This window comes from Dreissena polymorpha, chromosome 5 (genome assembly GCF_020536995.1).
Source record: "Dreissena polymorpha isolate Duluth1 chromosome 5, UMN_Dpol_1.0, whole genome shotgun sequence".
In the NCBI taxonomy this organism is placed as follows: Eukaryota; Metazoa; Mollusca; class Bivalvia; order Myida; family Dreissenidae; genus Dreissena; species Dreissena polymorpha.
The window spans coordinates 86,537,491-86,609,579 of NC_068359.1; the positions used below are offsets into that span (position 1 = coordinate 86,537,491).

Sequence of the window (72,089 nt, forward strand, 5' to 3'; positions counted from 1 at the left end):
ATAAAAGTAATGCCGTATCAAGCCGGTACTATACTAGCGAGTTATATAACGGGTATATCCTACTACCCCATGCTCGTATATAAGTAATGCCGTATCAAGCCAGTACTATACTAGCGAGTCATATACCGGATAATATCCTACTACACATGCTCGTATACCCGGTATAAGTAATGCCGTATCAAGCCCGTACTTATTAGCGAGTCATATACCGGGTATATCCTACTACCCCATGCTCGTATATAAGTAATGCCGTATCAAACCGGTACTATACTAGAGAGTCATAGCGGGTATATACTACTACCCCATGCTCGTATATAAGTAATGCCGTATCCAGCCGGTACTGTACTAGCAAGCTATATACCGGATATATCCTACTACCCAATGCTGGTATATAAGTAATGCCGTATCAAGCCGGTACTATACTAACGAGTCATATACCGGGTATATCCTACTACCCCATGCTCGTATATACGTAATGCCGTATCAAGCCAGTACTATACTAGCGAGTTATATACCGGGTATATCCTACTACCCCATGCTCGTATATAAGTAATGCCGTTTCAAGCCAGTACTATACTAGCGAGTTATATACCGGGTATATCCTACTACCCATGCTCGTATATAAGTAATGCCGTATCAAGCCAGTACTATACTAGCGAGTCATGTACCGGATATATCCTACTACCCCCATGCTCGTATATAAGTATGCCGTACCAGCCAGTACTATACTAGCGAGTTATATAGCGGGTATATCCTACTACCCCCATGCTCGTATATAGTAATGCCGTATCAAGCAGTACTATACTAGGAGCTATATACCGGATATATCCTACTACCCAATGCTCGTATATAAGTAATGCCGTATCAAGCCTGTACTATACTAGCGAGTTATATAGCGGTATATTCTACTACCCCATCCTGTTATAAGTAATACCGTATTAGTTACACTGTTTGTAACTGATGGTGTATGAGAGCGAAGCTCGAGAGGGAACTGAGGGTGTATATCCTATACACAATCAGTTACTAACTGTGTATCCATTATATCTCAACCGATTACTCGGGGTGGTATGGAAATTTCTCAGGGTGTATGGAAAATACACAATGGGGCACATGGCCTCTCAAGCAATCGAATCAGGTCATTTTTGTAGGAGGCGAGTTATACCTTACTACCCTATGCTCGTATAAGTAATGCCGTATCACATCAGTGTATTTGTTGACGTCATTTAGTTATATACAGGATAGTCATATAGCGGGTATTTCCTATAACCCCCAAGTACGTACTGTTAATGCTATATCAAACCTGTTATATTCCTAATTTCACAAAGCGGGTATAACCGACTAACCCAGGCTCAAGTTTGCCAAGCGGTATCTACCCAGTAATATTCTATATGTCATTATGCGGGGATACCTGACTATCGTATGTTCGTATTTAAGTGATGCTGTAGCACATTAGTTCAAACACTCACAAGTCATACCAAGGGTATATAGGGTTAGGGCAACTAAACCTAATCATATTGTTCACTGCTCGCCTGCATGGTCTGTCTTCTAAAAGCCATGTAAGAACACAATCATTCTGCTGTGTGCATATTTTGATCAAATTAATGAATGCTAGTTCGGTTGTTCGGCGTAGCTGTCTTACCAAGCTTTTCACATTAAATACCCTTTATCAACAAACAATTAAATGATGGGAAATTTCACGCCTGTAGACCCGAATGAATGAATCAGAATATTTTAATTATTGATTTCAGAGAAATCACCCACAGCATTGGCCAAATCACTGCGGAAATCCGGACTTCTTCATGCACGTTTTTGACCTACAACAATCACTGCGAAATATCGCAGACCGTGTTTGACTTACGCTGGCCGCATACGCATTAAGACCTATTTTCGCAAGACGCGACTATAAGTGTGATTTGGTTGTGTTGAAAGTACACTGTGCATGTATGAACTATTTACATCTCATTGCGATGGCGATATAATAAATTCATAATAAGCCTTGTGAGGCCACATATGATCACATGTAGTATATTTTTATCTAAGGACAAAATTGTTTCGGTTTGAATATACGTGCACTTTATAAGAAACACATCATGCGGTGGATATGCGACAATTAAACCTTTATTTTCTATTTAAATATTTATAAACGTGAATATACGACTTGCTTTAACGATACAAGCGTTAATTCGTTACTGATAGGATCATGCGGCAGCAATGAATAGGACACTCCTCGTGTAAGTAATCATCATAGTCTAGGGACCCTTCAGGTTTCGCATCGTAAAAGTGTGACCCAGTAATATTGCTTAAAATGGTTGAGCTAACTTAATTTTCATCTTTTCTCGTGCTCTTTAATTACCCACATATTTAGGTCTGGTTGGAAGTACTTTTACTTCCCACAGAGCAATTCGGTTCAAATTACTAATAACAACAATACACATTTTTAGCTTTATTTCAAATGTGAACCTATTTATTTAACGCAGACGTGTACATAATTTTAACACAGAACAGGGCTGTTTGTAAAACATGCATGCCCCCCCTATGGGCTGTCAGTTGTAGTGGCAGCCATTGTGAATACGTTTTTGTCACTGTGAACTTGACTTTTGACCTAGTGACCTGAAAATCAATAGGGGTCATCTGCCAGTCATGATCAATGTACTTGAGAAGTTTCATGATCATAGACCTAAGTATTCTTGAGCTATCAACAGGAAACCATTAAACTGTTTTGAGTCACTATGACCTTAATCCTTGACCTAGTGACCTGAAAATCAATAGGGGTCTTCTGCCAGTCATTATCAATGTACCTATGAAGGGGGTCATCTGCCAGTCATTATCAATGTACCTATGATTTTTTTATTTTATGATCCTAGGCGTAAGCATTAATGAGTTATCATCCGGAAACCATTTTTCTATTCGAGTCACTGTGACCTTGACTTTTGACTTAGTGACCTGAAAATCAATAGAGGTCATCTGCGAGTCATCATCAATGTACCTATGAAGTTTCATGATCCTAGGCGTAAGCGTTCTTGAGTTATCATCCGGAAACCATTTTACTATTTCGAGATCAATAAACCTATGAAGTTTCATGATCCTAGGCCAAAGCGTTCTTGAGTTATCATCAGGAAACCATCGGTGGACCAACCAACTGACATGTGCAAAAACAATATACCCCTCTTCTTCCAAGGGGGGCATAAATATAATATTAATTTTTAGTAATCTAAATTAAATCAAAATTGCTAGATTGTATTTTCCGAGAAATTATCGGAAAACATCGTTAAAGTTAAAGGGTATCTGCCAGCTTATGCCATTAAAACACAAATGTTAAATGACAAAAGCTGTTGCCCGGTTCACTGCACGCGGAGCCTACCCTATTGTGAACCAAAATCTTTTTGTGTATTTCATCCTAGTAGTTACCTTGACATAGAACAGAGACATTGGTCACTTTTATGAAACAATTCTTATAAAACTTGGTATACAAATTGCGACATTGTTGCCCATTTGTCCGTCAGTCCATGTCCGAATAGTAGCTAAAATTGAGAAAACTCAGTAAGATTTCATGAAACTTAATATTCACATAATTTTTAAATACACAAAATAATACATTGACCATTTTAATTTTGTGATAAAACTTGGTTTACAAATGAACTCAGAAGAGCAATGTGATATTTATTTTGTCCCTACCGTTTTCACATGAGGGATTTACGGTTGACCCACTGTCCATCGGTCTGTCAGTCAAATAAACCTGGATCTGGTTACAATGTTTTTCCTAAGATTTCACCAGGTTACCTACTTTTTGGACACACTCAACCCAGGCTTACTCAACCAAGATGAGCATGTCGATCAGGTTTCATCAACATTGAGTCGAAATAAGCCTGGTTTCTTCCATCACCTGATGATACTCTAACACAGCAAGTCAATCCTCGAATGTCCGAAATATGTTCTGGTTCTTATAGTGGCAGACAAAAATAAGACCTATGATTTTAAGTAAATTTGTTATGTTCATATATACATTAATTATTCCAACTATTTTTTTAGCTCGTATATGTTGTTATACAATTGTATTAAACATGGCCATTTAAGTCTTTCATAAGATTCTAACTAAACAAATGAGTTTTAATTTCTTTTAAAACTCTTGATGCAAGCAAACGATGAACGGCAGTATTGGGGGAAAAAAACTGGCAGACAATATGTATTTGACCATCAAAACTAGAGAAGACTGAGATAAAGATATGCAGAAAATGAAGCAACACCAGTTCATACACAGTGCTAAACTCACATCATAGAGATGTTTAAGTTCATGGATTTCAAGACTATTAAGCTCAGGACTTTGGTACAGTCTCCCCATCTACAGCATTTCTCTTGAACCACATGAGAGATGATATGTGCATCTTGCTGTCCTATGGAGTGGAAGTCTTCCTTGCAGGATATCCATTTGCACGAATACTCCTATAACAAGCAACTTTGTAAACTGCAGATTGGAAGCCAAAGTCAATTAACTTACAGTGTCCACATTTTTAACTTTAGTTATAATCATTGACTAAGTTTTTCACAAATGTTATTTTGATTGAAATGTTAATGAAAAGGCAAAAAAAAGAGATTTACTGTGAAATAAGTCAATGGAGATAAGCCTACTAATAGCTCTTGGTGTGTATTGTGGATTTCACCATGATTTGTTTAACTCTATTTTTGTTTTATTTATCTATATATTGATATTTTCTATGAGTTCTTTACGCAGATACACATCTAATCAGAGCCTCTGTTAATGTAATAAAAGTATGTTACTGTTCTGTTCTTCTGTTAATAACTTATCTAAAAAGAAAGAAAACAAGTAAATTTGCACTATTGTATGAATATGGCATACACTTATTTTTCCATGTTGAAATCTTATTAAATTCATGATATGAAGCCCTAAAATGTTTGTAACAAACAGATGGATGGACTGACAGACTGCCGATGGAAAACGCCAACACTAAATCTCTCTGGCTTTGGAAAGGATAATGATTCAACAGAAAGTAGAAATCATCAATAAAAACTTGATGCATCTAAGTTAACTTAGCAATTAGTGAGTTCAATATGTCCTTTAACTGAACAAAAACAGATGTTTCAAAAACTTAACATGATTTGTCATTTGTTGCAAATATTAAGAAGCACTTACAGGTCCTGGGTTTCAATCACCAACATATGATAAAATAGTTCTCAGTAACAAAAGGCACAAAAATGCAAGAAAAAATCACTTTAATGTTAAAATAAATATATATAGTTATTCAATAAACGATGTATATTTTGTCATAAAGTACCGGTCCTGGATTTTTCTCAACATCATTTAAGAGCATCAACATCCGCTGGGACAGGTTAACATGTTGTTGAATACACAGCTGTATCATGATGTAATGAAGACCCACCTTGTCCACACATACGACCCAGAATCATCAGCCCAAACATCTTGATCCACATGGTGGGTGGGAAATGTTTGTATGTTCCTAAAGAACAAAACATGTTAATGATTTATCATTTCAAGTATAAAAGGCAAGCCTTAAAATTCTTAGAAAGCTTTAACATCTGAAGGTTAATATCACCCTGGCTGTGCAGATCTTGGTAATATACCCATTTAAAAAACATTCCTTAAAGCCACACACCTTGAAATGAAATATCTGGCATAGTAAATTTGGATATAAATAAGAAACATATTTTATCTTTGCCAATTAGAATATATCTGGTGGTTGCAAGGTAGAAATCTGTCTTTCTTGTGCTTTAAAACTTAAAAATAATTGTGTTTCTCGAATTGAACATGTACGTATACAAATCATACATTCAGTTTTAAAATATAAAAAAATAAATTACTTGCTAACTAGGCTATAGATTTAATGACAATTTTGCACACTTTCAAATTGCATCTATATGTACTGAGTAACATGTATTTCATTTCAAGGTGTGTGGCTTTAATGTAATAAACAAGAGTGCTAAACTGTCACAAGATACACCCGTTTGAAGGTTTTGGACACCATGCTAAACGCTGGAAATGCACTAAGTGACCTAGTTTTCGACCCGGCATGACCTATATCTGAACTTGACTTAGATATCATTAAGACACAACTTCTGCCCAAATTTGGTGAAGATCGGATGAAAACTCTTTCAATTAAAGAGCTTACACCATGCTAAATCCTTGAAATGCACCCTGTGAACTAGTTTTTGACCCAGCATGACCCATATTTGAACTTGAACTAGATATTGTCTAGATACAACTTCTGACCACATTTGTTGAAGACCAGATGAAAACTACTTCAATAAGAGAGTGGACACCGTGCTAAATGCTTGAAATGCACTAAGTAACCTCGTGACCAAGTTTTTGACCTGGCGTGACCCATATTTGAACTTGACCTAGATAACATTTTGACACAATTTCTGACCAAATTTGGTGAAGATCGGATGATAACTACTTCAATTTGAGAGCGGACACCATGCTTAATCCTTGAAATGTACTAAGTGAACCCCTGACCTTGTTTTTGACCCGGCATGACCCATAATTGAACTTGACTTAGATATTGTCTAGATAAAACTTCTGACCAAAGTTTGTGAAGATTGGATGAAAACTACTTCAATTAGAGAGCAGACACCATGCGAAATGCATGAAATGCTCTAAGTGACCTCGCGACCTAGTTTTTGACCCGGCATAACCCATATTTGAACTTGACCTATATATCATTTACACACAACTTATGACCAAATTTGGTAAAGATCAGATGAAAACTACTCCAATTAGAGAGCCACCAATGCTAAATCCTTCAAATGCACTAAGTGACCCCGTGACCTAGTTTTTTGACCTGGCATGACCCATATTCAAACTTGACCTAGATATTGTCTAGATACAACTTCTGACCAAGTTTGGTGAAGATCAGATGAAAACTATTTGAATTAGAGAGTGGACACTGTTATGGACGCCGCCGCCCGCCAAGGGTGAAACTATAATACGTCCCGTTTTTTCAAAACCGGCGTATAAAAATAAGTACTATCCCTCACAGGGTTCAGGTCACACAATTAACTTATAGACAATAGGCAATACTTAATTCATTCACTTCAAACTGTTTCTTTTGACAGATAACAAATGTTCAATCAAATTTTCATTCAAGATCATTTGGTTACAAATTTGAAATATACTAAAATTTGCCTTCATAATGGAAACTTCTATTTTCCAAGCATGCCTTCCACTTCCTTGAGCTGACTTCGTTGAGTTCATTATTAGCAGATGCAATCTGTAAGATTTACTTATAAATAACTCTAAAATAAGTGATTGTTACCCAAAAAATAAAAAAATATAAATTCTTTTGTCTAATTACACACTTTCACATACATAAATGTGACACACGCATAAAGGCCCATAACCATCCAATCAAAATATTCAGAAATAGAGGTGCTCATTATACTAACAGTAATGACTAAGTTTGTATACATGTATGTTTTTCAACTATGTTTTGCAAAATATTCTCATGCAAACCAGGGTTTCCAATTTAATAAGCCACATGTACATTGCATGTAACAGGGGTAAGACAATGCTAACAAGAAATGTGGTTGTCAGAAACACAATGCCCCCTAATGCGCCACTTTGATTTTTTTTTTACCTTTGACCTTTAAGGATGACCTTGATCTTTCACCACTCAAAATGTGCAGCTCCATGAGATACACATGCATGCCAAATATCAAGTTGCTACGTTCAATATTGCAAAAGTTATGAAGAAGGTTAAAGTTTTGGTTAAAGTTTTTGAAATATTTTTTTTGACCTTTGACCTTGAAGGATGACCTTGACTTTGACCTTTCACCACTCAAAATGTGCAGCTCCATGAGATACACATGCATGCCAAAAATCAAGTTGCTATGTTCAATATTGCAAAAGTTAATATGAAGGTTAAAGTTTTGGTTAAAGTTTTGGGACACACACACACACACACACACACATGGACACATACAATGACAGACAGGCCAAAAACAATATACCCCCGATCTTTCGATCCGGGGGCATAAAAATAATCCTGGTTGTGTTTTTCAAGCAATCTAGCTAAAACAAAAAGGTTTAACAAAATAGAAAGATTAACTAAAATGAACATACCAGTTATATAGGGCTATAACTATCATATTGAGTATGTCAACACAAAATCGTGTAATTAGTTGCTAAAAGATACAGAAAGCTTTATATGGGAAAGTGCATGTGTTGACCTCCTTTTTTTGTTACTTTATTTGTACATAAAATGCTTGTCAAGCATACACAAGTTAGTGATTTAAAGTCATACCATTGGTGAGCCTATCAGCTTAATTTTACTCTCTTTTCCAGTCTCTGGTTGCTTGATGTGGCGACTGCAGAAGTGGCTCAGCAAAGCGTCTTCGTTGGAGCAAATAACCCTGCATTCTGGACACCGATTGTGCGCCTCCTTTAAATATAAAACTTTGTGAAACATAAAAATATATTAAACATTTATTTTTCATCATTTTAACCAATAAATACCTACTAAACAAGAACTTTGACATTAACTTAGATAAGATAACATATATATTATTTTCAATTAAATTGTTAAACAAGAGCTGTCTCCATAGGATGACGTATGCCCCCAATAAATGCTTTGATAGAAATTATGAGCATTTTTCGAACCCTAAACGCGGACCCTAAGGTCAAGGTCATGGGGTGAAAATTTGTGTGGGTATGGAAAGGCGTTGTCCATATACACATGCATATCAAATATGAATGTTACATCTGAAGCGACAAAAGAAGTTATGAGCATTTTTCGAAACCTAAACACAAAGTGTGACGAACAGACAGACATCAGACAAACAGACAGAAGGACAGTTCGATCACTATATGCCCTCCTTCGGCGGCATAAAAAAAGTTAATCCAGAAATGCAAAATAAGTCCCAAACTAGAGAGCGGACACCAAACTTAATCCTTAAAATGCACGTAATGTAAGCAAGTAAGTTCAAATAACAATGTACACAATTTCAATACTTTCTTAAAGTCAGTTCAAATAACAATGAACACAATTTCAATATTTTCTTATCACTTAATCAATAATTATTATTTAAAAAAAACCATCCTGACAGTCCCCTCACATTTATGTGACTGAACTATCAGTCAAAAAAACGTTTGTTAGCTAACAGGGAGATATCTGTTATGGGAGAAGGTTCAAAATATTTTTGCCATTTCTTATATCACACTGCAAGTGTCAGTGCTACTGGCTCTGGGCATTTTCTATTTTTATCAAACCACTAAATTCAATGTATTTTATTCAGAAAACTTAACAAAAGACAACCTCAGTGTCTGGACTGACCTGATGCACCAAATCGCACAAGTCAGCTACATCTCTGAAATTATTTCAATACAATCATTTTCATTAATAAAAATAGATAACAAGAGCTGTCAGAGGACAGCGCCCTCGACTATTCGAGTGCTTGACAGTATAACGTAAGCCATCATGGGGAAATTGTTCATATTCAATAATTTATTAGATGATCTTTCAAAAATAAAAAAAGGAAAAAAAATAAAAATTTGGGGAGGGGGTAGGGGGGTTGAGAGGGGGGTATAACATGGGGTGTGGTCATTTATTAGACGATCTGACGATCTTTCAAAAATAAAAAAAGGAAAACAAAAAATTTGGGGGGTGGGGGGGGGGCAGGGATTCTGGGTTGGGGCGTGGGGTATTGCAGTGCTGCAGCTAGGATTTAAAAAGGGCAGGGGGATTTTTTGTCAAAAGGGCACTTTGGACGCGCAGTTTTTTGTCAAAAGGGCACTTTCGAGCGCGCGGGCGTTTCTAGAATGCTTCCTCATGCATGTTAATTTATGTGTTATCAATAATTGTAAGAATGAGTTATTCCCATTGTCATTAAACAATTCAAATTTAATTACAAACAATGAGGAATAAATTAATTACAATGTATTTTAATAAGAGATTTATTAATCATCATATGTAAAAAAAAAATTAAAAAAAAAAAAAAAAAATTTTAAGGGCAGGGGGGGCCCTAGGAAGGTCAGGGCGGAGGTTCGGGAGTGCAGGGCGGGGCGCCCTTCGATTGAGGCCTAGCTGGAGCACTGGTATTGCACGGGTGGAATCCATTGTGGTATTCAGGTAAGTGCTGTTTTGTCAAAGTATTAATAAAATCTTATCATAAATAAAGAAGTTATGTGAATTTAAGCAAAATGTCCAATTCTCAAAGTAAAAAAGGGGCCATAATTCTATCAAAATGCTTGATTCAGTGGTCTAATCTTGTTTATAGGTTGGGGTCATGTTGGTAAACAAGTATGCAAAATATAATAGCAATATGTCAAAGGACATAGGAAATATTTGGGGTAGTACGCAAACTTTAACATAGATTTATCAATGATATGCATATTCTGAGTATAAAAGGGGCCGTAATTCTATCAAAATGCTTGATTAAGTGGTCTCCTCTTGTTTGTAGGTTAAAGGTCATGTTGGTAAACAAGTATGCAATATAACAAAGCAATATGTTAAAGGACATAGGAAATATTTGGGGTAGTACGCACAATTTAACATAGATTTATCAATAATATGCATATTCTAAGTATAAAAGGGGCAATAATTCTGTCAAAATGCTTGATACAGTGGTCTGCTCTTGTTTATAGGTTGGGATCATGTTGGTAAACAAGTATGCAAAATATGAAAGCAATATGTCAATGGACATTGAAAATATTTGAAGTAGTACGCAAACTTTAACATTTGCACGCTCACGGAAACGCCAACGCCGGGGTGAGTAGGATAGCTCCACTATATATATTTCATATATAATAGTCCAGCTAAAATACAGTCAACAATTAAAGAGTTGTTGTCACTGGGAATGTGATCTTGCATATATACACTTCATGTTGACAACATATTATTTTCAATTAAATTGTTAAACAAGATCTGTCTCCATAGGATGACGTATGCCCCCAATAAATGCTTTGATAGAAATTATGAGCATTTTTCGAAATCTGAATGCATTTTTTGAACCCTAAACACGGACCCTAAGGTCAAGGTCATGGGGTAAAAATTTGTGTGCGTATGGAAAGGCCTTGTCCATGTACACATGCATATCAAATATGAATGTTACATCTGAAGCGACAAAAGAAGTTATGAGCATTTTTCGAAACCTAAACACAAAGTAAGACGGACGGACAGACAGACATCAGATAAACAGACGGAAGGACAGTGCGATCACTATATGCCCTCCTTCGGCGGCATAAAAAACGTTAATTTAGAAATGCAAAATAAGTCCCAAACTAGAGAGCGAAAACCATACTTAATCCTTGAAATGCACTAAGTGACCCTGTGACCTAGTTTTTGACCAGGCATGACCCATATTCGAACATGACCTAGATGTTGTCTTGATACAACTTCTGACCAAGTTTGGTAAAGATCAGATGAAAACTACTTCAATTAGAGAGCAGACACCATGCTTAAACCTTAAAATGCACTAAGTGACCCCATGGTCTAGTTTTTGACCCGGCATGGCCCATATTCGAGCTTGACCTAGATATTGCCTAGATACAACTTCTGACCAAGTTTGGTAAAGATCAGATGAAAACTATTTGAATTAGAGAGCGGACAAGAAAAGTGTGACAGACAGACAGACAGTGCGAAAACTATATACCCTCTTTTCTTCGAAAGGGGGCATAAAAAATGTGGAGTAAAATATATACAAATGTGTTCTTTTTCTTTGCAGACTGACTTACCTATCAAAATAGTTACATAAACAAATATGTATAATTATATTGTTAATATTATGCGCATAAATAAAACATTTGCTATTTCATGTAAAACAATTGTAGACAGCAAATAATGAAACAAGAAACAGTTTGAGACGGGTGATGCTCCACAAAGGTTTTTTTGTCACAATATTGCACTATATATTCAGATAAAAGGAAACGTCTTGAGGGGCATAACTTTGGACAAAATAATACAATGGATGGTTTAGAAACTTACAAATTTCAAACGGCCATAACTCTGTAAATAAATCATCTAACCAGAACCCACTAATAACATGCGCATCTCCTCAAGGTAGTTAAGCTTCCCATAAAGCTTTATTGTATTCCAGTCAGTAGTTGGGGAGAAATAGCCCGGACAAGAATTGCACTATATGTACAGTTATTAGAAAATTTCAAAGGGCCATAACTCTGTGAAAAATCATCCGACCATAACCGGCTTATAATATGCACATCTCCTGTTGGTAGTGAAGCTTCCCATAAAATTTCATTGAATTCCCGTCATTAGTTGCTGAGAAATAGCTCGGACAAGAATTGCACTATATGTACAATGGAAAATTTCAAATGGCCATAACTCTGTGGAAAATCATCCGACGAGAACCGGCTGATAATATGCACATCTCCTGTTGGTAGTGAAGCTTCCCATAAAGTTTCATTGAATTCCCGTCATTAGTTGCTGAGAAATTGCTCGGACAAGAATTGCTCTATATGTACAATGGAAAATTTCAAAGGGCCATAACTCTGTGAAAAAATCATCCGACCAGAACCCGCTGATAATATGCACATCTCCTCTTGGTAGTGATGCTTCCCATAAAGTTTCATTGAATTCCAGTCATTAGTTGCTGAGAAATAGCCCGGACAAGAATTGCACTATATGTACAGTAAATGGAAAATTTCAAAGGGCCATAACTCTGTGAAAAATCATCCGACCAAAACCCGCTGATAATATGCACATTTCCTCTTAATAGTGAAGCTTCCCATTAAGTTTCATTGAATTCCGGCCTTTAGTTGCTGAGAAATAGCCCGGACAAAAATTGTTCACGGACGGACAGACGGACTGACGAAGCGGCGACTATATGCTCCCCCCCAAATTTTTTGGGGGAGCATAAAATGTCAAATTAACATGGATAATAGAAAATATTGTAAAATGCTTTATTTATAAATTAGAAACTAGATAACACTTCTAAAATGATTGCAAGTTTCCATGACTCATTGAGGAATAAACCATGTAAAATGTTAGTTTTGCAAATTTATATAGTTATGGGAAACAACTACATTAAATTTAAATATCAAAGCTTTTTTTATAATTGTATATGTACCGGTAAAACACCGCTTCATTCGTAAGAATGTCATTTGAACCTAGATGAAGATACAGCTGTTGAACATCCATCTTCCGCAAGTCTCTCAACAATGCATGGCGAAAACGATCACAAGAAAATTTGGCACCTTTGAAAACAGAGTTGGCGAATGTCTGTGTAAATAAATCACAAATATACATGAATGAATACACAAGGAAAATTCATGCTTTGCCTCAAGATTAAAATGAAAAGTTTGCAATTACAATTCCCTACAATCTGTAAAATATTCCACACGCTTAAATAAAATATATAACCATGCAAATTAGTTAGAAAACGCAATGATGCCAATAATTGCACATCAGCATAATAAGTTTAACTTTATATTGATGACAAATACTGTAATCATACGAAGCTTAGGACTTGACATTTGAACTGTTTAAGTATAAAGAAATGAAATAATTACATCATTTATAGAAACTATGAGTATCACGTTTAAATGGTGGCATTTCGTGTTTTCTCAAAAATGTTTACAAAAACAGTAAACATTTAAACGACTGTTGATATCAACATAATCCATTTTAGTTCATTACGTTACAATGTTGCAAAACTTATTAAAAGCTGTTAAAAAAAGACTGGTATACATTTGTATCATGTGTGTCAGATGGCCCTTATTCACAACAGCGTAAACATAACAAAACACCATGTACGACCTAGACGGCTTGAATATTTGACACACGTCGGCACAAAGTGCTCGGGAAAATTTTCCAGCTGTTTGTTGCATGATCATTCCCCGAATTGTCTTGAACATTTGACGCGCGTCAGCACAACGTGCATGAGGAAATTTTTTCTGACATTTATTCATCCGCATTCATTTTTAATTTAATAAACAGATACTCGTTTTTATGTACATCTTGTTAGGTAGAAAACAATAAAAATTTTACACAGGTGTAGTCTTATTGAAGAAATGTGGGATCAATATTTATTTGTCTTTGTTATAAAATACTACGGCATGTAAGTAGAAAATGTGTACCCAATGACTCAACAACGGCAAGAACAGTTGGTTTTAATATGACGTCATTGCCCAAATGGGTTATGATCTGAATATAACTTCTGGAAATAATCATTACTTTCAGTTTGGAAATGCGATGTCAATGACGCTTTTATAACTGACATATGGATATCGTTTAAACGGTAACCTTTTGTTTATTTCATTAATCATTTCGTTTTAACGTTTAGAAAAATGTGTACATGTGATACCATTAATAGTAACAAACCTGAAACTGTAATTACTGTTCTATACCATTGTCATTACATATTCTCATCAGAGATTGGCAGGCATTTGACAGCTATATCATCAGGAAGAATATCCTTAATCCGATGAGCATTTGAGTCCCCAGCAATACAGTTCACTTTTCTCCTGTCTTGGGCACCTGAAAAAATAAAAGGAAAATGCTTCCTGACACAACACTGCATCCTGTTCAAAAGAGCCTGCGTAATAAATCTACTAATTATAAAAAGACAAGTCTTAACAACCCAAATACTACCTTAACAATACTATTGCAACAAGACTAATAAGGACGACTAAACTTGTCTTATGTGTATCTAACTACACAAAAAGAATATAAACAAAACAGATCAATCACGCTTTAATAAAAATAAAGGTCACACAAGTTAAAAAGCACTAGTTTTCAATAATCAATAAGTGTCAAAATTGCAATACACTGGTCAGTGTTCAGTGCAAATATCACTATGAACATGTCAAAAGTGTCAATTATTGCACTAGTGTGTAACACACTGAATGTGTCCAAATGCGCGAAGCACCTGTTTTTTTAATAATTAGTATTAAAGTGTCACTCAAAATTGCAATCCACTGGTAAGTGTTCATTCAATGCAAATATCACACAGTCACTATAAACACATCAAAAGCGTCAATTATTGCACTAGTGTAAAACACACTGTAAGTGTCCAAATGCGCGAAGCACGTGTTTTTAATAGATCACAAAATGGGTAATAAAACGCACAGTTGAACTTAAGATGAAAAGTAAACACAAATGCTTCGTTCACTCACACCGAGTTACTAGGACTTGGTCGCGAAAATGAATGCCACTTTGAATCATACACTTAACAACGTCGAAATACACCAAATCACAATTAAAAGATAGCTATTGCAAGTTCAAAAACAAAACTGAAATATATAAGCGCCGAAATGACTTCTTGATCTCAAAACAAGGTCACAAAGTGAAACGTATACAATACCGGATCTCAACCGTTTGAAAGCTCGTGTGCAATCAAAAGGGGAGATTATTCCAACGATGTTTTTTTCTTGTTTCTCCATTCGGTACCCCTCGCACGTTATTTGATTACGCTTTCTTCATATATGGTCATATTACACTCATTCATAACGTTTATTTATAGATGTTTGTGTTGTGACATATATGGTTATGATTACCATATAAGGTAAAGACGGCCAGGGACCAGAGTCGCTCTGCAATGATACAGCGAATGCCTTTTTTTGCGCAGTTCTTAGCAGCATTTCATGCAAATCAATTATGTTGCGCCAGATTTCCTGGCTTATTTCGCATTATTAGATATAAATGACCATACATCTATAGATATAATATGATTATAGGTGCTACCTAATTTACGGGCAAAAGCTTTTTAAGTTTTTTTGATAACTATGTATTTTTAATAAATATATTGACATGATTGTGTTCAAAATATTATAATTGTTGCAATAATTAAGTAATGCATCCAAAAAAATCAATCTTAAAACAAGTTACATGTTCCAAGCTTAAAGATCTAGCATCTTATATCTTTTTGTTTTCTAGCCACAGGAATTTATAGCTGGTTCGGTGTCTGTGGTATAGTGGATGGGGTGTCTGCTAACTGGCTTAGTCACTGGGAGGTCTCTGTATTGATCTCTTAAGTGGGAGCATTCTTTAGATAACCCTAAAGACATACTATGGCGTACCATTTGGGTTGAAAGTCAAGAAGACCTACAAGTTAAAAAGAGAAATGTACGTCAAAGTACAATAATTGTACGTCGACATAAATATAAAATACAATTCGAAGTATATATTTGTACGTCAAAGTACAATTTGTACTTCGACATACATGTTTGTACTTCGACATACACATTTTTGAACAGCCAATCAAAACACTAGTCTCTTGAGCCGCTTTTCCTTCAGATTTATTCATAATAAATGTTTAAAATCTCTTTTTTAATTGAGGACAAAATGAATAAAAATATCAGAATGGCAAAATAACAACACATAGAAGTTTCAAGTATTTAATGAATTGAAATAGATTATATACAAATTTGAAGAAGATTCAATCGTTACCTTTTTAAAATTAAAATTATTCAGCATATTGTGAGTATTTATTGATCATGCGGGGGTGGAGTATCACGACCGTCCAGTGCATTACTGTGTAGGAAATTCCCAACGGTAACCAAACAGTTACCAAGCATTAACGGGATAAATAATGTATTATAACCTCTCCTTTGGTCGTATTTTGTGATAACCATAACTTGCACAAGTCAGAGGTTAATTCCGCCACGCCAGGTCAATAAATATTCAAAATATCTATGAGTTAGCGGTCGATAGTCGCATAATTTGGTATAAATTATAATAATAATAATGTTTAATAAATACGCACAATATCTATGAGTAAGCGGTCGATAGTCGCATAATTTGGTATAAATAATAATAATACTTATGTTCAATGTCAAATATCTCTAAAAGCAACAGATGTAAGGTGTCTTCTGATTGGCTAACACTCAAGGGTCGGTGAAAACTGTACGTCGAAGTACATTTCTCGTTCTACCTAGTAGGTCTTGTAGACTTTTGACGTCATGGTACGTCATATAGACACTAAGTACTGGTCCTACCCAGGAACCAGTTTGTTTCATCAAATGTCTCAATTCAACTTGACAGCTTGCTAAAGCAGTTGCATTTAGCATACAGTACATGTGATGTGTCAAATCAATTTTGATTGACAAATTTGACAGGATTTTTTTTAATCCAAAAATAAGTTTTAGACTGCCAAATAACACACACTACGTATTGAAAGCCATACCTGGAGCTTTCGTCTGTATACCGCTGACTTCATCAGAAGAATGATTTCTACTGTTGGGAAACGTTAACACCACTAATTGTCTTCTTATTTATTATCAATGTATAATTATGTGTAACAGCATAACAACATACTTGTTTCGCAATTAAAATATTTAATAAATACAGGTATCTTGCAGGTTTCTAATTTTCTTTCGCAAACTATTGTTGAATAGTTTAAATTGTGTCGCCACTAAAAAACTAGCCATTTTGTAGCAATTCTAAAATCACAGTCTAAACTGCATACACTTAGCTCTACAGTTGCAATTTGAATGCAAATATTAGAATGCATCATGTTATATCATCCATATTTTTTTATTTAAACATTCAAATAACACATAATACAGTACATACATGTATATAAAAAGATATGTGGTATTGTGTGGATATACAAAACACTTCACATCAGTTATTTGCACATAAAATAATAGTTACAAAATAAGTAAAACTCAGCAACCTACATTGCAAGAATATTTACGTATATGAAATTACAAAGTGGTGTTATTGTATTAACTTTTACAAAATTAACATTGCTGGTTTTGCACTAGCCATAAAACTTTTATCATGGATTAGCAAGTAACAACCAATTTATTAATTACACAATAGAACGGAAATCATATTAATTGCATTATGCATTTACTAAACAAGCTATTTGCTACTGTTTAGAATTACACTATCTTACTAAAAATGATCACTGGTACTTAGTGCTTTTACATACTTTTGGTAAGTTTTGTATTACTAGTTTGACAATAATTGGCAGACACTTGTCGATATAGAATCTACAGACAAAATTTGCATGGAAACTTTTCATATTTTTTCAGCATAATTGCCTTCAAATTGTTAATTTAACAACCCTTTGACATTGTTTGCACATCTGATCTTATTATACCATAGCTGATTTTTGTTTATAGATAGACTTTTCAAAGTTCTATAAAAGTTCACACATGTTCCATCCAAGTAAACAAACAGAACCAATAAAGATCACCACAGATAATAACTGTGTGTATAGCTTGGAAATTTTGATAGTTCGGGAATCCCTCCTTTGTTGATTTCCGTAAACCAAAACTGTCAGTTTTGCTGGATATAATGGCTTGTATAATGCCCAGCTCTTGCCTTGGCAGAACAGCTTCTAAAAACGGAAAACCAACAAATATCTTAAAATTTGATCAATAATGCAGACAATTTATAAATGTCTTGTTTTTTGTTGATTCCGAATCTGGAAGATTTTTTACGTAAGATTGTGGTACGAAAATTCCAACGGTATCGGATTTTGTGGTTTTAGGCCTAAACTATTTATAGTGATATGTAACCTTTTGGGATATCGGTAAAGTGCGAGCAGACGGGGTGAAAATACTTTAAAAATTAAAGCTAAAAGACTCAAAAGTTAGATCTGAATATCTTAAAAAAATGTGAATAAATGTGTTTCTGGTGGGTAACAACGACAACTTACCAGAATATTGCTCATGATCAAACGTTAAACTTCTTTCTGAGAGCGAATGGAAAATGCGTCACAAATTCTGATACATAAACAGTAGGGTGTCGTTATTGAAATACCGCGAGAATACTTGAAGAATAGAGATGCCAGCTATAGTGTTTAAAACAAATAATTTTTTAACAAGCGTTTGTGATTTGTCAGGATAATAATAACAATAAGATATCGAAAAGATCAAAGCAAATAAATTCGACAGAAATCGGAGATTCGGCAATATATTAAAGACGGGTTATGTTTCCATAAATTGTGTTCGGTGAAGACTGTTACTATATGTAGTGAACCAGTCTTCGGCTTATACCCACTGAAGAAGAGCATTCAGGGGAAATTATTGAGTAATGACCTAATTTTGGAACGGTTGCGAAGAAAAACAAATAATGCGAGAATATTTAGTGCGATTCGCTACACAATTATGATGTCATTGATATAACTTTTTCTGAGGTATGTATTTACATGTTATTTAGCATATGTCAAAGTGTTTTTGATTTGTTCAAGTTCATTAATAGCATCGCGAAAATATATGTCGCGTGGCAAATTTTTTTGAGACGTATCCATATGTGGTGTTATTATGTAATTTTATGTCTAAATTCCCATATGTATGAACGGTCAACGCCCGCTTCGCGGGCTTTTGCCCGTATAACAGAATTACACATGAAAAAGAATGGAAATTAAATGAAAATATACGAGTCAATGGCCACACACGAAACAATCGTACACATTTGAAATATTAATACGCGCGTTCTCCGAACAGACAAGTGGTTTTTCGGACATAGTTATTTGATTCAATTGTTAATTGTATCGTGAATCATCGCGCTAATGCTTAATGAATTGGTCTCTATGGCGGAATAATTCTTATTAAATTAATCAAAACTAGTACTTATCATGGAATAATTGATTTTTTTTATTGACATACCATAATTATATCGCCGAATATCTGCAATAAAGATACATTGTATTTCTGGTTAAGTTCACCGGGTTAATGCGATAGTTTATAAAATGAGTCTTGTACTGACCGCGAACTGAACTTTATACCTTGCGAGATGGAATGCAGTGCATTAAAGTGAGGTCACGATTTCACTGCTGGAACGACGGTTTGTTTAAAGCTTTATACTTTTACATGTTTGTTTCGGTGTTTCGAAAACAATTTAACATATTTTGGTCAAAACGAATATCAGGATAGGGGACAACAATATTCATATGATGCAAAATATACGTGGAATATTCATGGAATAATTGATTTTTTTTATTGACATACCATAATTATATCGCCGAATATCTGCAATAAAGATACATTGTATTTCTGGTTAAGTTCACCGGGTTAATGCGATAGAGTTTATAAAATGAGTCTTGTACTGACCGCGAACTGAACTTTATACCTTGCGAGATGGAATGCAGTGCATTAAATGAGGTCACGATTCCACTGCTGGAACGACGGTTTGTTTAAAGCTTTATACTTTTACATGTTTGTTTCGGTGTTTCGAAAACAATTTAACATATTTTGGTCAAAACGAATATCAGGATAGGGGACAACAATATTCATATGATGCAAAATATACGTGATCACAGAATGCAATGCGGTAGTAATAACTAAATATGAGAACACAGCCTTTAAGTATAAACGCTTTGTCGCTGACAATCTTCTAAATGTAAAGGGGCACAAACAAACTGTATTGATGTCGTGAGTTGAGTGTGAAATTGATCTATCCCTCAAGCCTTTCTATAAGGGATAAAGTTGATTCATGCTGAACACGCATTTAACATCATTACAAAGACGCGTTCGTGTTGCCGATGTTCTGGGGGAATTATGTTCAAATCAGCCAATGGAATAAATGAAGCGTATTCATTCAGATCTAGTCGCGGGAAATTTTATTTGAATTTTATTGGACACTTACAAAGGTCATGTAAGGTGAATAGCTGACCGAAAAAAGGTCGCGTAGAGAGCCGATACACAACGGATCATTAAAACACTTACACATTTTGATCGATGATGTAAAAGTATCCTGACGGGTTTTATATGGCTATGTTTACTTCTTCTTTTTGGTACACGTTGATCATAGTCTGCGATTAACAGCTTGTGAATAGTGCACAGTTTACTAGCAAGCATAACAATTACCTTTGTGCGCGATCTCAATAAAAAATACGTTTTGTTTACTCAACTTTTTTTTCAGAAATAGGAATAAGGCAATGAAAATGTTTTGTATCAAATGCAATGTAATTTCAGACAACCACTTTTTCTTAAGTGTTTGATCACACTTATAAACCCAAAACAGACAGGCGGACGGACGGAAGGACGTACGGACGGGCAGGCTCGGGTGGGCGGGTGTGCGGCGTGAGGGCGCGGGCGGGTGCGGGCGGGCGCGGGTGGGCGCGGGCGGGCCGGCCGGCATGCAGGCGGGCGGACGGACGGACGGACGGACTGGCAGGCAGGCAGACAGACAGGCAGGCAGGCAGGGAGGGAGGGAGGGAGGCAGACAGACAGACGGACAGACGGACGGACGGACAGACGGACAGACAGGCAGGCAGACAGACAGACAGAGAAGGGGAAGGGGGTGATGGAGGCAGGGAGGGATTATATATGTGTGGAGTCGGGCTTTCCTGACTTATTTAATCCTTGTTTTTCTGATTGCTCTTAAATTTCCTTTGTAATTGCACTATCTACAAACTACAGGTTACTGTCCTGCGTGTTTTACAGGCTACAGATGCATCAATCTGATTAAGGGAGCTATACTCATTTGGATTATATGTAAATGATTGGAATGCATATATCATACTGTAATAATACATACTTTTTTTCCCTATGATTTCGAAAAGTATATTATTTCGCGTTTATTGACTGTATGCAAATTATGTATACACAAGAAAGTATATATTATTATTTATTTCTAAGTCGTTATATAAAATGGCACGTTTGTCATAAGTTTTGCGTTGAAAGATACTGGCCATATTTCAGTAGGCTAGCGTATATTCATAAATGAATCATTGGTCTGTTAATTTCAGATAAATTATTGCATATGTGTTAAGTTACAAATAATACACGTTAAACAAACAAGAGTGATCCTTTTGAGTATGGGTTTTCTTCTATTTACATATCATATGAGAGAAAAGGAAGACCATATAGATAACGTTAGAAAATGCAATATGGACAATGAAGGAAAATGACGTTTTTTATGTGTAACAAACCCCTGTCGTTTGATTTACCTAATAAATTTATTTAACAAATGCATTTATGTTGTTTTGTTTTGTTTATATATATATTTATTAACACTACTGCAACAATTAAGAATAAAAATGGATCTTTCGAATTAGAATTCATATGTATAGAAACTTCTATATGATTTTGGGTATATAATTATATTTCATATTCTGACAAATCTGTAGTTCTGTATCTATTTAAAGCTTGTAATAAGCATTTATTTGCAAAACTACAAACATGATTTATACACTTACACAAAAAAGCTATTGTCCATGAATGCTAGTTTGATATTTTGCCTGACGACTTAAGGAACATTGTTACACGCTTTCGGATTTGTGCACCCTCCTAACAGAGTGAATGATTGAGTTAATATTCAAGGGTACTTGAGAGCGAATGACTGCCTGTTCGAATGTGTGATTGACAGACTAACTGCGCGAGTGTATATGTAAGTAATTTAACGAATGTAAGACTGTGACAGGGATTGATTGAATCCGTGATTGTGCAAGTGAGTAATTGACTGACTGTTAGGCTGACTGCTAGAATGTGTGAATGAAAATGTCAGTGATTATAGCCCAAGTCTCATTATTGCCGGTAGAGCCCCGGTCCATCCCGATTTGCTAACGCCGGTCGACTGGCGAGAACCGGGATTATTCGTATATTTTTTAAGCGGTCACAATATTTCCCGGTGCCGCCCCGGTTGAAGCCGGTCAACAGCCCGGCAGAGTCCCGGTCAGCCCCGGACTGGCTACGGTTTATCCCGGTGAAAACCCCGGCAAATCCCCGGTTGTCGCCGGTAATGCCCTGATTGACCCCGGTGAAAGCCGGTAGCGTCCCGACAGCGTCCCGGCAGCGTCCCGGCAGCGTTCCGGCAGCGCCCCGGTATACCGTAACTCCGCCGGCACTCACCGGGGCTGAACCGGCATCAGACCCCGGCAGAGCTAATGCAACGCCCCGATTTAACCCCGGCCGTCGCCCGTAATGCCCCGGCAAAGCCCCGGTGAATGCCGGTGGCGTCCCGGCAGAGCGCCGGTTAATTTATGTACCGTAGCTATACCGAGACTCTACCGGCATTCATCGGGGCTCCACTGGTGTTTGCCGTAGCTCTGCCGGGGTCTGTATGGGCCCCGGTGGAGGTACGGTGCCGTCCCGGTTGTTTCCGGTGCTATCGGTTGTTCTCGGTGCCGCGTCTGTCGTTGCAGGTCCTTCCCTGTGTCTCCCGGAGGTATTAAACATGATATTACTTTCCCGGTGGAGCCCCGGTTGTCCCCGTTTTATCCCGGTCGAGCCCCGGTTCATCCTGGTAGAGCCCCGGTTCATCCCGGAGCATGCACCGGGGCTCCGCCGGCATCACAGTGAGACTGGGCCGTAACTGACTGTGCGAATTAACTTGTCAGTGATTGATTGACTTTTAAATTGTACGCTTGAATGAGTGTTCGGTTCGAGTATAAGTGTGAATACGTGCGGGTTTGTGATAAAGACAGCCACGACGCCAGCCAGTGCAAAATATTCGCCCAAAATAGGAAACCAAATTTGTAAAAACGTTTGCTTATTGTTCCGTTGAATCTATTATTTAATTGTCAAACTTAATGATAAAGAGATTTTATACATGTACGAATTTAAGTGTGGTGCAATTATGTTTTTATTGCATTGAAATATAATCTTATTGAGTAAATGATTGCACTTTCTTTACTGTCAGAAAAGTAATAGTTTGTTTGTGAGAGCCACTTTAGCTTATTTACAGGCATCGGTAAGATATCATTAAATGTTCAGATATACCCTCGCAAATCGATTTTGTGTTCAGAATCAAGTTCCGAACACCTTCACTTATGCTTTAATTTAGAAGATATTTGTTACGTACTGGTGCAGTACCATTAATCCACCGCAATCTAAATGGTTTTGCAAGTCTGGATCAATACAGTAGAGTAAATTCACAACACTGACATTGCTTCGCATTGTTCCGACGAGTATTTAAATACGTAAGCATTTTTGTGTAGGTGACCACTTAAAAGAATATATATTTTTTGTGCCCCCCCCCCCCCCCCCCGATTTGTGTCCGTGATCAAATCGAGTCATCTTGTTTTTACATACACTTATTTTGTAAGTAGTCGGGTTTGTTTCTAAATTTTCATACACACAAAAAATGCAAATCAACCGCTCAAGGGCAATACATTATCAAAAAGCACTTCGTTACATAAATAATGTCATCAATTTTAGAAAACTCTAAACTCATGAAATATAAATATTAGAGATATTTGTATTTAAAACACTACATTAACAAAGACTTACGCGTGTTATTGAGTTGATTAAGATTACCAACACTCTAGGGGTTCACAACCATTCATGTCTTTAAAATAAATTGCGTAGGCAATTTTAAAACGGAGAACGGATTGTATAAAAGATTGTATAAAATAATAATATTTTTATTTCTTTATGTTATTACATAATAATATTATAAAAAAGAATACATCAAATAATATCAAGTTGAACTTTTAATGTTGGTGTTAAAGGCACTGTCACAGTATTTTTAACACACTTTAAATCTTGAATATTATTGCTTAATCATTTTCCAGTACCAAATACACGCCGGGTATGCGGATACTTTGATAACAGATAGCACTACGATACCAGATAATTACAAAAGCCACGCGCGAGAGTTGAGTTTTTCAGATTTTTTTTGCATTTATGTTCTGTTCATTTGGTTTTCAGACACGTAACATTGTTTGGTCGATTAATGGTATAGTACTTCGTATTGCGGAGCAAGAAAGTCGTGAAAAGAAACAGTGGATTATAAAAAAAGAGATACAATTTCATTGATCATTGTCATGAATTCGATGAAAAGTACGTTTTTGAACAAAATAAAAATACTTGGAAATAAATCAACGTGCCAACTAATCGAAATAAAAGATAAATATGTTATTTAATTTTACAACATGTTAAATTTTAGTTGAATAACGTATTTGAGGAAATTCAAATGTTTTAAGAGTCGGATGCCAAATTTTCACGGACACTTCTTTTATCGATCATATCAAAGACAATAGCACTTTGATTCCAGATACCTCGACACCTTTTACCAAATATAACACACTCTATTAAGTGAATCAGAAATGCAGAATTCGCTGTGGTATACTGCTATAGTAAGCAGGCAATAAATACAAATGTATCTACTGACGTAAATTAAAAATGAATTACCGAAACATGTTCTTATCCCTTTGGAATATGATAATAAAAGGGAAAGGGAAGTGTAAAGCTCAATATAAAGGGAGTTAAATTTTGTGGCTACGCATTAGTATCGTTTTAATGATGCGATTCTAATGAGCACCAATGACAAAGGATTTTATGAGGTGTATTGGCCGCTTTAAGACCCCTTGCTCCCCTTATCTAGAGTCCTTCTATACGTTCAATTGAACGTGTTGATCCACATGATCCGTTGTATTTTCAATTCTCTTATACCCCCAATACACCGACTCCGTTCGAAGTACGTTCTGAAAAATGTAACTAAACGGGCTCGAACTGTGTAAGAACGGAGTGATCGTAGTAGCAACGTGTTACGAACTGTCTTCGAACTTTGTTGACGGCCTGGAACGGGGTTGAACGGGAGAGGTGTTTCAGAACTTTGAGCCTACTCAAAATTTCTGTAGAAATATATTTCAAGTGACGACCAAAAATAATTGTCTAAATAATAAACTTGTTTGTAAGTGGTAAATTGAGATTAAGAGAATTGAAAATACAACGGATCATGTGGATCAAATACCATCAAAATTTCAGTATTTGAAGCACAGTGATAACTCTACATGCTGGATTATCAAACAATTTCTTGCAATATTTCTAAGTAGTTTTATTTTGTTGAAATGTTTACTGTTTATCCAGTTTATGCTGTTTTCCGACCGAATTTTCTATTTATTGGGGAAAAATCTACCATTTTTCCGTGATGTTTTTATTTGCAATAGAAAATGATACACAATTTATAAACTCGACCATGTGCCTTGTCTAAAAAAACTAATCTTTATAATATAACTTCAAAAAACCTGATGAACTTACCTCTCGCGCGTGGCTTTTGTTGTTATCTGGTATCGAAGTGCCATCTGTTATCAAAGTATCCGCATACCCATCGTGAAATAGTCGAAATGAAGATGAACTTGCAAGCAAATGAACTAAACAAGCCGATAGATACGCAGAAAATTAATATAAAAATAACACGATAACGTGTTGGTATGAACACGGTCTTTTTTAAAGACAAATCGATGACTTTTTAAAGCTTTTGTTCTAAGTCTGAACCTCTTCGTGGTGATGAATTTACCGCGAAAATAGTATTTGTAAATACCGCGCATTTAAGCGAGAAGTGTTTTGATTGGTCGGTTATGCATGTTAAATACGCTAGCCATTGGTATTTAATACCTTTTAAAGCCAGGCTATCGAAATACCAAATGGTATAATAAAAAACCACGGTACAGTCGACACATCGTTAGTCGGTTTACATAAAGCCTATTGAACGACGTAACCTACGGAATCCGGATAGTGCTATCTATAATCTCGCGCTTCTTTCATCAAGGGCGACACTAGACACACGAAGCGATACACGATATTTGTCGCGACAGTCGCGGCGACGCACGATATTTTACTTTAATAAGAGATATATTCGAATCTTATATAAAATGATAATGCTCCTAAATAATAACAGCAATTTAAAGGGATATTTTCACGCTTTGGTAAATTGACAAAATTGAAAAAAGTTGTTTCAGATTCGTAAGTTTTCGTTTTAGTTATGATATTTGTGAGGAAACAGTAATACTGAACATTAACCATGCTCTAATATAGCCATTATATGCATCTTTTGACGATTTTAAAACCTAAAAATTATAAAGCGTTGCAACGCGAAACGATTGAATAATTTGGAGAGTTCTGTTTTTGTCGTTAAATTTTGTGAAACTACGAAGATTGCTTATATAAGGTATAAAATACGTCAAAATGTGTACTCGGCGGAATAGCTCAGTAGGCTAAAGCGTTTTTACTTCAGGACTCTGGCAGGACTCCAGGGGTCACTGGTTCGAAACCTGCTCCGGGCAATGTTCTTTTCCTTTTTTTATTTTTTTCTTGATTTTTTACTGGAGCTTTTATGATCCAATGTTTACATGTATCAATATAAAGCATTTAATGAATAAGTTAAAAAAATGCAAAAATCTGTGAAAAGGCCCCTTTAACATGCATATTAAATTACATATTTTTAAGAAATCGATACAATTATTATTTCAAATATATTGTGTTTGAAGTCATAAGTCAACATGATGTGGAGTCCCGACATTATTTGTCCTCATTGGTCTGTAAATTGGCTATTTTACCATATACGTTAGCAGTTAATAGTTAATTAATAGCTGTATAAGATGGGAATGTACTATATACAATGCATGTGCGATTAGAAAGTCATACGATGTTCTATTATTATGTCCCCCGTCGCCACAAACTTTAAGGTGACCGCATTCTTCACCATAGGCAAGTATGAGTTGTCTCATAACACGGACACAAATATTGATAACAAACCTGTTTTTACTTTTAAGACCGCAAAATGACCATATATAACTTGTCAAGCTTTTATAAATGCTAAAAGTCGTGTTTACAGTTTAAGACATAATACAAATACAATACGCAAAAACAAACAACACACATGACTGCTACATATATTACAGAGTCATTGCACAATATCGTCTTAACAATCTGTATTTTAAGAACTCTGGTTCAATAAATTAGTGAATAAGATGCTGCTGATGTGGAATAAATTGGTTCATTTACTGAAGCCACTCGGGCAGTAGTGTCACATGTGTAAATTGATATTTCCGATTGTTTAGATAAACTAGTGAATTTTCATAAATGTTCATGTCCGAATGTTTAGATTAAATGGTGAATAAGACACTATTAGCAAGCATAAACAATGTTTGCATGGATTGTTTTAAGAAAGGTATTTTAAATGTTGTGTACTTTTATCCTGCAAGTATTTGTGTATGTAAACATTGCAAAATCTTTGCTTTCGAAATAATTTGGTTTTGATCGTCTTGTGTGCAACATATATCCATGTACATTCATCAATTTGCTGACTATCCGTAATGAAAATGAAGGTTGGGGATGAGCCGCTTACGTAGTGACCCGCAACGATGAGACGCGGTATTTACTATAGTCTGCGGTGCCGTCTGAGTGCTTTTCGATAAAGACTAATGTTTGCGCTGCTGACTTGACGATCGGTGATTAGATATCTGATGTGACCTGGCGACGTTTTTGTCCACTATAATGCCTTTGGTTTACCCGCGATGGCGACCATGGCGTGCTATGCTTATTAGTCGACATGCGATAGTTATCAGGGTTTGCGCTGCTGACTCGGCGACACTAGGTGATGACTATGGTTTGCGCTGGTTACAAAGTGACTCGCGGTGATGACTATTATTATTACTGCTAACTTGGTGACCCACAATATGTACTATTATTCGTGCTGCTTGGATTGTGTCCCGCAATAATGACCAGTATCTGCTGACATTTCGATACATTTGGAGACTTTTCTGAATGAAGTTAGCATTTTAAGGAATAACCTTCAACACTAGCGTCAATAATCTAGGCAAAAATAACTGGATACACGAGATTTCACGAATGCAAGAGCAGTTCATTATATATCTATAGTTTCATAGTTATATGAAAGCAAATTTACGAAATTTGAAGTCGTATTTTACAATAATTTAACCATGCAGTTGAATCTACCAATCCCTCTTGTCGTATTAAATGCTTGTCATACTCGTCATCATCTTCATCAGATGTAGCAGATAGTGTAGCAGCAGTAACTCCAACAAAATGTTGTTTATCCCCAACTTCAAACTGTTGCACTACGACTGAGTCAAGTTAACAATAGTCTCGTTTGATTTGCATATATTCGTCTCCGTTCCCGTCAACACGGAACAGCAGTTTACAAAACACATTATGTTTTGCATTACACACACTCTGCATAAAATGTCGTAGCGATAATGGAGGCAGTGTTTTATAAATTATAAACGCATTTATAAACATCCGCATTTATATTATGTTGACAGGTTTCATTACTCGATATAAAGACGCATCTATCTATGTTGAAACACACATGATGTTTAAGTGAAGACAGTTTTATCAACGTACTGTACAACCACTCTATTGAACACGTTCCCTCTAGTAAATCCATCAATTGAAGAGATGGTGGTAATTCATGATCAAATTGCGTCAAATATGTTCCCCGTAAATACATCCGTTTCAACATGTTTAGCTTTGTTTGCACAACGGATTTCAGTGAACTATCATCAGCAGCTTCAACACTCAGACTCCCTATACTTGAATCACGAAATATTTCATTCCGGACTGCCATATTTCACTAAAATCTCGATATTGGACATGTCAAATGACACAATTTCCGATCGCAAGTCCGATACATGTCTTTTAGATTCTTCTCCAAGGGCGTTTGCATTTGACAACAATACAACATCCCACAGCTCACACTTGACATGATGATTCAGTGAAGAGAGCGTGATCAACAAACTACAGAGCCACTCATACAAACATTCGCCTTTCTGTAGACTTATATACTGCAAAGAAGCAGGTAGCTTGAAATAACATCGACCGGTAAATGTACCCCAAAGATACAGTTTTGTTAACTTCTTGAGCATGTCAAGAATATCGGATCGTAATAAGGCACCGTTGGCCGTTCTCAGTTCCAAAGTCGCAATACTTATTTCACGAAATATTTCAAACATTTCCATACATCTATCTGTCACTAATATCGCAATTTTGGACATATCACGTGATAACATCTGTTCTCGCATATCAGATTTATTTTTTTGTAAATCGTATCCATGGGCTTCTTCTCTTGACTGAAATACAACATTCCAAAGTTCACACTTTACTAGATGATCTAATGAAGCGATCGTCATCAACAAGCTGCACAGCCACTCAGATGAACAGTCAACATCATTTAGACTTATGGATTGTAATGAATCGGACAGCTTAAGGTCACATCGACCAGTATAAGTCCCCCACAAATGAAGCTTTGTTAGATTTTTGAGCGTGTGAAGGATCTTCGATGCTAATGTGGCACAATCAGCCGTTTTAAGATCTATGACGTCTATGCTTGTATCTCGAAATATTTCAAACAATTTGCTACTGCCATTTTTTACTAATATCTCTATAATTGATATGTCACGTGACAATATATCAGATCGCAAAGCAGATATGTTTTTATCTGAATCGTCTCCACAAGCATCTTCACTTGATTGCAATACAAATTCCAACATCTCACACTTCACAGCATGATCTAATGAAGAGAGCTCGATCAACATGCTATACAACCACTCAGATGGACACGCGCCTTTGTGTAGACTGAAACACTGAAATGAAGTAGGCAGCTTAAGATCACATCGTCCCGTATAGGTCCCCGACAAAAAAAGCCATGTTAACTTGTCGAGCGTGTGAAGAATCTTTGAAGCTAATGATGAACAAAACTCCGTTCTCAGATCCAGGATCCCTATACTTGTATCACGAAATATTTTAAACAGTTCAATACTTCCATTTCCCATTAATATTTCAACATTGGACATGCTGCATGACAATACTTTAGATCGCAAGTCCAAAACCTGAATATGTGAATCGTTCCCATGCGCTTCATCACTTGACAATTTAACATTCCAAAGCTCACACTTTACAGGATGATCTAGTAACGAGAGCGTGATCAACAAGCTGCATAGACACTCAAATGAACATTTGACTTCCGGCAAACTTATACACTGCAATGAAGCTGGCAGATTAAGATCACATCGACCCGTATATGTTCCCGTAAACACAGCTTTTTTAACTTAAGGTGTGAAGAATCTCTGATGCTGTTGAAGCACAATCAGCCGTTCCCAGGTCCAAGGTCCCTAAACTTGTTTCACGTAATATTTCAAACAGATCCTCATTGATATATTTGCCATATATATCGATCTTGGACATGTCACGTGACATTATTTCAGATCGCAAGTCAGATTCTTTTGTATAGGAATCTCTCCACAGGCTTCGTCATATGAACTTAATTCAACATCCCAAAGCTCACACTGTACATGGTGATCCAATGAAGAGAGAGTGATCAATAAGCTACACAGCCACTCATATGGCGCACCAAAGGGGTCGAAACTTTAACTTCTGCTCGAGCAGGAAAAATGCTGCTCGAGCAGCAATATGCTGCTCGAGCAGCAAATTTACTGCTCGAGCAGCATTTTTTTCTGCTCGAGCACAAAAATCCTGCTCGACCAGCATTTATTTTTAGAATAAGCCCTCGAACCCGTTAGCCAATCAAATTTCAGCTTACAAACCGACGACATAAGATACCTCTATGGAAACGAAATAGACCTAACAATAAATAACTTTAGAAAAACTAAAACGAACTCATAATTTGTGTTTTAATGAATAATTATTAAATTCTCATCATTTTTTCGTAGTTGTTATTTATTTATTAATCTTCAAATCGTTTCGCGTTATTCACCTCGGCACCATATTCTCACTAAGATGGCGGCGGCAGGTGAATTTATCGACGAGTGTCATCGCCGTATTTTGAATTTAGCAAGGGTATTACGAGAGAACGATTCGTCAATCGAAATTCTTGAGTCTTCATACACAGAGCTAACAGCCCTCATCAGAAATATTCGTCGGGTTTCTCAAGAATCGCCGGATGCCGTCGAGTTGGGGCATATCGCCGAAAGCATTATTCATGCAATAGATGGTTAAAAACGGTAAGATAATTTTATTACCAGCCTTCTATCAATACCAATATTGAAAGTCAGATAAAGGGATCAAAGGGAATGTCAACCACGACAACGAAGAAAAGAAAAGTTGTAAAATACCGTATTTTTTTTACAATTACTAGTTTATATTGATTAAAATATCACGACTGGTATATTACATTACTTGAAAAAAGTTCATCTTTTCATATTAGGTAATACAATTTTGTGATGTAAAATCGAAAGTACATTGCGAAAATAGGTGACATAACGATATACACACTATAAATAACGCAAGTAGATTGATCATTTTATGTATAGAATATATACATTTCGCTACGCATGTACAATTTGCAATCCTGGGTTTACCACGTGATGATGATGATCAATCTACTTGTATTATTTATAGTTACCTGGTAGTTACCTGGTAGACATACCCAGTAAAATTTATTACCGAATATATAGTGATATGAAAACTTAACAACTTTTTTCAAGTAATGTGCTCTACCAGTCTTGATATTTTAATCAATATAAACTAATAATTGTAAAGAAATACTGTCTTTTACAACTTTTCTTTTCTTTGTCGTCATGGTTGACAGTCCCTTTAAGAAGCGAAAGCTTTTCTACGGAAACGGCCTCTACTACATTGTGAACATTTCGAAGGAACACATCCAAATATGCTGCTTTTTAGTGGATCCGTGGGTCTTTCTTACTGTAATCTGCACGAATATTTCTTTATTGGTATGATAAATCATTACCATTTACAAACAAGGTGTCGATAACAAATGATTTTTGTAATAACATGAAGCTCATTTTCATGCTAAGCAGAATAAACCAATTAAAAATCTGAACTATTAGACTACACTCACCACAGTGATCAAAGTAGGTCAGGTGCTTTTTCATCGGTTCAGTGGCTCGCATTACTCGTCATTAAACAAACGTCTGCAAACATTGAATAAACCAAAATGGAAGGCGGAGCAGATTTTTTTTTCAATGTGAAAAGATGATGCAAGAATGTGGTTTATTTGAATTTTATATGGTATTTACATGAGGGGGGGGGGGGGGCATTTATGATGACTTAAGAATAGTTGTTATCTTTTTTTCCTTATCGTTCTGTCAATTTTACTGCCAGACTGAAAATTTTCCTCTGTAAGTTTGTTGTCAGGATAAATTCTTGCTGCACGAGCTTTAGTTCTAAACGATTTCACTTTCCACGCAAGCGAGAAACCACGGCTCGATGAGAAAAAGGCTAAGTTGAAATAAAGAGTCTGTTAGTGTACAGCAGAGTGTACTAGCCTGTCTGACCATATGTTTGACTGGTAACACCAAAACAGTGTCAACAAACCTATAATTTACCATTCCAAAAGTTAATTCAAGCCAATTTTTTGCAAAATTACATACTGTGAAACCATTATTAATCGTCAGGCATTAATTTTCATAAATTTCGTCAGTCGACCGATCGGCGAATTTAAGATCCTAACGAACAATCATGCTCTATGTTTGAACAAAAACAAACACTAAGTTGAGCAATATTTTAAAACTTTACCGTAGACATGAGGCATTAAATTCCTACATAATCCATGCACACATTCACTGCTGTTTCGTAATCAAGATTAATCCGGTTTTGACACAAAGGAATGTAGATTACACAAGGTACTTAACTGACACATTACACTTCTTTAAAACGCGTGTGCAGTACAGCTGTATCGAATGCTTTGACTTCGTTTATGTAGAATGGTAATGAATTAGCGCTAATTGTTTATAGCTTAATTACCCATTAGGTGCATTGTGTTTTTCAGGGGTGTTGCATATTAGCCATCACGCAGCGAATGTCGATGAAAGACAATAAACCAAACGAAAAGATGACGATGTGTGATCAACATGCGTATTTATCACAAATTAATAAAGAATATTTTAATTGCTGTTTGTTGTTTGATTGTTTGCATTTAACCACACTTATTACTATTTTATATGTATCAATTTATTTGTTTTTAAATTAGTGATATTTTTTATTTATATACCGGTAGTTTACTTTTTAAGAACAAACACACACATAGAGTTTATAATTTTAATGTTGATATCAGAATAAAAAAGCATTTTATTTGAAAAAAAACACTTAACAAACTGGAACCTCTTTCGTATAACACAAACAGTTTTAAAACGGTATTGACAGCATTTTAATAAAAATCATATCAACTAGAACACATACCCAAGAAAATAAACAAAAGTGACTAGTTTGATTTGCTTGCAAAAAATACTTCATTTCATTAGGGTACGATTGTTATCAGTATGGCAATAATAATAATAGAATAAGACTAATTGGCAATTGGCTTCGTTGTTACAAACACTCGTTAACGGTTATTCGTTCACACTTGTCCGCTAATCATAACAATGAACGTGTGAATGGCATACATTAAGAGGGTCCATTACTGTCCCTTGATAACAAAAGACTAGTTAATTGGCATGTGACAAACAGGCCCCACCTCCTGCAGTGATTCTCAAGTGTGTTCCCGCAATCGTACCACGATTTTTCGCAACTGCGATTGATCGCGAATATGTATTACACACAAATCGGATATTGACTGACGCATTTTTTTTTTAATTCAAAATCAGAAATCGGCGAATTTAAGTGCTGACGAAATCGTCATTTTTATAAAAATGACGAAATTTTGTGCTGTCGAAAATAAATGGTTTCACAGTATAAATTTTGCTGAAACTGACTTATTTACCCTCAAAAAGTGCAATTATTAGAATGAGGGCTATCTTTATATAGTCTATTATTGTAACGGTTGGTAAGGAGTTTATCTGTGGTGGGTTCGTGTCAATAAGGCAGTTCACTATTAAGACGTTTTGACCAAATTCCCTTTTTTAGTAATTATAAAACAACAAATAGTTTTATAATCATACTAGTTTAAACCACATTTATACTGATAATTTTGCCTATGCACTGCAGTATGCATCCCACGTTATATAGGCATATAAACCCTCAGGGACCCATTATACCAGAAAATATGTGTCCAGTTGTCAAAAGTGTATATAGAATAAATTATACTCATTTTGTAACATAACAATTTTTTGTCACTTGTAAGAAAAGCCTTGACAATCCAGTCTAAGGCATCATTATATTATTTGATACAAAAGTGTGTGAAATTCTTATTTTTAAGCACAAGCCTGAATTCTCCTACTCCCGGATCAGATTTTAGTAGACAAAATGCGTTCGTGCTTATTTTAATTTTTACACTGATACAATCCCGTTGACTGGATCATTGGTACTTGGAAACAGATTTTTTCCTGTGACATACAGTTTTGGAAGATGTGTGTCCAAGGGACGCATAAGTTTAATATTCTAAAATTGATTGATTTTTAACCTGTCTCAGTCTGAATTAAATTTTGTTTACATCCATCACTTTCTGCTTGCCAGCTTCCATAAACAAGAAAACACAATATTTAATTGTATAGAATTGTAACATTACAGGCATAAATACGTCAATGATACCATGTTCAACTGATTACTGCTTTAAATTTGTGTTATTGATTGTTAAGTAAAGAACATTAAGAACAAAAACTGAATTTTATTTTTTAAAGATGTAAATCTCACTGAGCACTTAGACTTAAGAGAGTTTAGAATTTGTCATTTTCCGATATGTGAATTCACTGTTCTTCCAGCAGTTAATTACACAAACATTTCAAGAAATAAATCCTTCGCTTTAAAACCTCCTTGAAAATGTGGTTTACATCAAATTGAATTGATAATTTTGATAAAACTTTCTTTGATACAATCAGGTTTGGGCCAAAATTAAGTCCCACATTTATCTGCATTCAGCACTGTGTAAATGTTTGTTGGTTTAATGTGATTTCTTTATATATCCCAGGGTTCTAGAGCCAGCATTTGAATTCAGAAGACCTCGCCAGTTAAGGACAAAAGGGCGGCCACTCTACTACATTTCACGAGAACATCTCACACATCTTGTGGAATTAGGGTATACCAAGAAGCAGATGGCACAGATGCTCCATGTTTCCACTTCAGTCGTGAAGCGCCGGTTAAGGTAATAGTGCTCTTAACCTTTGCAATTTCTTTGGTAGCATTCTGTCAATCAGTGGCCCGATCTCAACCAAACTTATTCTGAAGCACAGAGGAAACTAATTATTGTTAAAAGTAATTGGGTGGAGTTATTCCTCTAATTGACATGGCAACTGGGCACCAAATCTTAAACATTCTGCTTCTCCAAACCTTGTGACTGGATTTCATAAACTTTTTATAATAATTGTTCCTTTATTGACTGTCTATCAAGTTTGTCAAAATCATTATGGTATCTAAAAAAACATTGCCGCCCAGGGGGCTGAGTCTATTTTCATTATATGCCATAATAGAAATACTTTAAAATCTTCTCTGAAACTGTTGGTCATATTTTAGTAATAATTGGCATAAAGTGTTGCGTAACACTGCTAATGTGGTAATATCTAAAAATTCATGAACCTCAAGGGGTGGGGCCTTTTAACCTACATGATTTATGTAGGAAAATTTAAAAAAACATTTGGGATCTAATCTGAAACAAAGGAAAACTTTAAAAAAACTTCATATCAGGTGAGCGACCAAGGGCCCTCTGAGCCCTCTTGCTTGAAACAATTGTCCATATGTTATATTTGGAGCCTACCCATCTACCCATTTAGCAAATATAGGGGATTTTATACAAAGGACTATAATAATGGTGTATTTTGAGGTGTATTTAATTGCAAATAGTGGGGACCTTAACCAGAGGGCATCTAGGGAAGCCTCTGTTTAGAGGCCCTCTGATAAGGGTATACACTGTTTGCTTGTTTTCATATATATGGTATCATGGTACTGTGGGTAAAGGTTTTCTCGTGAGTCATTTGCTCAAAGACATTACAGGTAGCTACATGAAACTTGGAACTTGCAAGTATATTTATACATGTATGTATATTCACTATTTCATGGGTAGTCCACACTGGCGTTGCTCATAACCCTGCGACCTTTATTTATCAAATCCCCTTGTTTTGATTTTAAAAATTATCAAGTGATCACAAAATCTCTATGTTTTTTCTTTGAATAATGAGCTTTGGAGTTGTACAAATTCACAATAAATAACATTATGGTCTATCAGTTTGCTCTTAGAAAAGAAAAAATCAATGCCTTTTTCTTAGATGCAATGGCTAATGCCCCTTAGTATGTTTCCTCCTTATGTAGCCTGTATAACTAGAACTTCATGATTGATCACACATGTGTTTCATACTTTATCATTTTTTAATGTTTGTTTTGTTATAATTTCAGACTCTGTGGTATCAATTTAAGAGCAAGGTTCTCCACCCTTTCTGATGAGGAGCTAGACAGAAGAGTGCAAGATTTTGTCACTGGGAACAAGAACTTAGGCCAGAGGATGGTTCAGGCCATGTTACTGACAGATTGGCACCGAGTTCAACGGCAGAGAGTCGCAGACAGCCTTATCCGGGTTGATGAAGCAGGAGTTGCCATGAGGTGGGCCCATGCTATACAGAGAAGGACATACAAGGTTTTTGGACCAAATGCCCTCTGGCACATTGATGGCAACCATAAGCTGATCAGGTAACTACACATGTCTTCATTTACACACAGTTAGTAATTGTTTATGCCTAAACTAAAGGTTGTCAATTTTGTGTGCTTTTTGATGGAAGTTAGTTTGACCAAACAAGCACTGTGCAACTGCATATACATGACTTGGTGCAAAACTAAGTCTTCCGCCAGTAAGAAATAGACAATACATGGTATTGTGCTGAGCTATCAATGTTAAAAGTGTTTTGCAATCTGACAAGACAGTCCAGATATTATATTTGCTGTTATATTGCAAGGGCAGTTAAGGGGCATCTTCCCCTTCGAATATTTTTTAAAATAATGCAGATATTACCTTAATTTAACTTGCATTTTACCTTGATTTAAGATTATCTAAGATAAGACAAATATTATTGAAAATAATCACATATTTCTTGAAAAATCTGTTCTGAATAGTTGTGTATTTTTTTTAAGAAAATGGTTGCATATCCAAAGTGCCATTTAATTTATATTACACTTCTATTTTGGAAGTTCCATCATCTACGTTTACCGGGTCTGTCTTAGCAATAAGTATTGTTGGACAATAGAGTTACTGTTTTAAATAGTTATTATTATAGTACTGTATTTTTCTAAGGCTTATTTATATGCCAGCATTTCTATCTTTGCTTTTTTTCAGGTGGGGGTTAGTAATCCATGGTGGCATTGATGGCTACTCCAGGCTGATAACCTTTCTCACAGTAGCTTCCAACAACAAGTCAGCAACCATGATGGAGAGTTTCCTGGGAGGCACAACCAAGTATGGTGTTCCATCACGCGTGCGTTCAGATCACGGGTTGGAAAACACTGGTGTTGGAGCTTTCATGCTTGGGTACAGAGGAGCTGGCAGAGGGTCATTCATAACTGGCAGGAGCGTTCACAACCAACGCATTGAAAGGATGTGGAGAGACATGTACAGGTCATGTACACACGTGTTTGCGGAGCTTTTCCGCCACCTGGAGGAGACTGGGAACCTCCATCCATCCAATGCTATACATCGATGGTGCTTGCACTTTGTGTATCTGCCTCGAATTCAGAGAGCCCTTGACACATTCAGAGAAGCATGGAACAGACATCGCCTTAGAACAGGAGGAATGACACCAACCCAGTTATTCTTTCAAGGTGTTCACAGGTTTGCTGGTCAGGGACACACTGGTATTGATGACCTGGTCATGCCTCCAGATGATGCAGATCAGATGATAGATGAGGCAGAGTATGGTGTGGAAGAAGAGGGCCTCATCACAGAAGAGCCTCATGAAGAGCAGGTCAACGAGGAAGCCAGTCCTCTCGCACCAGAGCAGTTAGTCAGACTGAGAGACCTCGTCAACCCTCTGGAGGGATCAGACCTTGGAGTGTCCCTGTTCACTGAAACTGTAGCCTTTGTTGAAAATGTGAATGTTTAGTTTGTTGTTTTACTGCAAGAAAGTGTTGTGACAAAGATGATGTTTGAAATACAGTTGAAGCTTGACATCATAACGATCACCCCAATTGTAATATCGAAACATTTCTTGCCATTCCTAGCAGTATTATTCTGATCATTTATGTCTGCATAATGATTACATTTTAGTAGCTATGCGTCGAATAATAAAAATATGGACTCATTTCTACATATTTTTGGATCACTCCTGGCATATTAATTGACAATAAAAGTAAGAAGATATAAAGCAGTGAACATTGAATGAACATATTGACACATCATTTGGTGGCATAAGTCACTGTTATGGTCTTTCCTTGTTTTTCATTTTTTTCTCAAGTTGTAACCCCTGAAAACTGTTTCATGTTTCTTTTTCCAGTTTTCTGTAATAAAGTTTTTCTTTTATTGAAATCTTCAACCAATTTACATTATGTACATTTCTACCCAATGTTTTTCTCAAAATGCAAACGGATTTTAATAGTGATTTATTTTTTTTTAAACTTTAACTTCAAAGTTAATTTTCACAAATTCTCGGTAAAACTTTTCATTTCACATGGATTATCTCCCCTTATTGAGGTCATAATGGAAAAAATTGTCGGTAAAGCTTTTCAATCAAAAAAGGAATAATTATGTGCATCTAACGTTGTTTCGAATTGACTATATAATTATGTATATCAACAACCTGCGTTTTTTATAGATAACTAAACTCACAGAAATAGATGTAGACTTTAATAGCAATGTAAAATTGCAGCAAAGTGCTTTACAAAGACTCAACTTGGTGGCCCTAGCATCATGTTGTAACACAGTATTTTGTGAAGTTGGAAACAGACATCCATTTGGGAATAAATTGTGTTTTTTCAAAAGCATAATATGCAGTTTTATATGTTGTATTTATTTATTTTGACAAATTATAATTAAACAAGAAACCGTCGGAGACGGGTTATATTCCCAAAATGTTTTTTTTTGGTCACAATATTGCACTCTATATTCAGATAAAAGGAAACGTCTTGAGGCGCATAACTTTGGACAAAATAATACGATGGATGGATAAGCAACTTAAAAATTTCAAAGGGCCATAACTCTCTAAATAAATCTTCTAACAAGAACCCACTAATAATTTGCACAACTCCTCAAGATAGTTAAGCTTCCCATAAAGCTTCATTGTATTCCAGTCAGTAGTTGGGGAGAAGTAGCCCGGACAAGAATTGCACTATATGTACAGTTTATAGAAAATTTTAAAGGGCCATAACTCTGTGAAAAATAATCCGACGAGAACATGCTGATAATATGCACATCTCCTCTTGGTAGTGAAGCTTCCCATAAAGTTTAATTGAATTCCCGTAATAAGTTGCTGAGAAATAGCTCGGACAAGAATTGCACTATATGTACAATGGGAAATTTCAAAGGGCCATAACTCTGTGAAAAATCATCCGACGAGAACCGGCTGATAATTTGCACATCTCTTGGTAGTGAAGCTTCCCATAAAGTTTCATTGAATTCAGGTCATTAGTGGCTGAGAAATAGCCCGGACAAGAATTGCACTATATGTATAGTTAATGGAAATTTTCAAAGGGCCATAACTCTGTGAAAAATCATACGACCAGAACCCTCTGATAATATGCACATCTCCTCTTGGTAGTAAAGCTGCACATAAAGTTTCATTGAATTCTGGTCATTAGTTGCTGAGAAATAGCCCAGACAAAAATTGTGCACAGACAGACACACGGACGGACAGACGAAGCGGCGACTAAATGCATAAAATGCATAAAAAACAAATTGCATACATAAAAGCATCATTTAAATTAAATTAACTGCAAATTTTGATTGTTTATCGATTTTTTAAAATGAATTCCGATGAGCTAATAACAAGAGCTGTTTGTAAAACATGCATGCCCCCCATATGGGCTGTCCGTTGTAGTGGCAGCCATTGTGTGAATACGATTTTTGTCACTGTGACCTTGACCTAAAGACCTCAAAATCAATAAGGGTCATCTGCGAGTCACGATCAATGTACCTATGAAGCGTCATGATCCTAGGCAAAAGCATTCTTGAGTTATCATCCTAAAATCATTTTACTATTTCGGGTCACCGTGACCTTGTGACCTCAAAATCAATAGGGGTGATCTGCAAGTCATGATCAATCTACCTATGAAGTTTCATGATCCTAGGGGTATGCGTTCTTGAGTTATCATTCGAAAACCATTTTACTATTTCGGGTCACCGTGACCTTGACCTTGTGACCTCAAAATCAATAGGGATCATCTGCAAGTTATGATCAATCTACCCATGAAGTTTCATGATCCTAGGCGTATGCGTTCTTGAGTTATCATTCAAAAACCATTTTACTATTTCTGGTCACCGTGACCTTGACCTTTGACCTAGTGACCTCAAAATCAATAGGGGTCATCTGCGAGTCATGATCAATGTACCTATGAAGTTTCATGATCCTAGGCCCAAGCGTTCTTGAGTTATCGTCTGACAACCACCTGCTGGACAGACCGACCGACATGAGCAAAGCAATATACCCCCTCTTCTTCGAAGGGGGGCATAAAAATCTGAAACCTCATGAATATTAATTAGCTAAAAATTATAATTTTCCTGCAATTAACATAAGTTTTGCCTGTCTAGAAGGAAATTCTGAAAATGTTTATGAGTCAAGTTTAAACAAATCGTTCATTGCTGGATTAGACAGCAGCAGCTGGAGCTGTCTTATCCAGGTGTTATACTTGATTTGAATAAGATGACACAATTGCGTAACAAGGGCTGACTTAGTTAAGGAGCCTAGGGGTTTACCAAAAAAACAATCATTTTAATCTAGGAAAAGATTTATTCAATTGCTTAACATATAAATTCAAGACGTGTTTGTGAAACACTTTGTTCTCCAGTACTAATATTTATCAATTGGGGAAAAGCTATGGTTCATCTAAAATAATACATTTCTACCTGAATATTTGACCTTTCACCTTGAGCGATGGTCTTGAGCAATTGTTAAAAAAGTTAGTGATTGCAAATTCTATAGTAATTTGACCTTTGACATTGTTGGATAACCTTGAATATCACCACTAAAAAAGTGCAGCTTAACAAGATACATATTTAAGCTACATATCAAGTTGCTACATGCAATAGTTCCAAAGATATGGCAAGTGTAAAGTATTTGACCTCAATGGATAATATTGACCATCATAAGTGGTTCTACTCAAATTGTGCAGCTAAAGGAGATACTCATGCATGCAAAATATTAAGTTAATACCTGCAAAAGCTCCAAAGTTATGGCCAAGGATAGTCTTTGATCTTGTTTAAGTGTTTGACCTTAGACCTCAATGGATGACCTTGACATTGTCATCCAACCTCTCACATTAAACCCATTTAATTGGAAATAACTTTTTATCTCAAATTATTCAACTGTATAAGCTTCATTTCCATGTCAAATATGAAATATGTAAATGAACTTGTAAAAAAATTACTCTGTATCTAAAATGATATTTAGAAGACTTTTGAAGATGACCTTGGCATGTAAAATTAAATTGTGACTTCGTGAGATACACATGCATGCCATATATCAAAGCTAGCTGCAATAGGTCATAAGCAATGGCCAATGACAAAGTTTGAAGAATACCAGCAAAACAACCAACCAACAGACAGGGCAAAAACAATATGCCCTATATTATACTGGGGGCATAAAAAACAACAAATTTTGCAGTGTGATTTCATTTCAAACAAATTGTGCATTAAAAATAGCAACAAATATTTAATTTCAACTCTTCACTTATCTAGATACTATTGTCACATATTTTGTTTGCCGTATATTTAACAACTAAGTTCAAACAAGCAAGTTTGTTGAATTGTATTAACAGTTCTCCCAAATCCACCAAAAGATGTTATTAACGATATAAAATCAGCAATATTCAATTTCATATGGGACGGTAAGCCTGATAAAATAAAAAGAACTCAGTTAATTCAATCTGTAGAAAATGGAGGTATCCAATTAACGAACATTGACTCATTCTTGAATGCAATCAAATGCAGCTGGGTTAAAAGATACCTAGATAATACCAATACTAGTAAATGGAAATTATTCTACCAGAAAATCCTAAAAAAATATGGTGACTCCTTACTCTTTGAATGTAACATCAGCAATACTATCTTACATGAAATTGCAAACGAAAACATATTTCTGTCTGATGTTCTATCAGCGTGGAGTGATGTCACTCATAAATTAGAAACCCAAACTAGCAGTAAAACAATTTTATGGAACAATAAAGACATAACTTCAAACAATAAGACGTTTTTCTATAAAGATTGGTTTGAACGAAGCATTAAATATGTCGACCAATTATATGACTATAGAATTAAGGATTTCTACTCTTTTGATAATATATGCTACATACATGGAATACCTTCAAATAATTTTCTGAAGTACTACACACTAATCAAAAGCATACCGATACATATTAAATCTGAAATCAATACAAATAATACACCATGTACTCAAACAACATTTGTAGAAAACATACTTGGAAGAAAAAACAAAACAAATAAAATATTTTACAAACTACAAATTAAAAACCCTACGGAAAACTCCAAAATCCAAAATAAATGGCAAGTCCTTTTTGGAGAAAATGAACTTAATTGGAAACACATATTTACCATGCCATATAAAGCAACTATTGAATGCACACTGAGAAATTTTCAATATAAATACATCCATAGAATTATAGCTACAAATAAATATCTCTTTAAATGCAAATTATCTAACTCCAATCTGTGTGACTTCTGCAGTGAAAACATTGAAACTATAGAACATCTTTTTTGGGAGTGCAAACACATCCAGCCTATCTGGAATCAATTAACATCTTTTCTTGAACAACAGCAACTAAACGTTAAACTATCTTTCTTAAATGTAAGTTTCGGAATTAACTCATTGAAATCAATAGACAGTAATAATATTGTGAATTTTATGGTTATATTGATGAAATATTTCATCTTAAACATGAAGTACAAAAAACAAGTACCAAATTTTAATTGTTTTGTCCATAGTCTTAAACTAAAAATCCAGATTGAGAAAGAAATAGCCCTCAGTAATGACACATTACAAATCTTTGAACAAAAATGGAATCGGATTAAATTCTCATAATGTTTTGTCCACTTATATACATTTCACTCTAAAGCTAGTTTATCTTTCTAAAATAGTTTTTTTTTTATCTTTCTAAAAAAGTTTTGTTTATATTTTTTTCAATCAGACAAGATCATTGTGAATTTACAACAAAACACACAAATCCAGTATGCTTTCTTCCGACTTAATACAACTCATCATTTTTCAAAACTATTCCTCTGTTGTTCTTTTCTTTTCTCTCTAAAAAAAATAATATATATATAATAGCATATCTTGTATAACATGTCTGAACTTTATTGCTTTATACAATCACTGTGTTGTATTATCATATACATGTTTACATTATATGTATGATATTGAATAAAAAAAAAAAAAAAAAAAAAAAAAAAAAAAAAAAAAGTTTGTTGAATTGATATCCCCCGCCAATATGCTTCTGGACACAAAAGTGTTATATTTGACACTCAAAAAAGCATTTTTTCACGATACAAAGGGCCATTACTCTTTTATTAGCTAATGGTGTACAATGCCATTTGGCGTGCATCATCCTCTTATCTATATATATACTCATACCAAGTTTCAATGAAATCCGCCAAAGCACTTCCAAGATATGGCTCCAGACACAAAAAAGCATTTTTCCAAGATAAAAAGGGCCATAACTCTGTTATCAACAGATGGTGTACAATGCCATTTGGCGTGCATCATCCTATTATCCATATATATACTTATACCAAGTTTCATTGAAATCCGCCAAAGCACTTGCAAGATATGGCTCCGGACATAAAAGTGCCGGACGGACGGAAAGACGGACGGATAACGCCAAAACAATATCCCTCTGCCTATGGCGGGGGATAACAATGGTTGATTTTTTATTCAAAAAGTCTCTTGTTTATTATACTTGCTTTTTTACAATTCAGACAAGTCTGCACAATCAGCTTAACTAATACAGATTTACGTCAACAAGAGTTGACAATAGTGCGACTAAGTTATATCAGAAATATTGTATTTGCACTAAATGATGTGGTCTAGCACTTAATCTATTTAAAGCCAGACCGACGGATCACAATAGCTCATCTTGAGCTTTGCTCAAGTGAGCTAAAAATTAAGATCTCTTTTCTTGGTAGCGTGTATATCTGAAGGCTCTCTCTGATGAAAAGAAAAACAAATAGCTGTTCTACCAGTCAGAAGCCATGTTAGAAATACAGCTTAGGAATGCATTATGTACATGTATTTACAAAACTGATTATAGTCATCAACATATTTACATATATAACAGACGCCATGTTAGAAATACAGCTTAGGAATGCATTATGTACATGTATTCACAAAACTGATTATAGTCATCAGCATATTTACATATATACAGCAAGGTAGTGAATATGTCATCTGTTAAACATTTGGAATACAGGTTATTAAAAAAGACAACTATTAATCCATCAATCAATCATGCAAGCCAACAACCAACTATCAGTCAATCAAATAAGGCCTCTGTTTGTTGATTAAAGTTCCTGAGACTTTTTCCAAAGTTTGCAAGGTAGGAGAAAAAAAAAAGAAAAAAGATAGTTAGTGACAAGTTTGAAGAAGATTTAACAAAACTTTGACTTCGAGTGTTTCAAAATTGAAGCACTGATGTGCAGGAGAGAAAAGAAAGTTTCACTGTAACTGGAATGTGTTACTGTTCATAACCAGTTCAGTGTAATATTGAACAATGTTTTCAATTGCTGGTGGGCGAGGTCCAAGAGTGACAACCAGGGCACATGTGTTTACCCTGGTTGCTTCACCGAAGAAGACTTCAATCTTCTTGTGGAAGCCGATGGCAGGGATGGCTCTAGCACCCGTCATCCACATTAGAACATCATGCGGCTTCAAAGTGAAGCCATTCACCGTAGCAGCAGATCCTGAAATAATAAACAACACTGACCTTAATATGCATGTCTCCTGTCAGCAGTAGAATAAATATTGTCAGCCAGAAAAAGTATGATGCCTGTGAACATAGCAAACAAAATAATTAGACTAAATGACAGAAAGATAAATAGATGATTTTATTTTTAATTACCCTTTGTCGCTTAAAGAAAGGTGCGGAAACCCTGGGCTGTTTCCTCATCTAGCTGCCTGTGTTTTCCTTCTCTGTAGTTGAACTGCAGCAGATCTCGGACTGCTGCTGCAGTGACCTCCTTCTTCCTGCCACTCAGAAAGAGGAAGACCCCATCTTTGTTACCCTGCAGAACATCTAGGATCTGGTGTGTCTGCAGACCTATTCATTTTGAAACAAAAGCAATGTATAATCTAGTATAAAAAAGGTCATGTACAAGTTCATTGACAAGACTGTGATGTCCTATCTAAGGATAAAACAAGATGCGTTTGTGAAACACAATGTCCCCCTATATGACGTTTGACCTTAAAGGATGACCTTGACCCTTCACCACTCAAAATGTGCCGCTCCATGAGATACACATGCATTTCAAATATAAAATTGCTAGCTTCAATATTGCAGAAGTGACATTACATGAGCAATTTTGACCCATATATTTGACCTTGAAGGATGACCTTGACCTTAACCATTCACCACTCAAAATGTGTAGCTCCATGAGATACACATGCATGCCAAATATCAAGTTGCTATCTTCAATATTGCATAAGTATTCATAAAATAAGCGATTTGGGCTACATATATTTGACCTCTGACCTTGAAGAATGACCTTGACCTTTCACCACTCAAATTGTGAAGCTCCATGAGATACATATGCATGCCAAATATCAAGTTGCTATCTTCAATATTGCAAAAGTTATTGCAAATGTTAAAGTTGCCGCAAACAGACCAACGTACAGACCAACCAACCAACCAACCGACAGACAGGGCAAAAACAATATGTCCCCCACTACTATATATAGGGGACATAAAAATCCTGTATATTAACCCCATTTAGAATATTATAGCTAAGACTAACAACTGCATTGGAGAAGTCATTAAAAATTGTAATAACAAGGAGTGATATAGAATGATGTAAACTTTTGTTTCTTTGATTAAATCAAGTAGTTTGGGTGGAATTGCAGCTTGATACTCGAAATCCTATCTTTACAGTAATGGATGTCTGATAAAAGCTGTTGATAATATGACGTCAAACGGCTTCATCATAAGTCCCACAAAAATATTTTTTTTGGCAAATTAGGCAAAAAGGTAGGGAGAACTATTTAACCATGTGTCATAGAAAGTGTTTTTTGTAATGATAGTTACATTTATTTTTTTAGTGACAGTTAAATTCAATAGTGAAACTAGAATGTCAAACATGACACTAGTCACAATAAAAAGTTAACACAAGACATGATGTTGTCGCGCTGAGCGGTTATTATCATAACACCACTTTAATGTGTTGCAAGTATACAGTAACATAGTTGGAAAAAAATGCATTCAATGAAGTAATTTGAATTTCTTAATTAAGTGGCATCTTCTTGCAGACAAAATGAACCATTAATAAAGATTTCAATACCTTAAGACGTATCTATGAAATGACATCGTAACAACATTATTACATGCCCTGAAACACTACCCTTTATACAAATAACTGCGAAGTTGCATACAAAGCGTTTACGCTGTTGAACTTTTTCATGCATGACAAGAAAGGATAGTTTTACTTGCTCGCAAAGTTTCATCTTTCCTGAAAGAACCATATTAAAATGATTGCAAAAGTCTATGTAAATCTTGATCCTCCCTTGTACATGAGAGCCTTAACAAATAGACCTACCTTCCTTGAATTGCTCCATTTCTGCCAGGCAACCTCCCAGCAGGTTTTCAACAAAGGCGCCTTTCAGCAGCGGGATATGAGCCCTGCTGAACCGGTTTGTTGGCAGGCTAAATCCTGCTGCACAAGCCTCATCAAAGAGGTTGCTGTAGAGGCCTGCCAGCTCCCGGTCTGGTGAATCGTCCATCTGCAAATAGATTCATCATTCTGTATTAATCACATACAGAATTTCATGAATTCATCAGACTTACTCAACCAAACAACAGCCAAATTTTCTAAGAATTCTGTCCAGGAAGTAAAAACCAAAATTGTACCGTAAGCATAACTATGCAATAAATCAAACCATTGAAAACTCAATTACCTCCTTCAGTGAATTCACAAGACTGTCTGGCAGGTCCTCTATATCCAGACCGACTCTCCTGTCTAGCAGGTGGTTGACAACAACATCAGCAAAAATCGGCAGTCCAGGCCCGTCTTGGAGGATGGAGAGGGCCACAAGCTGCCCAAGGTGGCGAAAGGTGCCCCGCTTCAGCTCAATGTAGTTTTTGGCTAAAGTCAAGCGGCCAGCCTTGCCTGAAATAAATACCAAATATAAAATCTTCGGGCTAACATCTTTTTTTTAAGCTATTGCTTTTGGCTTGAATCACACAATTCACACAACTGCCCAATTATCAAATATTGATAATGGAAACCTATCTAACCTACTTTTTTTTAAGGAATTTATTTGTGTAACACAAGGGTGAAGGTCTTTTAAAATGTGACTCTTTTCATAACTTGGCCTGTATTTGTAGTGTTGAAAGGACAAACCACTGTAGAAAAATTACAATTGAATATTCAAGCGTTGAAAATATATAACATACCTGTGAAGAGTGAGGACATTGTGGCCTGGTTCAGGAACAGCGACCAAAATTCACGCCGTAGACCCCCAAGGTCAACACCCTCCTCTCCAGTTAAGGTCAGCCGTAAAGGGCTGTGGAGGTCCCCTTGAGCAAAACGAATTGACTGAAGAGCGTCCCTAAAAACATGGCTCCTTCGCACCTCTATGTGAAAAGGATCCTCCATATCCTGACTGATAAAGAGGCTCGCATGCTCCCTGATGGTCTCACCTAGGGATGGTACGCCTGAAGTTGGGCTGAAACATTCAAGCATGTCAAACTGACAACACCTGTATTAATAAAAAACCATTTCAATGCCATTTCAATAAAAATGATCTATAAATCATAGTGCAAACCAATCACAAAGTCTGGACTGCAAGATTCTCATTTTTTTCATAGTAACATGAAGTAGATAGTTCAAATGATGCACATCTGTGAGATGCATACACTTTTGTCAATATTATAAATAAAGGATATAACATGAGTGGTCATTGAATATGAGAAGTAAATCACTTGTTGTCTGAATGATATAATCAGAAGCTCCTTTTTCCCATTATATATCAAATTCCAAGAAGATAAGTCAATTCATCAGAAAGATCTCGGTTACATAAATAGCATGATGTGTTTGTGAAACACCATAATGTCCTCCTTACTGCTTGGCCCTTATTTTGATCTTTGACCTTGAAAATGACATTGACCTTGAAAGGTCATTACTCAAAATATAAGGCTGTCTGAACTTCACAGGCATTTAAAATATAAAGTTGTATCTATAAATGTTCAAAAGTTATACCCAATTTTAAGTATTAAACCTTGAGGAATGACCTTGACCTTGACATATTACCAATTACAATGTTCGACTGCATGACATAGTCATGCATCTCAAAATGATGTATCATCATCAACTGGTACAAAAGTTTTGGCATATCTAAAATGACAAGAGTTTTACCTCTCTATTTGGCCTTTGACCTTTTAAGATGACATTCACCTTCCAAAGTTTTGGCCAATGTTAAGTATTTTATCTTTAAGATGTACATATCCTTTGACCTGGATTAGTGAACTTGTCCTTACCAATTCACTACTCCAAATGTTCAGCTATATGAGATACATATGCATATCAAATACGAAGTATCTGAATGAACTTGTTCAAAAAGTTATAGTTTATCTTCAATGAGCAATTTTGACCTTGAAGGATGACCTTGACCTGTCTCACTTAGAATATGCAACCCCATGGATGCCAAATATCAAGTTCTTATCTGCAATAGTTCTAAAGTTACAGTCAATTTTAAAGTTTTACGCAAACCAACAAATCATCAGACAGGGCAAAAACAATATGTCTCCCAGTATAGACATACAAATTAGTTTATCTGTATCGTTCTTTAGAGTTTTCTTTAAGAGTTTTAGACTTGTAAGGATGTATTTTGTAAAGATATTGCTAATATATGTTCATTGTGTTTCCGTTTGGTATACATTTGCATACCATATGAACTATTTATATGAACACTTATTTACTGCATATTTATCTTACTCTATGTTGTTACTGAGGTTCACCTCAGGGATTTCCTCTGGTACTTCAGCATCTGTCTCCTCATTGGAAGCAAGTAGTAGGCTCCTAGAAAAAAAATCAGTTTGTTATATAAATCTTAAAACATGAAAAATTGACCCTTACCTCAAACAGTTTAGCCCTCAATATCAGAACTTGGTTTGAAATATAAATAGTACATAATGTAGTTAACAATTGTACGTAATTAATAATAGCCTTTTTGCAACTTTTCAAATAACCATTAATACATAAAGTTAAGCCAATTACCAAAAAAATATATTTGCATGTCCTTAGTATTCATTACATACAAATTAACTCCAAGGACCAAAACTTGACCTGATGAAACCCACACTAGTAAAACACACAATCTGACTTGCAATATAATTTTGATGCCAGGGTTTAATTGTGTGCAGGGCCCTTATTTGGCCGTTTTTGGGGCCGAAATTCTGCCCCATTCCCCCCTTAAAATAGTATCCCCCTTAAAATAGTATACTTTTTCCCCTATTTCAGCTAAAATTTCCCGCTAAAAAGAAAAGTTTTTTTTATTTACTTTTATACCTTAGTTGCCAGCTGGTATTGTGCTATTAACCTTTGATTTAATGTGTATTTATGAAAATTACATTAAAATATAGAAATTTTAAGTGCTGAATGGCTGGTGAAAAGATCTTCTAAAATTCCCCTTTTCGCACAGGGATGACGCAAAATTCGCCCCTTTAAGGGCCCCGGCCCCAATCCCCCAAAGTGTAGCAAGGGCCATGGTGTATGTTGGTTACCTATTAAGGCGCACCAAAAAAGAATAACTCACCGTGTAGCGTCCAGCATGCTCATTGGCAAAGTACGGAAAAGAATTGTTGGTGTACCAGCCTCGTAGAATCCATTCTGGAAATAAAGTGCTTGTTCAATTGGTATTTTCATAGGTCATGTGTTTTTGATATTGGCATAAGGCTTACAAGTACCCAAATCAACACTATTTTAACCCCATGAAGTGTCATTGCGATACCGCAAGTAATTTTGGAGTTATCAGCATAGACACAAAATGACATTTAAAGGGTAAAAAGGGCAATAACTCTACAATGGCTTATTTTACTTTTGTCAACCACAGAACCACCAGGTATGGTGTATGAAAGGCTTTGGGTATGGCAAGCAAAGTGCACATTATAGTCTTAAACCACGGTTTAATAGTTAACTAACTAGTTAAAATACCTCTAAATATGACCCTGAATTTTTAGTGTCTTGCCCCACTTATTCACCTGTATGGTGGGCTCTTCTTCCTCGTCAGCCTCAGTTACCATGACCTCACTTCGTGTGTCTGTCACAGTCTCAGCTGCTGCCTGAAATATATAACAACACAGTAAAATATTACAATAATATATAACAACACAGTAAAATATAACAATACCTGACACTGAAACAAACCCAAACTAAATACTAGTATGACTTGCGTAGTCACTTAAAATGAATTTGCTGTGCTGTACATATGCTTGATTTCATGTCTCTTCTTTTTGGCAAAGGGATTTATCATGCACTGCATACCTATATATTTTGCTTTAAAACCAAAGGTCAAGAAGATAAGTCTAATAAAAGTATCAGTCGCATCATTGCAAGGCTTGTCAATATGAAAATCTACTGATGATGGTGAAGAGCTACAAGTACATTTATACTGAGCCTTATATTAAAAAAAATTCACCTGTATGGTGGGCTCGTCAGCCTCAGTTGCCATGACCTCACTTGGTGTAACTGTCACAGTCTCAGCGGCTGCCTTAAATGTATAACAATACAGTAAAATATAACAATACCTGACACTGAAACAAGCCTAAAACATACAGGAATTGAAAAATGAGTGCTGATAGAAAATAAAGATGTGTGACTTGGTAAGAAATTATATAGGCTTGACAGACAGACAGACAGACAGACAGACAGACAGACAGACAGACAGACAGACAGACAGACAGACAGACAGACAGACAGACAGACAGACAGACAGACAGACAGACAGACAGACAGACAGACAGACAGACAGACAGACAGACAGACAGACAGACAGACAGACAGACAGACAGACAGACAGACAGGACAGACAGACAGACAGACAGACAGACAGACAGACAGACAGACAGACAGACAGACAGACAGACAGACAGACAGACAGACAGACAGACAGACAGACAGCAGACAGACAGACAGACAGACAGACAGACAGACAGACAGACAGACAGACAGACAGACAGACAGACAGACAGACAGACAGACAGACAGACAGACAGACAGGACAGACAGACAGACAGACAGACAGACAGACAGACAGACAGACAGACAGACAGACAGACAGACAGACAGACAGACAGACAGACAGACAGACAGACAGACAGACAGACAGACAGACAGACAGACAGACAGACAGACAGACAGACAGACAGACAGACAGACAGACAGACAGACAGACAGACAGAACAGACAGACAGACAGACAGACAGACAGACAGACAGACAACAGACAGACAGACAGACAGGACAGACAGACAGCAGACAGACAGACAGACAGACAGACAATAGATCCCTTTTTATTTTTTGTATCAGGGTTTTATACAATATATCTTGAAACAAGACAACTCACAGTGACCTCCTCTGATGGGAGGACCCAGAGGCATGCCAGTCTACTTGGTCTTGCGTCTTTTATGTGACGGGTAGTAAGTTGGGCGAGGGGGAGGAGCCGATTCCGCGCAGCACCAATCATTACCATAAACTGCTTGCCTGCAAGCACCGGATACCTCTCCTTGATGAGGTGGACGAGCTCCTCCTCTTCCCATTCGATGCAGAGGGACACTGGCCGGTTATCAGGTCGACCTACACGAAACCAAAGACAATTCATTAAAAAACATTTATGGCTCCAAGCAAAGTAAATAACAAGCAGCAAGCAATATATGAGATAGATTCACAACTTTATAAATATCAACCAAAAGACCCTAACTCAACTAGTAGTCAGTAGCTACTTGTATCTATAACCCATCTCTTTTGTTTCACTTCTTTCTACAATTCAGAGATTTTTATGGAAATGGGGAACCAATTTTATCTAACAACCAAGACTTTCTCATACATTTCAATCAAAGTCAAAAGCTCAATTAATCTTTGCACAAGTGCCTCTTTTCATGGACCTGTAAAATCTAAGGAAACAAACAATTTATAACTTATGTGTTATTATTTATCTTCAGGTTCTTCGAGATCATGACTTTCAGCACCTGTATTTGATCAAACCTAAATCCTGCTTATGCCGCTGCTAGGGGGCGTGAGTAGTATTGCAGTTTCCACTACTTCTCATGAACAGACTCAAAGCGAGTCTGCAGTTTTCTTTATTTGGGCTGTTATTTTCGGAGGATCAAACCTATTCAGAACACATTTATGTCCTTAGATTTATCTGTGATGCGATTAAGCGATTATCATACCTAGACCTTTTGCTGTCAGTTCCCGTAACACCACCCGATTCGTTGAGGTGTAGGTCGGCTTGTCTAATGCTGTGATCAGCGCACTCACGTCGTCAGTTCTGCGTCGATCACGTGCGCTCCGACGGATTGGGCCGCGCCTTTCAGCAGCCGGAGCAGGTTCAGGCTGCCTAACCTGCGCTGCAGCTGTCCTGGCCAGGAGGGTAGGCAGGGCATGCAGAAGCTCCTCTTCTTGATTCTGGGTAACAGCGTGGTTCCTCAACGCCTGCAGGCGGATAATTGCAGTGTCTATCGTCCGACGGAAGACACCTTTGGTAAAGAATACATATGTTGACATTAACACATTGCTGGCAATATTGGATAACTAGAGCTGTAGGTGCAATGTATCTGAAAATGTAAAATATTTATGAAATTTGATCATTCACTAAAAAAATCTTCCATTATCAAAGAAACAACTGTATATTCACCTCACTGCTCAAACCTTTTATTTTTACATATGACCTACAAGGTGGAATATTTAGCCACTCAAAGTGTAAGTATACACATGCATTTAAAATATCAAGTTGCTATCTGCAATAGTTACATTGATATAGCTAAGTGTTTTTTTATCTTTGACCTTGTTGGATGACCTTCATCTTGACGAGTCATCCTGAACATAATTAGCTGACTGAGATACACATGCATATATAGTATTAAGTAACTGTATCAGCTGGTTCAAAAGTTGTGGTATAAATCTTGAATGATAGAATTTGTTCATTAGACCTAAGACCTTGAAGGATGACTTTGACACAGATATCAGGTGACACAATAAAATCTGCTATACTTTGCAATGCTTTAACTGAGATACATAAAAAACTTACCATGCCTGACTCGTGGAACAATTTTCTCTCCTCTTCCATCGGCAGTTGCTCCATTGGGTTGAAGATCTCCTGAAAACAAGAAAATACCAGTATTTTATTATCTTATAATCAATCACTGGCATTGTGCAAGACCATAGCTTGTATGTTAAATCCAACATTTGGAATCACATATTCCAGGTTAATTAGCATATAATGTATATGGTATCTAGACTACAGAATGAATGCCCAAACTCATATACAATGTATAAACTTGTGAAACAAGAATATCAGTGAAACTGATGGATGCTCCCCGATGATGTGCATTATCAATCTTTTTGTTAATAACCACCAAAATATTGAAACCACTGTGAGAAACTGTAACAAAATTGTGACAGAAAAATCTATGTTTAGCCTTGGTGACCTTGACCCCAGTGACCTCAAACCTCATTAAAAGGAAGAGGTTCATGCAAGGTACCAACATGCCAAATATGTAAGAGAAAGGTAAAATATTGAATGCGCTATAAAAAACTGTAACCAAATTGTGACTGAAAAATCTAAAATTTGCCTCGGAGAAATCGCTCAGAATTGTAAAGGATGTTTCAGATTCTGAGGAAATCTACCGTATAAGGGTAAAGTTTTTTGATTGTGTAGATATTTAGGTACTTGAAACAGCTGGGGCTAGGGGATTTGGTCAACAAACGAAAAAATAGGACATGTTTTACCAAGGCATGAAGAAATTTTAGTTGTACCCCTTCTCTATATGCAGTATTATGTATTTTTAGCAAAAAGGATTATTATCTTTCTTCTACACTCTAGCTTCCATTTGATTCTTGTAAAACATTCTTGTGAAAGTTTCTTTTATTTGGTATTAAAAACTAAGCAACAGAATCTTAAGAATTATCAAATACACTTAAATTTTCCAGCGCTTTTTTTCTGGCGAGCTGCGGCCAGACTGATCTGTACAAAGCTATTGTTAATTGTTGATGTGTAGTTTTGAAATGAAATCCTTAAGTGTTGACTTATCACAGATAACATTCTCTTAAACTCTGCATGTTAGATTTTTCATGTCTTTTACTAAATTTATAGGTAATTGTATACACATTTCTGCATTGTTCGCCGTGTGAAGTAACGGACCTTCCCAGTACAAACATCTCTAACTTTGAACTTCCGTGCAAAAAATAATGTCATCACTTCAATTATGTCTTTCTGTCTAAATGTGTATACTCTGGCCGCAATTATCTGCAAGAGCTACAATTCTAAGCTTGACGAGATATGTTGTATTTTAAACTCCATTCTCCAATATCAAAATATCTTTATAGACCGGAAAAAAGACATATTATGCACTGCACGTGTCCCATCTGTCAGAAACAATTCATGATCAGGTTTAAGAGAAACTGATATATTAAGAGTTATTTATTTTTTCATTGCAAACCTTGATTTCAAAGGCTGCTGCCATTTGCGACTCACTCGCTAAAAGGCCAATATATGATACTGAACCAAATTTATCCTTTAATAACTTTTGTTGGTCTAAACAGATCCTGATGAAATTTCACAGTTATGCAGAATCTCCAACATGTGATATAGCCCCAGAATACACGTGCTCCTTACAGCTGATTTGTATGGAGGACCATTAGTGACAGAAATAATTGAATGACCCTCGTAACAAAGTTACAGATGTTTTTTTTTTACAGAAATTGACCATAAAAGAGGAGACAATCAACAATGGACAGACTCAGAGTTATGGCTCTTGCTCACGAAACACACTCTACTATTTGGTATCATATGTGTGCATTTCTATGAATATAACATTATGTGTAACAAATTAACAGAGCGGAAGAACTTTTTTTTTCATTAAACGACCATAAAGGGGATATAATTCATCAACGAACAGTCAGAGGTATGGTTCGTGCACGCAAAAGACAGTCTACTATCGGGTATCATGTGTGTGCAAGTACTTGAATATCAACTTATCGGTAATGCCAAGCCAATGTGACACCTTATGTTAAAGTCCATTTTGACCCAGGCGTTTTATGTACCACTTCGAAACTTTGTGTATGACCTACATATTATATAGGTGTTATTGTCCATTCAGTCATAGCAGTATTAACATGTATAAATTCAGCACAAAAAGCAAACTCAAACTCTTTGAAATCTTAGTAGAATCAGTTTTGAATTATTCGTCTGAAATAAAGGGTACTAACCATCAAAAGTATTGAAGCCGTCACACGAAATTTTTAAGGAAATTACTGTGTGTAAATAAATCAACCAACCTTAGCGCACTGTATGAAGAAAACGGAAGAATACCCTTTAACGATATACAGAAAATAAACATCATTAAATACTAGTTATACTCCAATCAATTAATGAGAGTACCTTGATCAAAATCACATACAATATGCTCAAACACGATACGGACAATGGACATACATACAACAATCAAAACTGGGCATACCATGTTAAATCCATTCTCGACAGCATCGGTATGTCTGAATTATGGATAAACCAAAACATAACCGAATCTCAATTTATTAGACAATTATACTCAAGCATGGCACGGCAAGATTAACAGCTCTTATCTCCCTACTTACTGTTTATTCAAACATAGTTTATCTTTAGAAGTTATTTGGACAAAATCAATGAACCAAAATATAGAATTGCCCTAATGAGATTCCCTTTATCATCACATCACCTAGAAAAAGAAAGGGGGGCAATACAATAATATTGAAAAAGAAAACTGTAAGTGCAAATTATGTAATATGAATACTGTAGAAACTGAGCATTATTTCTTACTTGTTTGCCCTAACACCTAAGAAGATAATTTTTTTAAGTCACAGTACTGCAGATGGTCAACAATATCAAAGTTTCAAAGACTGATATCCAGTGAAAATAAAACTATACTTATTAGCCTATCAGCGTTGATATTTGAAGCTGCAAATTTACGACGCTTACTAGATAGGTAAAACTAAATAGTCTTTTAGAATGTAACAACCATTTAACATTATTAAATCCTTTATATCACGCACAACATATCTAAGACTACTCAAATTCAATTTCTCCCTCCATATAAATTTGAATTGCATTGTAAGAAATGCTTGTTTGTTTCTACTCCACTTGTTATTTATTTTTTCTTTCTTTTTATAACTCATTTTCAACAATTATACAATGTAAACCGTGAAGTTTTACCAAAAAGGCAAAGCTATTAATTATTTATGACAGTTATACAAGTTCAACTTTCAGAAATATTAAATGTTTAAACTATAATCATCATTCTCGTATTAAAATAATTTGAATACTGTACTTCTTAACATTGCATTGCTGTGAATGTTGAATATATTTTTTTCCAACGAATATATAATTATTGTTTACCATTCAAGCATATGTTAAAGAAATTTTAAGTCTTGAAAAGCTGGCAAACAAATATAATCTATGGCAATATATCAGTCTAAATTCGTAAATCATATCACACAAAATACATTTAATTCATAAAACACACATTCATATCAAATTATATATTCTTTTTCTCTATATATTATATATATATGGTATATAAAGTGTTAGATAGTGGTATATAAAGTACATAAACGGACTGGAAGGTAAGGTGTAACATGCCAAGCGCCACAAAATTGGGCATATAAAAAGCTGTTTTAGCTGCTTAATTATACAATTCCATGAACCGGTTTTTGATTATACAATGCCATGTACTAGTTTTCAAAACTATCAATGCTTTATAATACTACACTTACAGTAAACACTCGCATAAGGCATAACAAAGATGTTTGTTATGGGGAACCCATCAACTTTTGAAACAAAATTGTATTTAAAAATTAAGCCAAAAATATGTAGAAATACCACGGAGTGTATATTGACAGGAGTTGAATCAAGTATTTGACCCTTACTAAGTAAATTCAATTATATGCAAAAACTAATCATCTGATTTTATTGGTTTATACGTTATATTGTTGCTTATTAATTCCTCTTTCAAAAAGTATAACTTTTAGTATATTTCCGTTTTTATTAATTGATTTATAGCGAGTAAAACACGAAGAATAAACATTTTATGTTTTACCCCCGCGTGTTTAACCTTGGTGATACTTTGTCAGTGACCAGTAGCTATCGATAGCGTACATCTAAGCGCCGATGTTATACATTTTGATGTAACACTAACGTCTTTTTTCTAATTTTACTTTTATTTCTCGGCCGATTTTGACAAATTATATACATGTATCATTAGAAAGCATCAGTTCGTAGTTTTCAGATATATAAATATATATGAAGGGATTCTGGGTAGGGGCGTGGGGTATTGTTTGAGTGGAATCCATAGTGGTAATCAGGTAAGTGTTGTTATGTGAAAGTAATAATAAAATGTGATCATAAATAAAGAAGTTATGGCAATTTAAGCAAAATGTTCAATTATCTAAGTGTAAAAGGGGCCATAATTACGTCAAAATGCTTGATACAGTGGTCTGCTCTTGTTTATAGGTTGGGGTCATGTTGGTACACAAGTATGCAACATATAAAAGCAATATGTCAAAGGACATAGGAAATATTTGGGGTAGTATTCAAACATAGATTTATCAATAATATGCATATTCAAAGTTTAAAAGGGGCAATAATTATGACAAAATGCTTGATAGAGTTGTCTGTTCTTGTTAATAGGTTGGGGGTGATGTTGGTAAACAAGTACAGTCAATCTTGTATTAAGAGACCACTCAAGGGAGTAATCAAAAGTGGTCTCTTAATAAAATGGTCTTTAAATAAAAAAAGGCCATTCTGGAAGAATGCTTACCCTCAATTTTAATCTATATGAAGGATAATCTCTTTTGTCAACAATGATTTTAACTTTTATAATAAAATGAATATAAACACAATACATAAACAATATCTTACTTATAATGTGTTTTATTTTTTTCATTTATTATCAACCAATGCGAAAGACGCAAAAATCTTGTCGGACACGAGGTCCGATAACTTTTTAAATTATTATAAATTATCATCAATTATAAATGAATTGTGTGTACATATTTATTTGCAAAAATAACATAGACAAGGAAATATTTTTCGCGTTTTTTTTCCACCTGACACATTATTTTCCACGTCTTCAAGCACCTAGGCTTTACGCTTAAGAATGTTCTGAATTTGAGTTTTGCCAACTCATCTGCAATTTAACGTCCAAAACCAGAATTTTCTCGTTCAATGTTAACACTTTTCGTTTTGACATTTTAATTTCTGCATGTACGCTTAAGGAAATCTGACTCGATTATGATACATAATGAGCTGAAAAAAATAAAACACGTCAATTGAAAACAAACAAACAGACCTGATTGGAAAATTTATTAAGTAAATGACAATGTGATTGGCTCACAAATCTCTACTAATTAGCATAATTACAAATTGGTAATGTACGGATTTCGACAGATATTGCCGATTAAAAGTTTATTTTCCGCACTCTTCAGGAAATGTTTGTCGCGTACAGTGCATTGTTTCTGCACCTGTTATCTATTCTCGAGAAAAATCGGCGTTGTCTCTTAACGTTCCACATCGTAAACTATTTAAGCTGTAGACTGTGCGCAATACGTTCCTCTATTATTCAACTCAATAAATTTATACGCATTCTACAACAATACCGGTCAGAACCGGTCAACGAGAAAAAGCATAATCATAATGGCTGGTGTGAAAACAAAGCAGAGGTGTAACAGTACATCTTATTGGCTTAGATAAACAATTAACACGGATTTGTCCCTGAAAGATCAATAGATTAACCACATTTACCTTCTAGTGGTCGCTCAATTCAAGATTCGGACATCAAAATACAAAAAAATCAGCGGTCGCTGGTCGCATAAGACAAAAGTCGCTTAATACAAGTGGTCGCATCCACAAGATTGACTGTATGCGAAATATGAAAGCAATATGTCAAGGGACAATGAAAATAAATGGGGTAGTACGCAACTTTAACATTTGCTGCATAATCTAAGTGGAAAAGGGGCCATAATTATGACAAAATGCTTGATAGAGTTGTCTGCTACTGTTTATAGGTTGGGGTCATGTTGGTAAACAAGTATGCAAATTATGAAAGCAATATGTCAAGGGACAAAGAAAAGATTTTGGGGTAGAACGAAAACTTTAACAATTGCAAGAGTCGAGCTAAAAACTAATCCCCATAGAGTTAGGTTTCATGTTCACTGCACTTCTCCGAGTTGCCATCTGTTTATATTTCTAGTTTCAAGTAAATTCCTTCAGTAGATATAGTTATGCTCCGGACAAAAATTTACTTTATTAAATAAAGGGAGATAATTAAAAAACTATAGAGTTATGGTTCTTAGTCACTGCACTTCTCCTACTTGCCATCTGTTTATATTTCAAGTTTCAAGTAAATCCCTTTAGCAGATTTAGAGTTATGCTTTGGACAAAAATTTACAATGAAATAAAATAAAGGGAGATAATAAAAAAACTAAGGTAAATAGAGTTATGGTTCTTCGTTACTGCACTTCTCCTACTTGCCATCTGTTTATATTTAAAGTTTCAAGTAAATCCTTTCAGTAGTATTAGAAGTCAGAGTAATGCTCCGGACAAAAATTAACTTTGAAATTATATAAAAGGGGAGATAATTCAAAAACTAAGGTAGATAGAGTTATGGTTCTTTGTCACTGCACTTCTCTTAGTTGCCATCTGTTTATATTTCAAGTTTCAAGTAAATCCCATCAGTAGTTTTACAGTTATGCTCCGGACAAAGTTTCGGACGGATGCACAGATGGACGGACGGAGACTATTACTATTTCCGCTCCGAAAATTTTTCGGCGGGAAAAAAAAGCACATTCTTCTATAGATATGCACATGTGCACAGTGTGTAAGACAACTTAAAACAAGAGCACCGCCTTGCGGGTGCAGACCGCTCATCTATTTTCTTTTTAAAGGTGAAGGGACTCTCATTTTCAATCACAAAGGAGGGAGGAGTGGAGTGAAGAGGGGTGTATAGTGTGGGGTTGTGGACATTTATTACATTATCTTCCAAAAAAGCGAAAAAAAAAATCGGCGGGGGGGGGGGGGTTTGGGTGCGATGGTTGGACGGTATTTCAAACATAACCGTTTTAAAAAAAATGGGGGGGTTATAGTGTGAGGGTGTGGTGATAATTTGTGAGATGATCTTAAAAAAAAAAAAAAAAAAAAAATCCAAAAAAAAATTGGGGGGGGGTGGGGTGGGGGGGTGGGGTGGGGGTATAGTGTGAGGGTGTGGTGGTCATTTGTGAGATGATCTTAAAAAAAAAAAAAAAAAAAAATTAGGGGGGGGGGAGGGGGGAGGGCACGGGGGGAGGGGGGGGAGGGCACGGGGGATGGTTTGGGTGAAGTCTATTGTGGTATGTCAGGTAAGAGTAGTTTCATCAAAGTATCAATCAAATCTAATCATAAATAAAGAAGTTATGGCAATTTTAGCAAAATTTAATAATTTGACCTTGAGAGTCAAGGTCATTCAAAGGTCAAAGCAAAATTCAAGTTGCCAGGTACAGTAACCTCATGATAGCATGTAAGTATTTGAAGTTTGAAAGCAATAGCCTTGATACTTCGAGTGGATCGAAACACAAAATTTAACCATATATTAAAAGTTACTAAGTCAAAAAAGGGCCATAATTCCGTAACAATGACAACCAGAGTTATGCAACTTGTCCTTTTACTGTACCCTTATGATAGTTTGTGAGTGTTCCAAGTATGAAAGCAATATATATGATACTTTAGGGGTAAAGTGGACCAAAACATAAATCTTAACCAAATTTTCAATTTTCTAAGTATAAAGGGCCCATAATTCCGTCCAAATGCCAGTCAGAGTTACATAACTTTGCCTGCACCGTCCCCTTATGATAGTTCATAAATCTTGCAAGTATGAAAGCAATAGCTTTGATACTGTAGGAATAAAGTGGACCTAAACACAAAACTTAATCAAATTTTCAATTTTCTAAGTATAAAAAGGGCACATAATTCTGTCAAAATGCCAGTCAGAGTTACATTACTTTGCCTGCACAGTCCCCTTATGATAGTTAGTAAGTGTTGCAAGTATGAAAGCAATAGCTTTGATGCTTAAGGAATAAAATGGACCTAAACACAAAACTTAACCAAAATTGTCAATTTTCTAAGTATAAAAAGGGGGCAAATAATTCTGTCAAAATGCATGCCAGAGTTATCTAACTTTGCCTGCCCAGTCCCCTCATGATAGTAAGTAAGTGTACCAAGTTTGAATGCAATAGCATTGATACTTACTGAGAAAAGTGGAACTAAACGCAAAACTTAACCAAAATTTTCAATTTTTTAAGTATAAAGGGCACATAATTCTGTCAAAATGCACGCCAGAGTTATCTAACTTTGCCTGCCCAGTCCCCTCATGATAGTAAGTAAGTGTACCAAGTTTGAATGCAATAGCATTGATACTTTCTAAGGAAAGTGGACCTAAACGCAAAACTTAACCGGACGCCGACGCCAACGCCAACGCCGACGCCGACGCCAAGGTGATGACAATAGCTCATAATTTTTTTTCAAAAAAAGATGAGCTAAAAAAGGTGTGCCAACCTACCCTACCTTGAATTGTTTTGACCATTCCCCGTAAACAGAAAAAAATGTATTAAGTCCATTATCAATTATTCATTGTTTTAAATTGATCTTTGCCCTCAGTTACTCATATTTATGCTCATTTTCCCAGTTCCAGTTATAAGCTTATACGTGTCGTTAGCAAAAAAAATTTCAGACAAAAAGGGTTTGCTAATCACAAGTGTCCACTGTACAATTATCTTCCTCTAAGTCATTTTTTTAACTGTAGGTACTTTGACTAGTTGATAGAAATAAATAATTTACCCATGCTTGAGCTGTGCTGTCTCTGTCAGTTTCTAATCACAAGTAATGAACCAGGGATCACAATCAAAAAGTCCCATCAGAATTGAGTAATTATTCACTATATGATACGTATACTAATAATAACTTTGGCTATATGCAGCTGCTCACTATTTGGTGGTAACAATTTGGTGGTTGTGGTTGAAAATAAAAATTAATGTTCTATATAGCACTGGGTCGCATCACCAGTATTCAATCAGAACATAGCTAGATGCTAAGGAGTTTTCCATCCTGACCCCCAGGGGAAGGTGAGAAATGAATGTCAGGTATTGTCAATTGTCCAATATACAGGTCTGGGGGAGAGGGGTGCTTCATGACACTTCCAAGGTGATATACATACATCCCTTGTGCCAATAGTACCTACCAGAAACAATTAGACACAGGTGTGAAAGAAGGTGGGATCTAGCAATTCACTGGGACAGGGTACTCGAATTACAATTAATTGGAATGTTGTCATGGCACTTTCAGAAGGTATACTAAACCAGCCAGCAACACACTCCACCCCCTTCCACCTACCTCTAAAAATGGTCAAAGGGTTTAAAAAGTCCCCACACTCCATAGAAAAATTGTATTAGAAATAACCTGTTTTGAGATCATTTAAAATACTTATATCAGTGATTATTTTCTAACTTTGAAAAATGGGCTTCTTATACCATTTTGTAAGAGAATAAAACACCACAAAATAATGATTTTTTATATAATGTAAAAATTTCATATATTAGTTGAAGTTCTAATTCAATTATTAATTTTATAAAATGAAAACAATTTTCAGATGTTGTGAATAAGGGTTTTAAAAAGGGATCAGGGTTTGTACTATATACATTATATTAACATAAAAAAAAAAGAAAGTTCTTGTTACTTAAGGCAATATCTTCCTTTGCTTATTTACTGAGAATGGTACTCTCAAATTTTGTCTACATGAACTTTAACACATTTGAAAGCACCAACAATAAAAATATTGCCCATGTGGATCTATCAGAAATGCCCGTTTTGGGGCAAAACATATATGTTTTGACAAATCAAGAATTTTTTAATCACATGCTGAAATAGGATAAGAGACATTAGCCCTCTAAGGTGTAAGGCCCTAGGACGTAAGCCACTAGGAACTTTGCCCCTAGGACATTAACCTGTTCAAAAAATTGCATGCTAGGACGTTAGCCCCATGTGCTTTTAAAAAGTTCATATCTCTTTTTAAAGTAAAGATTTTTGTTCCATGTTTCAATTTACATGTAAATGCATACAACTTTTGTGCTTCATAATATAGGATGATAAATTCTCCCTATTCAAACACTTGTTGTTATAAATTGCATTTTTGTGATAAACTGCATTAAAGTATGTTCAACTGTAATATCTATTTTAATTGACCTTTCGACAGCGAGAGTGAAGCCACGCCCCCGATTTCAAGGGAGGTCACTCCGCCGAAGTCCGTCATAAAACTGGCTACGCGAATCGGTACGTTGGAAGATATTCACAAAGATTTCGGTCCAAATTACATGAAATGTTTCTATTGCTATCATGTTTTATTTAAAATGTGTTAAATGTAATGTATTAAATAGGTGTTTAGCTCCCCTCAAAGATATAGTACCAGAAAGGCCGTTTACCAAAAAGGCTTCCCAAAAAGTCCGCATCAGTGAACCAAAAACGCCTCATGGTATACCAGAAAGGCCATACAATATTTTTATTATCATTGAATAGTTATGCTGAATATAATTATCATATCTATGAAATAGTCATAACTTTTTTATAAGTCTACTTAAAAGTCGTTAATCTATAGTCAAAGTCGGCCAATTATCGCAAATTATCACATACAGTATGCATTGTCGTTTGTCACAATACTTTTCATTGAGTAATAGATGTTTCAGTTTTTTAATTAAAAGCCGTTAATTTTGCAACCGATGGCAATATTGCAAATGTGGCAAAGGTAAGTAAATTTATTATATAAGAAGACAAAGAACGTTATATTGAAATCCGATATAACACATATCTATAATGCGTTTGGTCAAAATGACCCATGCGCATTGTTATAATCGTGTAACATAGTCAATGTCGTCAAAAAAGTAACATACACAATATATTATAAATTTCCTCTTAAACTATTTTTTGCAATGTTTAAAATATAAGAAGTTGAAAGAATTTTCGTGTACAAAAAAAACTCGCTAATCAGACTGGCTATCAAAGTGTCAAGGGTCATTCACAGTTTGCGGCATCTGTTTTGATAACGGATTAGTAGAAAGCCCACATATGGTGTAAAATGACATTTATTGGCAACTATTGATAATTACATGCGCATTTTAAAATAGTTTCTTAACTTTTAACGATATACAACTAGCTACATTAAATTCGGAAGATTTAAACCGAAAGAAATAAAAATGCTCTATTTTATGTGATATTATTAAAAATTATAACTGATTGTCTTTATTATTACGCATTTCATTAGCATTAATAATCTAGTTAGCAAAGTTTAGAATATTTTTTTATTAGCCGACTGCATTAGAATGTCAAATTTATTTAACGTTAGCCACCTTTGAAAATATGGTTTTAAATGTTCCTTTCTAATTTCTCTATATAGAGGAAAAACAAGTAAAAAGTGATACTCGTTTTCTATAGCGTGTCCGGTGCAAAACTTACATATTCTATTTTCGCGTAGTATCTTATTATGGCGACCTTAGAACAAACGTCGAGGTGTTTTGCTTTCGGGCGATAGCTTAATATGTTGAGATTAAGCTGTTCGTTGAGACGACTACAAAGACGAATCCAACGTTTGCATTTTTTAAGATTAGTACCCGGTTAATGGAACGGAAAAAACGTAGTTCCATCTTTTAACCGTTCTGGATACATTGTGTCTGAATAACAAGTGCCATAACAGCACCTTTTAACCATTTTCTTTGTTTAAAACACATCATTACGTATAAGCTTATGTGACGAACAACGGCGAGTTTGACGGACAAAATGGCGGATAGAAACGGGCCTAATCTATGCAGTAATCTGATTGGTTAATAAGCCTGTCAATCAATCGGCTGTCGAAAGGTCAATTATTATTGCAAATAAAAATGGTTTCTCACACTGTATATTTTTATTTATTTCCTCCATTCTTTAAGCCTTTCAGTAGTGGTAATTATAAATGGATTATCATCTCAATGGTTTTGAGTAATCAGGTGGTGATAATTGGACATGATTATCTGCTCAATCAAGTAATGTAATAGAACAATGGACAGTTCAGATTTATATAAAATGCAAAATAACGAAAATAGAAGGATTCTTAATTTTAGTTTTAAGTTTTTTTTATCATTACTAGTTATTACTTTCCTTTGCTTAAGTCATCATTTTAAAAGAGAAAAAAAAAAAATTCCAAATAATGCGTCTCAGGAACCATTACTAACTAATGATTTTCTTTCAACTATAATTTCTCGTCTATAAGTCATTCATTTTGTTTGCTTATATCATGCTTATATCATCATTACATATAAATGAAAAATTAATAAATAAATATTTGTTCCAAACTGAATTGTGTGACTGGAACCATTGATGTAGATCTAATGATAAATCTTTAAACTAAAAGTAAGATTTCTTCTATTATCAATTTTAACACAAAATAGAAATCTCAATATCCATGGAAAAACAGAATTGTCAATTATAAAAATCTGAAAAACATGTCCACCCCCTACCCCACACATATCCCCGCCCCATATGACACAATACTGAAACAAATACAGGGCTATACTCATGGAAACAACATATGATATACTCGGGGCTTATCCTATTTTTAATACTAGAGGTCTATTACAATTCTGTTCAATACATGTACATCGCTTGTACCAGGCTTTTAAATTGAACGTATTTTACATTTTTTTTTCATTTTTTCTTTGGTCATTAATTATTTTGCACTTTTACAACTTACACAATATATGGCCTTACAAGATATTTACAATGTGTAGACCCAGATCAAAACCATAACCCATTCTATGCAGAGAAATATCGGGGCCTGATCAGGAGCCAAACTTATTGCCTGGAGATACACCTAAGAATATAAACAGCATAGAATGGGTTAACAGAGTTTCACTTTTAAAAAGTCTCTATAATGCTCAAAATCAACGAAAATTTTGTTAAGTATTTCGTAAAATAAAGTTAACACCTTAACAATCAGTGTTCTTTATAGCAAAAGCCAAAATTTCAACGCTAGATGTGGTATGATTACATAGATTTTTGTAGATACAAAATGCTCGTTTTTATTTATTTGTGGACACAATTAATTCCCGCAAATATGTCTATTCATACGACTCACAAACACCATTTTAGTGTTCATGTGTCGTATGAATAGATATGCAAAACAATAATAAAAACAAGCATTTTGTATCTACAAACATCTATTTTACCAGACCACATCTGACCTTGAAATTTCAGCAATTGCCATAAGGAACACTGATTTTTAATTGGTTAAGTTTATTTTACGACCAATTGTACGAAATTTTTGTTGATTTTGAAAAGTAATGTTACTTAAAGTCTACACTGGTTACAGGAAAATATACATTTCATTTACAAATATTGATATTGCATATAAAAAGTTATTTTTCCATTTAATTTTTTATAACTTTACCAATTTTTGTCCTAAAGAGACATTTTTGATGTAATATTTATAGACCCAGATAATATTTTTAACTTTTTACATCTTTTTCTTTGCGAAAAATGTGGGTTTTTTGGCTACAAATGATAATTAATAACTATAAAAAAAATTAAAATGAATGTTTTAGATAACCATTTATCAAATGGAATTGTATTCTTAGGTATTTGCAATTGCATTTGAGCATATTTTAGCAGATTTCATGCATACTTTCTTGGCATTCTGAGAATTACTTTATGTGATTTTTGAATATTGAGGTTAAAAATTATGCTATTAACAGAAGAAAAATACATTAAAATTTAAAGGAATTAATCTGTGCTTTGACATTCTATACGCTAATAACAGAAATATGCTAGTATCAGGTATGCTAATAAGTGAAATCCACTGTATTAAGTATTCATAATATACATACTGAATATAACAATAATACAACACAATTTAATATAGATTTTTGCAGACTCTAAAAGCTCAGGTATAGTCTTAACAAGAGATGTGTTTGACAGAAACACAATGCCCCCTACTGGGCCGCTTTGAAGCCATGTATTTGACATTTGACCTTGAAGAATGACCTTAACCTTTCACCACTCAAAATGTGCAGCTCCATTTGATACACATAATGTGACATGCATGCCAAATATCAAGATGCTATCTTCAATATCTCAAAAGTTATGGCCGATGTTTTTAGACGGAGGAACAGACTGACAGACAGACGGACTGCTATTTGCCGCCCTACAGAGGCATTAAAACATTAATATAGCTTTATACCATAACTTTAAGATTCACTTCAGTAAATATTACTTTTTAGATTCTAACATCTAGAAGCAATTTATTTAAATAATTTTCTTGCTTAGTTTGTTTTAGCGAAAAAAATCCCATCCACTTTTCATAAAAAAAGGAGTACGGTTGCATCGGGTTTTGAATGGGCACAAAATAAATCATTTTGTACAGATATTGCCGATGAATTATCAAAAATATGTTAGGTAACACAGAATCTATGAAACAATTTAATAATTCATCTCTTTTAATTTTTTACAAACATTTATATTGACACACAGCTTTCAATCCTTAAGCGTTTAAACGCCACTTAAAAACAGCTCTATTTTAAATTGTGTTGATCAAAAATATAAGTGGAAATGGTTTATGATAAGCATAAACCATAATTTTTCAGACCATGTATGTTCAAAATGTCATAGTTAAATGTAATTTTAATTAAAGCGAACACAATGTAACTTCCCCAGAAGCAGCCTAAAATAGGTGCCAAAAACAGCAATTTTTTCAGCCAGTGTATCAAACCATACCTTGTTCCTGGCGCTGTAACTCAACCTCTATATTAAACAGCAAATACTATACTTTTTTAGAGTGTTTAGGCAAAAAGTCAAATTGTCAGAAAATATGAATACCAATTATAATATTTACATGTATTGCTGAAATTGATTGACCCTTGAATGACATTGCTTATTTGCATAACTACATGAAAGAGAGCACTCGCCGGTAGGTGAATCAGGTAAACTGTAACGGTAAACTTATCACTGCTGCACGTGTTTCATAAGCTAACCAGGTGTATCTGTCCAGCTTGTAATTGCCGCACTTAACCTAAATCCCATATCTCTAAATGAACTCTCCCTTGTAGATATGAAAATTAGTTTTATCATTGTACAGTCAATAGAATTACGCTATATCATTCTCAATTCAGACAAAACAATTGACCTAATGACCCAATTGTTTTCTGTCGTGTTCTCGGAAAACACTTTTTAATGAGTTTTTTGGTTTAATAAAACAGAAAAAAGGGCAACTCATTTAACTCAACAGACATAAAAGCTTACCAGACTCCTTGCAAGATAATTTCTACTTGGTGCTCAAGAATATGGTGCATTATCCTTCACCTCACTAATGTACCACTCATTTTAACTGCAGCCAATGCATAGAATCAAAACTTGAAATAGTAATGTAGGCAGACAATCATATCTGTAAAAATTCAACTTTTTTTCCAAATCATTAATGAAGCATAAGAATAGCAGTAGAATGATAGATCAAGATGTACCTTTTTATTTCCTGCAAATATTTTTATTGAAATTATTGCCGACAAGACATGTTGTACAATCGCATTCCATGGTTAAAATGAGTCTGTAATTCAATGCCTAAACTCTTTCTGCAATGTTTGGGGGAGTCTGCTTTTGGGACATTTGAATGAAACGACAGATATGAAAGGAAACTCTTTTTAGTGCCACCAGTGTAATTATTACGCATCTTTTACGCACATCATTATGCACTGCCAAGATATTCAATAAACGGTAAATTGTAAACATTTCAATTATGAAAAAAATGAAACAACTTGTAATTCAGACACAACTCACATTTTACCTGTTGTTTGCTTTGAACAAGCTGATTTACCTTGGTTAAAAATAATTTACATTGAAATTCAGAAAACTCCTCCAGAACTGGTAAACAGACATGATAATTTGGATAATTGTCTAAGTTAGGACCGCAGATATACATGTACGGAGAGAACGAGATTGGCAAACAATGGTAATCAGAATGGCACAATCACAGGCAATCGGCACCTGTGTCAGAAGCAATAATTAAGAATCATAAAGTAAGTAAATCGATAGAAACAGACAACCTACACTCCCATTGAGCCATTCTTATCAGCCATCGTCGTAACTTCCGCAAAAGTTTTAACAGCCGTTAGACATTTATGATCGATTTTCTTATTTAGCGAATGGCAACATTTTTTTGATTGACTAGTTCGCAGCCAAAATATAAAGCACTTACCGCGTGTCAATGTTAAACTTTAAACAGATCGTCACATAAACTTGCAGAAGATGTGAAATAGGCACCATTACGGCGGCAGCCATGTTTTCCAAACAAACCAGTTTCGCAGCAAAACGGCAAATATAACAAGAGTTCTGATTGGCTGATGCCATAATCTAAAAATAAATGCTGGTCGAGCAGGACTTTTCTGCTCGAGCAGAAAAAATACTGCTCGACCAGCAAATTTGCTGCTCGAGCAGCATATTGCTGCTCGAGCAGCATTTAAATGCTGCTCGAGCAGCATTTTTTCCTGCTCGAGCAGAAGTTAAAGTTTCGACCCCTTTGGTATCCCATACACTCATACGTGCATACGACTTGCGGTAGGCTTACACACTGCACTGCAGCAGGTAAGCTGAGATAACAGAGATTCATAAAGTGCCGTGCAAATAGAGTTGCTTAATCTTGCTGAGTGTTGATAGAATATTTGATGCTAATGCGACGTCGTCATCCGTGAGCAGGGCAAGTTTGCCGATAGATGTACAACGCAGTAAGCCATACAACTCAGTATTGCCCTGTTTCACGGATAAAGTAATATTTGACATGTCACTTGCCAATATTTCGGACTCAAAAAGGTGCGTATTGCAATCTGTTGCACTCACAAGACGCAGATCACATTGAACATCGTGCTTAAATGATGATAAATGCAAAAGTAACCGTTGTAGAAACACCGAATTACATGTACACGTAAACAAAGAAAAATGTTTTACTGTATCAGGAAGAACTATTTTGTCCTTAAAAGTGGATTCTTCTATGTGTAAATACGTTAAATAAGACAGAGATGGAAGCACAAGAGAAAGTGATGGAACGTCAATCTTCCCGATACAGTGCAGTTCCTCTATACTCGTCTGTTGTAACGCTTTATTTATTTCTGGAGTCACTGTCGTCTTCACACGTTTAAGACTAACTGTTGAGTGTTGAAGGACTATTAGTATTTCGCTTGTTTGTAGAACATTTCTTTCTAAAATAAGTGACCGAACATCTGACTTGTTTAACATTAAAAGTGTCTTTAATGCTTTTGAATCCATGTAATTTAGATAATCATAAAATGTGAAGTCTCTACACTGCAGGCACATTTCCGTTTGACCGCTGACTTCAGCCTCAATGCAACCAGCAATGATCATGCGCTGGAATAACACCGAAAGTTCGAGGCATCGCGCAATGTAATCCCTCTGATCATCATGCTTCGATTTTACAACGTTTCCCATAATGTCAGTTTCTGTCTGACATGATAGTAAATGTTCTTGGTTATAAAATTTCTTTATGTACACACTTTGTCTGTGGCTTATATCGTTAAGAAAGTGTGCGTTAATCAGACGGTTTATAAGTTTGTTAGCTTTTTCACAGTCAAGTCCGAACAGATAAATAACTGTCTGGCTCATTTCTAATACATATTGTTGATTTTTGGTTTTCAGCTGTGATACGATGTCATGTTTTAGATTGGCTATATGAAATGCCGCTAGGAACTCTTGCGCGGTGTCGTGAATAAATGAAAACTGTGAATCCTGGAATTCCACGCTAGCGCCATATCGTGCCGTTAACACGCCAGCATAGAGGCAAAATTTCAAGTGTTCTTCGGACAAGCCGCAATTAAATAAATCCCGTTCGGTAAACACTAGCAATTTGTTCGAGGAAAACGTAGAATCAAATGCAACCTTCGACAATGCATCAAATATATCGCT

The 72,089-nt window shown here is 35.5% G+C and overlaps 3 protein-coding genes across 9 annotated transcripts; 1 reads left to right on the top strand and 2 right to left on the bottom strand.

Annotated features, from left to right (window-relative positions):
* Positions 1-4,310: 4,310 nt before the first annotated feature.
* LOC127831929 (uncharacterized) lies at positions 4,311-15,506 on the bottom strand. Of its 7 annotated transcripts, none has more exons than XM_052357013.1 (8): positions 15,289-15,506; positions 14,333-14,462; positions 13,054-13,180; positions 9,306-9,339; positions 8,277-8,414; positions 7,160-7,244; positions 5,292-5,474; positions 4,311-4,440 (listed from the first exon to the last, which is right to left on the bottom strand). In XM_052357013.1, the coding sequence occupies exons 2-7, from the start codon at positions 14,352-14,354 to the stop codon at positions 5,347-5,349; spliced, it is 534 nt and encodes a 177-aa protein (XP_052212973.1). In that variant the 5' UTR covers positions 14,355-14,462; positions 15,289-15,506; the 3' UTR covers positions 4,311-4,440; positions 5,292-5,346. The 7 variants fall into 7 exon arrangements, with proteins under 7 accessions (XP_052212973.1, XP_052212972.1, XP_052212976.1 ...); XM_052357012.1 differs by having other exon boundaries at positions 13,054-13,205; XM_052357016.1 differs by having other exon boundaries at positions 14,307-14,462; positions 15,289-15,504.
* Positions 15,507-31,363: 15,857 nt separating this feature from the next.
* On the top strand, positions 31,364-38,559 carry LOC127831423 (uncharacterized). The gene is made up of 4 exons (XM_052356407.1): positions 31,364-31,536; positions 35,448-35,621; positions 36,866-37,156; positions 37,797-38,559. The coding sequence occupies exons 1-4, from the start codon at positions 31,364-31,366 to the stop codon at positions 38,557-38,559; spliced, it is 1,401 nt and encodes a 466-aa protein (XP_052212367.1).
* A 6,774-nt stretch (positions 38,560-45,333) lies between these two features.
* On the bottom strand, positions 45,334-52,568 carry LOC127831424 (uncharacterized). Its single transcript, XM_052356408.1, has 10 exons — positions 52,449-52,568; positions 51,523-51,594; positions 51,086-51,166; positions 50,641-50,714; positions 49,821-49,904; positions 48,281-48,552; positions 47,782-47,993; positions 47,424-47,607; positions 45,767-45,934; positions 45,334-45,578 (listed from the first exon to the last, which is right to left on the bottom strand). Exons 1-10 carry the CDS (start codon positions 52,566-52,568, stop codon positions 45,334-45,336), a joined length of 1,512 nt encoding a protein of 503 aa, XP_052212368.1.
* Positions 52,569-72,089: the final 19,521 nt, after the last annotated feature.

What these genes read in the sequence shown, in the direction of transcription:
- LOC127831929 (XM_052357010.1), bottom strand. Translation starts at nt 13,232, where the DNA reads ATGTATATTTGTGATTTATTTACACAGACATTCGCCAACTCTGTTTTC. An exon ending in AATGAAGCGGTGTTTTACCG is followed by an intron (nt 9,340 to 13,053) that starts GTACATATACAA and finishes AAATAATTTCAG; the next exon opens with AGATGTAGCTGACTTGTGCG. An exon ending in TAGAAGTTTCCATTATGAAG is followed by an intron (nt 5,475 to 7,159) that starts GCAAATTTTAGT and finishes TTTGTTCTTTAG; the next exon opens with GAACATACAAACATTTCCCA.
- LOC127831423 (XM_052356407.1), top strand. Translation starts at nt 31,364, where the DNA reads ATGGCGGCGGCAGGTGAATTTATCGACGAGTGTCATCGCCGTATTTTG. An exon ending in GTCGTGAAGCGCCGGTTAAG is followed by an intron (nt 35,622 to 36,865) that starts GTAATAGTGCTC and finishes TTATAATTTCAG; the next exon opens with ACTCTGTGGTATCAATTTAA. An exon ending in GGCAACCATAAGCTGATCAG is followed by an intron (nt 37,157 to 37,796) that starts GTAACTACACAT and finishes GCTTTTTTTCAG; the next exon opens with GTGGGGGTTAGTAATCCATG.
- LOC127831424 (XM_052356408.1), bottom strand. Translation starts at nt 52,568, where the DNA reads ATGATTGGTGCTGCGCGGAATCGGCTCCTCCCCCTCGCCCAACTTACT. An exon ending in AAGAAGAGCCCACCATACAG is followed by an intron (nt 50,715 to 51,085) that starts GTGAATAAGTGG and finishes CTTTATTTCCAG; the next exon opens with AATGGATTCTACGAGGCTGG. An exon ending in TTGTGAATTCACTGAAGGAG is followed by an intron (nt 47,608 to 47,781) that starts GTAATTGAGTTT and finishes ATCTATTTGCAG; the next exon opens with ATGGACGATTCACCAGACCG.